The sequence below is a fragment of the Aricia agestis genome, chromosome 1 (genome assembly GCF_905147365.1).
Source record: "Aricia agestis chromosome 1, ilAriAges1.1, whole genome shotgun sequence".
Taxonomy (NCBI): Eukaryota; Metazoa; Arthropoda; class Insecta; order Lepidoptera; family Lycaenidae; genus Aricia; species Aricia agestis.
In genome coordinates this window covers 22,836,048-22,902,063 of record NC_056406.1, presented here as the reverse complement: position 1 = coordinate 22,902,063, position 66,016 = coordinate 22,836,048, and the positions used below count along the sequence as shown (strand labels likewise).

General features: G+C 37.1%; 2 protein-coding genes and 1 non-coding gene across 3 annotated transcripts in view; 2 read left to right on the top strand and 1 right to left on the bottom strand.

Moving 5' to 3' along the window:
• Nucleotides 1-2,920: 2,920 nt before the first annotated feature.
• Trnag-ccc lies at nucleotides 2,921-2,991 on the top strand. Its single transcript has one exon. It is a non-coding gene; the product is annotated as a tRNA-Gly (tRNA).
• Nucleotides 2,992-17,075: 14,084 nt separating this feature from the next.
• LOC121730364 (protein Wnt-6) lies at nucleotides 17,076-53,107 on the top strand. The gene is made up of 6 exons (XM_042119379.1): nucleotides 17,076-17,300; nucleotides 33,595-33,815; nucleotides 50,607-50,713; nucleotides 51,353-51,559; nucleotides 51,837-51,977; nucleotides 52,730-53,107. The coding sequence occupies exons 1-6, from the start codon at nucleotides 17,239-17,241 to the stop codon at nucleotides 53,048-53,050; spliced, it is 1,059 nt and encodes a 352-aa protein (XP_041975313.1). The 5' UTR covers nucleotides 17,076-17,238; the 3' UTR covers nucleotides 53,051-53,107.
• An 11,780-nt stretch (nucleotides 53,108-64,887) lies between these two features.
• Nucleotides 64,888-66,016, bottom strand: part of LOC121740008 (protein Wnt-1) — an 18,553-nt gene continuing 17,424 nt past the window's right edge. Inside the window, exon 4 of the mRNA XM_042132680.1 lies at nucleotides 64,888-66,016. This exon is cut by the window's right edge and continues 751 nt beyond it. The gene's annotated coding sequence lies outside the window, so the exon portion shown is untranslated.

The following is a 66,016-nucleotide window of genomic DNA, read 5'->3' as shown; positions in this document are numbered from 1 at the left end:
TCGATGACGAGCTGATCTCACGGACTCTGCGTTACCATCGACTACCTTATTCCCAAGTGGTAAGGTTGATAATCCCTCAACAGACTTGACAGAGTTTGACTTCAGTAATGTGTCAATCGCTCCTCCCTCGTTATTAATAACGAAGTCAACTCCCCGCGTGAGAAACCGAAGTGACTTAGAGATGGTAAGATTAAGTAATTGACGGTTTTGGTTCGGTTCTTATAATTAATACTATGGGACTGTGCTGACTCATTACATGTTTATTTAGTGTATTATTAAGTTTTTGTAGTGGAATTATAGTCACAATATTTGTGATTTTAAAGGCTTTTGGCGATTCATTTTCAAATTTAGCTTTTGTTTTGAGAAAATAGTTGTTACAAACCTGTTATTAGCTTTTATTAGGTGTATAATCGGGATATAATTAGGTTCAAAACCACTTTGAAACCTGAAGGTTAAGTTGATTGAACCGAAGCTCAGCAATATGCAGAACAATTATTATTATTGCCAGTAATTATTTTCTCAATACAGCAGATACGCCGCACACGCAAAAAATATATTAAAACATAATATACTTAAACATAATTGAAAAAAGTTATTCATATCTTTTGATTTTGCTGATTTGAATAACTATATTCCAGACTCTACACTCTATTGTTTATAATCCACAGACTTTCTAATTACTAGCATAGTATAAGAAATTTACATTTTACGCTTACATTTACTCAAATATAGTAAATCCAAAACCAGCAAGGCTAGCATAACAACAGTAGACATGAAAAAGAATCTACATACTGACAGATTGTATCGACAAAATGGCGGTTCCCATTCTCTAACTGTAACTTTGTCTTGTCTAACTGTCACTTTGTCTATTCTTCCGTAGAAAGAAACCGTTTCTATGGTGACCATGCTACGCCTGCTGAAGGGCACTATCATAGAGTAGCTATAGTAGCTATAGAACTCTACAGTATAATCTACAGACCGACTACAAGTACCATTTAAATACTCGGCTAAGTAAACAATTTGATTCATGTGACGGAATCTCGGCCCTTCCCACAACTTTAAGTGGAATTTTCATTGTCTAGACTGATTTCTATGGAATTGATTATGCTGATTTATTGCGAAAATCTTCCATTGAATTTCTCAGGGGTTTATCCCACTGAATCATACCTGCTAACTTTTTGTTAAGTATAACGATAATAGCGTTCTCGAAAATTCTGATTCAGTGAAAGCTCCTGAAATGACTAATACTTAATGATATTAATCACGTTTGATTTCACAATCCAGACGTGCGGTGCTAAAATGCTGCTCCTGATAACTTTTTACGTGCCCCACTGCCCGGGCAAAGAATAGTTAGAGATGGGCAGTGACTAGTACCAAATAAATAACTTTTTCTGTCATGGAAACTCAACAAGATCTGTGGTCGTTTAGGTACATCTAGATGCTAGACAAATGCACAGTATTTAGTGGTTTCCTATAAATATTACATTTTACTAATGAAAATGTCTCAGTTTTCAGGATTTTATTCTCTAAACTTTTTAATTGTGTAAACATGAAATAAAACCCTCAAAAGTTCCACATCATAGACGACTCTATAATACGCCACATTCTAATTGTTGTATAATGTAAATGCGCGTATCGGCGCGGGCGTCGCGGCTATTAGCGGTCCATTAAGCGGGAATTATATCGATCCGCGCTCACATTCCGATGAAATTGGTAATGAGATAAGGATCTACTGAGCGTGAGACCAACGCTTCAACCTTTTATTTCTTTATTTCGCTACTTTTTTGCTTTCACTTATGAATCAGACTTTGACGCGTGAATCGCTGTCAATTAGTGGTTTTCTGGGGTTGAAAGTTTTATATGAGTTGTAAATATATGGTCCAAACCTGGAGCCGGTTGCAAAATTTTATAGTCATCAAAATAACGAGGTTTATAATTTCATATACATGCTGTTTTGTATGAAATTTTGTGCCACGATTTACCGTTTGGACTTTAGCTTGTTTCAGATCTTGTATGTAGCTTTAGAAAAAATAAAATAAGTCGTTAAAAAAGCTTTTAATAAAGGTGATGATATAATCATAATTTATTATCGCCACCCATTGCGGGTTCGGAATCCCGATTAAGCCCATAACGTCATGAGAAGGATATTTATAGCTCAATTTGGGGTATGTTTTGAATGTAAAACGGTGGTGATCTAGGTCCATATATAAATTTTATCACTTGACACCTCGTTCGTGCCACTCACTCCACTAAACCTACACGATTTACTCTCAAAATCACATTAATGTCAGACTTCGGGACTTCTGCTTTGTGTAAAGTGCATTGATAATAATCTCGGCGGCTCTCGATCGGCGTGCAGGATGGGAATAGGATTGACGGTATGTGTGAAAGGAATGGGTATAGTGAATAGAAACATCAAAATTTTACAGCGTTTTTATTGCGCCCGCGCCGATTCGACTGTTTACACGCCCGCGTCCGGTATATTCGGTACAGGGTGGCCAGCTTTTCACTGGACGTCAGCTTTTATGAATATTTGATAAGGGATGTGCTAATAGTTATAATTTTAAAAATTAGAATCATAACTTGAAAGACATCGTTTAAAAGTCCAAAAGATACTTGCTTTTGAACAATAAACTTATTTCCGAAATCCAGAGTAAACTTATCACGTAGACGTCAGACGTGCTACGAAATTATTGCGGTAGATATTTAGAATACCTACTGAGTAAGTAGGTAAGTAAAGAGTAGAAATTACTTTAGTAGTAAGCCCTACTCTACTTAAAACTAATGTAAGTAGAGTAAAAAAAAATAATATGTAATTCTCGTTCTTACTTTAAACTTTTTGTAAAAAAAAAGTATACACAGTAAAAATTTCCTGGAATACTCTCAAAATCTAGACGGTAATTTCGCTTACGCGTCTCGAGCACTGCTGGTGTAGTGGTATCATGCAAGATTCCCATTCTTGCGACCCGGGTTCGATTCCCGGGCAGTGCAGCCCTTTTATGTTTTTTTTGCTTTCAATAACTTTTTCTTAATATGACATTTCTTAAATAATAAATAAAATTATTTTTATGGATGATATTATATGGGAACCTTTTGTTTAATTTTATCTGGAATCCGGAAGGATGTGTCATGGCGGATGTTCCAAGTCCAAGACGCTTTTGTGACTAATGTTTCATCAAAAATCACACCAATTATCTTTTGAACATTGACCTGACGAGAGACCTTGGTAAGGGTTTAACATATTACTATCTAGAAATATAATATTATGTTAAACACTATATTATTATACTTGCCCGCGTATATTAAGACGTCGCACGGAAACAGTATGTTTTTTCGCTAAATTGTTGTGTAATACTAATTTAATTCAATTGTCAAACTAATACCATATATAAGTACTAATAGTTTTAATAATATTATCATTTGCGATGCCTTTTAATTTCGAACTTCTACAGTGCGAATATTATACCTACTTATAACGAAAGAATCTTGGTCAAAGGCCCAATTTGAGAATGAACAATGAGCAAAGATCATATAGATATATTATATAGATATATTCTATATAGTAATTTATCTATCGTAAAAAACATTTGGTGTTTTTCACCTAGTTCACTATTTGATTGACTAATGTAAAACATATTATTATCATGTTACCAATCAACAAGGTTATTGAAAAGATGAACTGCTTTCAAAACCTCAGAAATTATGATAATTCACCAATACCACGTCTTCATCTCTCCTTAACATCAGTAGCCCTAGCATGGCCACAATAGAAATACGAAAGTATAGATTTAAACTGTGGAGATAAACCGAAGGTGTCGTTCCGATCTTTACCACAGTTTATCTATACTTATGTTTTTCTACTGTGGCCATGCTAGGGCTACAGGAACCAGGATACTGCAGTCTACCACGCCAGCCTACTGCGGTTTGACCGCGGTTAATATTGAATACAACAGTCGTAATTAAGTAACTCATTGCGTCGCTGGCCCGTAAACGCGGAATTACTGTTAACGCTCGCTACGACATTCTAAACGCGCTGATGTAGTGTGGATACTCCATGAAAAAATCTGGGAAATCCAGCGTACGATGAAGTATGTGGTAGCGGCTAGAGTCAAAGAGATAGAGCAGCATTACAGCCTTACAGGAATAAGAACAAAGAATTTTAGGAACTGTGGTATGCTCGGAAAAGTTTAGATAGGTACCTATTGCTACAATATTTTTATCCCAAACTATGACCAAACAATTTAATAATTAAAAAAAATATCTTCGTTTGTGGTAAGTATTTTTAAAGTAGGGCATTGCCCCTCTAGCTAGTACCTATAATAGCTACCTATAGTAGCTACGGCCGTGAACGATTTTATGATGCAGATGTTGATCAGAAGGCTTGGAACAACGCGGAGCGTATCGATGCCTTTTTAAATAACCCAATCTTATAACCGCGCGGGAGGCCCCGCCATGGAGTGGAAAGATTCAACAAAAATATGAGTGTTTTCTCAAGTATCTACCTCCGGTTTTTCGCTATTTAAGAGCATAAAAAAACGAAAGTAGAGAAATTTACTCATGATTTTTTTAATCCATACTTGTATGCCTGACCGCATTGTCTGTCTGTCTGTAACCTCTTCACACCCAAACCGCTAAGCCGATTCTGCTGAAAGGACATTGGATACTTTTTATTCGAGAAAAATGTACGGTTCCCGCGCGATAAACGAATTTTGGCGCAACGGAGTTGCAGGCGTCATCTCATATTTTAATACTACGGTACGGCATGTCCACACAACCTCTCGCCGGGAACAATAACTCGTAAACGTTTATCATCCGTACCAAATGAGTATTTTTCAAAGGCACTAATTATTTCCCCGGCTACAACAACAATAATTGATTTTCCGCCGCGGCTGCGATCCACTTTATTATTTTTCAATTTTTTGCGACTTGACACCCCGTATTGTTTAAAGTTGTAATTTTTGATGTTCATTTTAATATGTTTTCATGGTAATAATGTAGCTGGTTCTTAATTGACTGTTGGCTTTATGCGATGCAATAATATTATGTGTCGCCATACTGATGTACGTAATTAAATATTCTAAGACCTAAGTGATAAGTCCTAATTCGTAAAGTCTAAATCCACATTTAGTTGATTTATTGATGTGCTATAAAATATAATTAAGAGTTTATAGTAGTCTGGTTACAAAGGTATGTGAACATACGAGTGATAGCATCTATAGCTCATCGCGTGCGTCATTATTAGTCACAATTCATTAGGTTTTTCGTCAAGCTCACGACTTCAATAGGGATGTCTAGTGTCCGGTATCGACATATCGACATATCGACGCTCTCATCTCAGATCGCTATCGACGATCTTGCACAGTCACCGGTCCGGGGTGGCATCATGCTTCATTGTGCCCGTTGAGCATCTAATGTATGGAATCTAATTGGAACTTACGCCGTATCGAAACGACAGGCAGTAAAATGTATGTAATGGCGTTTAAGACATTTGGTTCAGATTACAGATTATGACATTGCTCGTAAGTTGAAAGCTAATCAAAATGTTTTAATCGATCACGCGATAATGCGAGTGATGTGCCTCACTCGATATTTTATTAGATTGTTAAATTTTATATTTATATGCAAGTCGATAATTGTACTCATGAAATATTACTGTATAAAATGAATAGATAGATATATCAATGGCCTCATTGGTAAGATAATAAATTAATAACAAATACTGAAAGGTCAAAAAAAGTAATTTTATAGATAAGAAAATTAATTTTATAAAATTTTACGATTCTGTTCTTTAAGTTGGAGTAGATTTTAATTTTATTATACTTTAAGTCATAATATAATTTAAATGGAATTTTAAATTAAGTTATTAAAGCACTTTTTGGAAAATTTGAACTTCATAATGTCTACTAATGTTTTGCATATTTTATGATCGCTGAAATTATGGATTAAAATTTTATCGACAAGATTGTCGATATAAATTATTTTTAATTATTGTCGATAAAAATCTTATTATGCACATCACTAAAACCAGACGTAACGAATTCTATGCATTACAGGTATTGATTTGTGAGACGTTTCTCGTGAAATGAACTACTATTAATTGGATTCCTCATAGTTTTGTGTTGTTAAATATAATTTATATGAGGAGTTACAATCTTGAAATAGTAGATAACGGTTCAATATATTTTAAGTTTTGTTACTGAGCCCAATTAAAAAAGATATTCATTTCTATTGTTTTCCTTAAATTTTACTTTTATTTGTTATTTACTTTTATGAGCAAATGTTTTAAAAAGCACCAAATGAGTAAAGCTCATATTATGTCCCTTATTTGCTAAAGCCATAATTTGTAATTATTGTGATAATATGATAATTAAATATCAATCTACTGGGTTCGTGATCTGAAATCAATTGTATATAAAAAGATGTCGTGCTGTTTATAACTAAATTCCTCTGAAACGGCTGGATCTACTTAGATGAAACTTTGCATGCTTATCCTTTAGGTTTGAGAATCGGTCAAATATTTTTTCATTTTCGAAAAGACGTTTATATATAGCCAAAGAACGTTTGCCGAGTCCACCAGTTTTTTTTTTTTAATGCTATAAGGGGGCAAACGAGCAAACGGGTCACCTGATGGAAAGCAACTTCCGTCGCCCATGAACACTCGCAGCATCAGAAGAGCTGCAGGTGCGTTGCCGGCCTATTAAGAGGGAATAGGGTAATAGGGGAAGGTAGGGATGGAAAGGGAACGGAATAAGGGAGGGAAGGGAAGGGGATTGGGCCTCCGGTAAGCTCACTCACTCGGCGAAACACAGCGCAAGCGCTGTTTCACGCCGGTTTTCTGTGAGGACGTGGTATTTCTCCGGTCGAGCCGGCCCATTCGTGCCGAATCATGGCTCTCCCACGTCAAAAATTAATTATGCTTATGTGCTTGGAAGTGCACTAGTTAAATACTGATATTTGTCTATCAGTGGCATGGGGCAAAAAGGCGTACACAGGAATGATTTTAGTGAGGCACTCGACACAGTTTGTTTGGGCGAGAGTGTTGGTCCTGTGCATTCTGTCCACGTTTGAGCCGCCCGACTGTTTGACGAGACTGTTTACATACTTAGGTGCACTAGAAAGTGTCTTCATTGAGTGGAAAGTAGAGTACTCAGGTAAGCTCTAGGTATGTTTGGAGTAGGCTCTAAGCCTATGTTTGAAAGACAGTCTAAACTAGATTCAAAATTCAAATAGCGACTATAACTGACTAGATGTTCCGCGCGGCTTCGCCCGCTTAATTCAGGAATTTCACGGGAACCGTGAATTTTTCCACAAAAAATAGCCTATGTCCCTTCACGTAGTCTACTGTTTAAGTGTGCTAAATAACATGAAAATTGCTCCAGTAGTTGTTAAGATAATAAGCAATTTCAAATATTTTCCCCGTTTTTTCCACCCTCTATATAAATTATAGCCCATAGCCTTTCTCAATAAATGGGCTATCTAACACTGAAATAATTTTTAAATCGGACCAGTAGTTCCTGAGATTAGCGAGTTCAAACAAACAAACAAACTCTTCAGCTTTATAATAATTATTAAGTATAGAATATGATAAGAGTTGATTCAAAATAGTAGAGAACAGACGTAGAGTATATGTATATTAGGTATATTATGCTTAAATGATATGCTTAACAGAAGTAAAAACTAAAAATAGTATTCTGAAATCGCAGAATTCTGTCTGTAGTGGTCATTGACTCCCTGGCCTGTCAAAAAATTTGTCAATTGCGTCAGACGTCTTGAGAATCTGTCAAATCCATACTAATTTAGAAATGCATCTACGCGTCGCGTTGCGGTCTGAATCAACCCTTAGGGTCAATTCAGACCGCGACGTGACGAGGCGATGCGAGGCGCGGCGCGGCATAAATTTGTATGGATTTGACATACATATTTCAATTGCGTGAGGCGTCTTGCAAATCTGTCAAATTCATATAAATTTAGAAATGCACTGCAATGGTGATATCGTATTTTTTTTTATTAAATAAGGGGGCAAACGAGCAAACGGGTCACCTGATGGTAAGCAACAGGGATGTTGCGGATCCCGATTTTTTCACATCCGCGGATGCGAATGCGGATCCGGATATTTAGAGGTTCACATCCGCGGATGCGGATGTTTCGGATCCTACATAAATATAGTTTACTAGCTGTCCCGGTGAACTTCGTGTCACTTTAAAACCTTCCCTGGACTTCTACGAATATTTTAAGACTAAAATTAGCCCAATTCGTTCAGCCGTTTTTGAAAATTATCACGGCTAAGAAGACTTCATAAGTTATTAAAAGTACAAAGGAATTTTTCGTTCAAATTCCTTTGAATGTAACTGAGATGATGTTGTTAGTAGTGTAAAACATGTTATAATTGTACATTAATTGACGAAACAAAACTTATCAAAAACTGGCAGTACTACGGAACCCTTTATTGTGCGTGGCTGATACGCACTTGGCCGGCTTTTTCGCTCCCATTGGTCATTTGTCACGCGCAAACGGCATGCGCCATTCCTCCCGATGTTTTTTTTTCTTGTCGCAACTCGTATGACATTCGCATCCGCATAAAAATCCGCATTAATTTAATGCGGATGCGGATGCGGATATTCGCAACATCCCTGGTAAGCAACTACCGTCGCCAATGGACACTCGCAACATCAGAAGAGCTGCAGGTGCGTTGCCGGCCTTTTGAGAGGGAATACGCTCTTTTCTTGAAGGTTTGCAGGTCGTATCGGTCCGGAAATACTGCTGGTGACAGTTCATTTCAGAGTTTTACAATGCGCGGCAGAAAGTTACGCGAAAAACGCACTGTGGAAGACTGCCACTCATCAAGGTGATGAGGATGGTATGTTTTTCGCGTGGGACGATAGCGAAAAGTTGCAGGTGGTATGATTCCGAAAAATTCCTCAGAGCACTCCCCGTGATACAACCGATAGAGGATGCAGAGCTACATCTCGGCGTAATTCCAGGGGGTCCAAGCTGTTTGAAACACTATGGCAGTCAACAATTCGAGCGGCCCTTCGTTGGATACGATCCAGAGGGAGCAGTTGGTATTTTGGCGCCACTGTCCAGAGATGAGAACAATATTCCTTATGAGACCGAACCTGCGCCTTGTAGAGTTGTAGGCGTTGGTCCGGACTGAAGTACTGTTTCGCTCTGTTAAGAACACCAAGCTTCTTCGAGGCTAATTTGGCCTTACCCTCTAGATGATATCGGAACTGGACTTCGCTCGATATGTTGACGCCAAGGAAAATTTTGTATACACAATGTGAACACAGTATGAATTATGTATATCACTTCAAACTCATAAATAGTTGGAGATTATCATACGAAGAAGTAACCAAGATGTTTTCTGATGAAATTATAATAGTCTATTTCTTTACAAGAATTCAATTTTATTCTTAAGTTAACAGAATGCAGTGCGAGTATTTTTCACATAGCTCCTAGACTAGAAAGGTCAATGACCGCCGGTGCCACCTTTAATTGTCCAGACTATAGAAAAGTTTTGTTCTCAAAAGTTGTCTGTGTATCCACCGTAGATATTTAACTATGATTAACCTTCAATTTAATGAAGAGTTTGACAGATATTTTATGGGGCTTATAATTTAAATTAATTACATTTAAGTAATTAATGTTCCACTCTGAGTGCAGAGGTTAGTGTTGTAGAAGTGACAGTTTACAGACAATATAATATTACTTTGTCTTTTTCTTCTAGCGTGTTGGACATTAACACCGGCTGATGACGATGAATAATATGAAATAATTATGATAATTCATTGGAAGAGAACAGATGCGTTGTTTCAAACAAAAGTGAGTTGTAATTGTCTGCTTGTCAAACAAGTGCAGTGCTTTGATGTTGGCCGCGAATTCTGTTTTATGAAACTAGACTAAACTGTTAGAGATGTTTTCGTTTTTTGCGTTTAATTCGCGAAATCCCTGAGAGACTCAAGACGATTGTTAGGTAAAAAAAAAAAACGACTTTCATACATATATGTAAACCTTTCATAAGATGTATTAAGTTTATAATAATAATAATCAATGAATGACATTGACATTCATTATCTTATGTTTCAAACTCTTTATTATTTTATATTACGTACAAAACGCTGTTAATATTTCATAATCATGCATTTACGACTTTTGTGTTTCTTGAAGATTGATTTTAGCCTGCCATCTTTTCGGTACGTCAACGGCATCTGCCTTTTTTTTCCCCGACCGGATGTATTTTATACAATTGTATCACTAGAATCAATCTCCCGGAAATCAAAACATTTTAACATTACATTTTACATTTTGTAATCACGAGATAATTAAATATTTAAATAAGGTTTAACGTAAATCTATATAAATAAAACTCAAAGGTGACTGACTGACAGGGTGATCTATCAACGCACAGCCCAAACCACTGGACCGATCGGGCTAAAATTTGGCATGCAAGTAGATGATATGACGTAGGCATCCGCTAAGAAAGGATTTTGATCAATTCTACCTCCAAGGGGTTAAAATAGGGGATGAAAGTTTATATATAATAATACTTCTTAACGCGAGTGAAGCTCGTTATTATATAAACTAAAAATAAAACTTACACATTATACTAAAACTTGTAGTGTGTAAAACTCTTGAAAGGTTTACTAGATGTTGCTCGCAATACATTATTGCGAGCAACATCTAGTAAACCTTTTAAGATACATATTATCATTGCATACCAATTCATCTATCGTACTGGAACCGCACATTTTTCCGCGAAAAAACTGTTAGGTCTACAACCATCCATCGACTTGAGCTTTGTGATTGCATGCAGACTATTTCTACAATCTATATTGGCTAAGCGGCTCAAACGACAGAGAAACAGATGAGACTTACGCATATAATATAATAACATATTATTATGACTAGAGATCGCCCAATGGTCGAAATTCGACCTTACTTGCAACGACATTAGGACTACTACCTATATTTTGTAAAAACTATTGACTTCATCATAGTTTTTTTCAATTCTTGTCTCTGGGACTCAGCTAATCTCAGACTGGCCGTATAAGCATTGTCTAATAGTATCTAAAATTAAATAAAAAAAAAAAACAATAATCGATTTTCAATTTGTCAACTTGTCAGCAGACTTCAACCATAAATAAAAGAGTATAATTCGTATGTATAGGCTTGTCACTCAAAAGCTGTCATTTTTCTTAGTAGTAGTGTCGTAGTGTGTGTAACGTTTTATTTGTTAAAAATATATATGATAAAAGCATAATTTTAAAATAATATTAGCTCGATGCACTCCTTCACCATATAAACTATAACTGTGCGAAATTTCATGCACCTACGTTTCCCCATTTTTCGTAAAAAGGGTTACAAAGTTTTTCTCTCACGTTTTAATATATAGATGTAGGTAGGCAAATGACAGCTTATATTTGCTTCATAGGACGCATTTATTATATGATAAAAGTTTAGTGCTATGTGACAGCTTTCCAGTGTAACCACGTGCTGTTGACCGATGTAACTTTATACCCACGTTAAACTGCGTTCAAACTCATTGATCCTCAACCACGTGACGTATCAATTAGTGGCGATTAATCACAGCCCATCAGGTGCGCCGACGGCCGTCCACGAACTGTGACAACGACGACGCTTCTACCGTACCTCCAGAACCTTGGAGTTTAAAAAAAAAATACCCTTATATCTTTAACGTAAAGGTGATTTCTAAGGTAAAATTACTTCGAATGCGCTCTATCTAGTATCTACCAGCCCTAATCATAGTAATGAAATGAGAAAGCTCTTTCACACGTAATAAGCAATAATATTTAGCCTTATTAGCGTTGTTGGTAGCCTCTAACAGCAGCGTTCCTATAACTCGATTTCTAGTTCGTCATTTTGAGGATTGACATCCAAATCACTACCTTTTACAAAAGCTATTTCCCTGTATAGAAGAGCCTAGCTTTTGCCTCTGGTCCATAGAATTTTGTAATATACATACAGTACTCCCAAATTAATAATGCGCATGCAAATCTTCGCTAATTGTGGTAATCACGAAAACACCCGAATCTATGTAACGTAAGAGCCCCAAACAATGCACTTGCATTTTGCGGCGTTACCACGGTAACGTCCAAGCAACGTCAGGCGCTTCTACGTCGCTGCAAAGCGCTGTTTTTCTTAAAGTTAAGTTTAGAACAGCGCTTGCAGCGACGTCTTCCGACGCTCGGGAAATACGACCGTTGCCGGAAAATTACGAAAATTTCTATGCGCATTATCACTTTGGTAGTATATATTACTGTATATAGCTTTTACTAACCGCTCCACTCATTTTGTGCTCCTACTGTTTTCAATACATAACTTTAACGAGTTAACCTTTAATTCCATTAGATAATAATTTCACTGGTCAATGATCATCCATTTCGATAAAAAAATAAAATTAATTACGCTGACATTACACGCTCGCAAGCTCGGTGCGTGCGATTTCCAGCAACGTGTAAACATCTTACCTATAACAATGCACTCCAAACAGAGTATGATGGACAGAAAGGCCGTCTATATATAGAGCACACGTGCGCACCTGCTTGATGGGATGGTGCGATTTGACAATTTGATGGAAAATCCGACGTTTGCTTACTGTTACAGATCTGGCGATTCGCGTTGCGTAAAGGTCATTATGTTGAGCCTCGTCTGTCATCGGGATGGCAAATATAATATTAGGTCAAGGCTGGCTTATTACTATACAAGATGATGCTCGCCAATTCATTGTACCAAAATTCATTTATTGTAAAATTTTCCGGGACAAAAAGTATCCTAAGTCCTTTCCCGGGAAGTATCCCCATACCCAGCGAAATCAGTTCAAAATTTTGGGCGTGAAGAGGTAACAGACAGACTGCAGAAAGTTAGTATGGACCTGTATAAGCCCCGCATAACGTTAAGATCGCTAATCGTGTCATCGACTGACTGCGATTTATCAATAACTCGTGACCGGTCTCATCACTGATCTACCAATCTATCTAGCGTCTTCCGTACGCTTACACCCGCCCCGCTCACACCTCGCCCCACCAAAGAAACCTGAAAATCCAACACTGCCTCCCTTTTTATCCAAGTGATCTTAAAGTTATGTGCAGCTTATAATCTTATTTACAGTATATAAGCTATTAATTAAGACATTCGCCCCGTGCGAGTTTCTTACGCCGGTTCTTCTCGCCGGGTTAGTTTCCGAACCGGTGGTAGGCACCAGTATTTGAAAGAAGCAAAGCATATTCAATAATGTCGTTTGTGGTCGTTTTTTAGATGTTAAATTGGAAGAACACAAATATAATATCTACGAAAACCGCATTCAAATCGGATCAGTAGTTTTCGTGTGATGCCGGAACAAAGATACAGACAGACAGACAGACAAAAAACGAACTACATATTTTTTGGCTTCTATAATGTTGTAGTGACACCCACCGCTTATTATTTTTTGAATATCTTTAATGTACAGAATTTTCATTTCCACAGTTTTATTATAACTATGTAAAGATGAATGCAAAAGTGTCATTTTTAGAAATAACAGTCATAAAATGCACAATTTATGTTCCTATTTCGCTACTGCATACTCAGATACCACCGACCACGGTATCATATTGCATTATAACCTTTTTATCTTTTCTTAATTACTATATTTTATAAAAAATCTACATTGATTTAAATTATATAATATACAGATGAAAATAAATCGAAATACATTTAAGTACTAAAAACATTTTATACAATATTATTTCCTTATGTCTGTCTGTCTGCAGTAATAAAGTCAAATTACTTCTTAATGATTTCAGTCCATTATGCTATGTTTCTATTTTTTATTCATGAACTTGTTAAAATACATCAATGCAATAAATTATATATTTAATGGCTACTTTTGTACATGAAATAAGGGGGCAAACGAGCAAACGGGTCAACTGATGGAAAGCAACTTTCGTCGCCCATGGATACTAGCAGCATCAGAAGAGCTGCAGGTGCGTTGCCGGCCTTTTGTTGCCTGTAAATTAATTTCCGACTTGAATTTTAATTTTAATTCATATTTTTTTTCAAACATGAAGATCTTGCTTTTATTGCTTTTGCTTGACGTCTTTTCAATTTATCTTACATTGGTCAGAATACAATCATTAATTTTATGCAACCATTAATGACTACAATGGAAAGTGCTTATGTTTGTTACCGTTAATGTGCGTAAAGCAGTTAGAGTGCAGATTAACAAGATATTCTGCAGATTATCTGGATGAGTCAGCTGTTAAGGTGCAAAAAAATATTCTATTTAAATCACAATAAACAGGTTCTTGTTTGAATAAAGCATGTTATTTATTAGTAGATAATTATACAGTATAATTTGATGTAAGTACAAAAACAAAGGAACAAATATTAAATTTCAAGTAAAATGTTCTCCACTAATGAAATTTAACAGATCGTATCAACTAGAAAAAGCCAATCAAAACAAACACAGTCTTAGGTTGACAAGCTTAAGTCAATTTTTTAAGACTTTTACGAAGGAAGAGAATGCAAACTAACTAGGTAAAGTGCAAATATAAGCTTTTTTATTTAAATTACACACTTTACCCGCTGGTATCAGGGAATATGCAGATTACCTAGGTAATGTGCACTTTAACATATTCTGCATTCTAACGGTAACATAATATTAAAGTATGGTTTTACATCGTCAATTGTTAATTTATATAATTGTCCTGTTAAATGCAGCCCCTCCACGTTGGCCCTTATTGAATCAATACAATAAGAGGCTAAGATATGGATACAGTATTTTTTTCAGTCTTTTAAATTTTTGTAGTTCTGACTTTTTTTATGAAATAAGGGGGCAAACGAGCAAACGGGTCGCCTGATGGAAAGCAACTACCGTCGCCCATGGACACTCGCAACATCAGAAGAGCTGCAGGTGCGTTGCCGGCCTTTTAAGAGGGAATACGCTCTTTTCCTGAAGGTTAAGCCTGCGATATTATAGTGCATACTCACTGCGATCGACTGTAATTTAGATTTTGTTACCGATAGCCAAATTAAATTTAAGACTATGTTCTTCTGATGCGATAACACAGTCTAGCGTGCTTTTCGACTGGTCCATAAAGCTTTTTAAAGTTCTCATATGCTAAAGGCCTAATTTATGAGCTATCACTTAATTTGATTAATTCCGTCTGTTTTTTGTCCGCCAGAAAATAACGTCCTATACTGTTTATCTACGAATAATAAATTTATTATTCGTAGCTGTTTATATAATCGTGCGTAATATTAATATATTACGCACGATTATTTATACATTAACAGACTTATACGTCTAAAGCCAAATAAATTATTATCGACTAGAAGTCGCAACTGCCGCGTTAGTATCGACATTCGTTTATCACACGGAAAAAGGTATATTTCCGGAAAAAAACAACTTACGTACTTTTCATCGGCTAACAGTACCTAGACTAGGTCGAAATTGGTTCGCACTTCGGACGGCGGCCTAACCCTGGAAAAGACAGACAGACAGACTATAGCATTTTTATAATAAGTAATTATTATATTCTAGTATGAATTTCAAGAATTCAAAAGTGTGATCTGCCACAGTTCTTTGCCGATAAATAATTCGGAAGAGGTTCTCGAATCTACGCAGAGAATATAATATAGAACTTAGATATTATAATAATATTATGTTTATTATAATATAATATATATGACAACTAACCGTGCAAACTGTTTGACTTTACTAATAATATTTCTTTCCGATAGTCCATAATTGTGTGTTAAGAAAGGAAAATCATTTAATTTTCTGTTGTTAATATTTCATTGTCTAAAATAAATAATTTAATAGGGAACCCTGTTATATTAAGAATTACATTTTATGGATTATTTAATATTTTAGCATTTTACAAGCAGGGACAATTAATATTCCATTATGTTGTAACCTTTTGTATGCAAATTCGGAAAGCTTATCTAGACACGCGGTAGCATGTCAAGCCAAGTTCAAGTAAGTAGAACAGAACTGGCTAGCAGCACCATTTATAATTTTATACGAACCATTTGCAGCCACTTTTGACCCCCTCGTAATTCAAAAACTATTGAACTTAATCGTGTAAAATTTGGCTCATATATAAATTACAATACTGTCTGTCTGTCTGTCCGTCTGTCCGTTTGTCCAGTCCGTGTCCGTCTGGCTAGTTTTTATCAGAATTAAAATGTTCAATTACTTTTCATTTACAGTTACAAAATTGGTCAAGTTAAATCTAATCTACTTTAGGATCTCGCCTTATTTAAATAACAGCAATTGTTATAGATATTCAATAAAGCAAAGAAATAGACTTAATTTTTTGTTCATGATGTTATTTCGTTCCTATGATACATATTTCGATTTTCCATAGAACTTGGCACTCATTTAGATTTCCATTCTTTTTACGGCGAAGTCCTTAGACAAGCATAATGTTTGTATTGAACTTGGCTCTCCTTTTTAAACATTTATGTTTTTGGTAAGATAAAAGCTACTAGACTCAAGAAAAAATATTGTAACTTAAGTGTGCTTTATGCTAATGCACCAAACATTATAATAATTTATACGCGAATTCCTGACATCTCACGCGAACACCGATACTGATAATCGTGATTAGAGATTAGATAATATCTATTTCCTCCGATTACCGCCTGTTTCCGAATTTATCCGCCAATTCTCAACATTTTTTACAAGAAATCCAGTTTCTAATTGTGATTACATTAGGTATGAACGTTAATTTTTTTTTCACGTTTGTAATATTTAGCATGGTCTTTACTATTAGTAATGATTGAAAGAGAACGAGCGATCGCGAGCTACATAATGCAAATACGCATAATTTATTTTATGGACTTTTACTAATCTTCCTTTTACCATCAAACTACTTAGCTGCTTTGCCTACAACGAAGATAATTTTATTTCACATGTTCCTTTTTAATAGCAATACATACGCGAAAATCAATCAACAATGAGGTTAATCCCGATTCTAATAACGGGGCCTAATTCCTGAATTTCCGAAATAGCGCGAAAATGTGCGCGCTCGCGGGGTGGGAACACAGGTGCGCGTCAGTCGGGCCGCGACTCCCGCCGGCAGGCATCGCACGCGAATTTTCGGATCCGAGCACGAAAACCGACGGAAACGCTCGCGAAATCAGAAAACTAGGACCGGGGCCCCCTAGAAATCCGAAAAACTAGGATTAAGCCTCGCGCGAAAACCGGAAATGTACTCGCAGTGATGTCCTGTCATGAGGCCCGTCATCATCGCGGCCTGCCTGCTGCTGCTCGCGCCCATCACCGACTCCTGGTGGTAAGCCACTTACCATTTTCACTGCACAGCTAAGCTGGGTCAGCTCAGTAGGTTTTCTAAGCTGTACGTCAAGTATGGCTACGGAGTTTGTGTTAATTAATGTGAGCAAGTTGTTAAATGCCAGTATCCTTATTTTGCCACAGCTTTAAGCGTCAGCTGCCAAAAATTTAAGTACATATACTACAAAATATTTGAAAATTTCTCTTAAACTCTACATATACCCCCTTATTAATAAACGTTGTATAAGCTTTGAATAGTTACACGATGTTTTGTCTTCTACAATCCAATTAAAAATGTCACTTGTGTGACAGGAACAAAACACTGCATAACTATTCTAAGCTTATACAATGTTTATTAATAAGGGGGTAAAAGTTTTAAAATGAACTAAGTTACTGTAGGTTACTGAAACGATCAATTTTTCCAAATAATGCTACGTGCATTATGCGTTAAATTGTTGTTTTTAAATGTTTTTATACGTAGTCTATTCGTATCTAGTAAATTTTGGTAATTAAGTAATGTCTCCATTCTTAAAAAGTAAGGTTATGTAATGTAAAATATGATAAAAACTCAGTATAAATCTAATTCAAATCGACACATCATTTACATCAATAAATCTTTTTAACTCATACTCAATAAAACTTGTACTAAATAATTCTAATATAGTAATAAAATAATTTTATGACTTCATTATTTCTTGAGTAAAGGAAACATAAAAATTAAATTAACGGATTCCTTATTTTATGTTTTTACATGAGTTCTAACAGTCAGAAGATGTAATTTTGCTTTTGTAGCGAACTCCGAATATGTTTTTAAGTTTCTAAATTTTATTCTGATAATATTTATTCTATTTGTTAAGAAGCATTTTTATTTCTCTTGATTTTGCGTTACTTCAGAATATTTAAATGTGAATAGTATATGAGTATAGCGTTATTTTCTTTTTGTTAAACTAAGAATTAACAAAAGGATAATATTGTATGTACCTAGAGCATTGGTAGAGCACACGTAGTAAGGTATAGTTAGTAATAATAAATAATTATTATTGTCTAAGGTACGTTTGACATTATTTTCCGTACTAATATCTGTAATCTGTATGATATTATGATGATAATATCTAAAACTGAATTTCAATTGAAATGGAAATAATACTCTAAAAAGGGCTGGACTGATACGAATAATTTTGATTATAAAATAATAATATTACTTTAGGAAAGGTTTAAGGGGTGAAATTTTTTGCAAATTGTGGAACTTTATTAATAACCTATAGGTGCGATTGACCAACTTGTATTAATAACTTATAAAGGAGTATCCATATTCGATACCTAATATTATAAATGCGAAAGTGTGTCTGTCTGTTTGTTACCTCTTCACGCTCAAACCGCTTAACCGATTTTACTAAATTTGGTATGGAGATACTTTGAGTCCCGGAAAAGGACATAGGATACTTTTCATCCTGGAATAATGTACGGTTCCCTACGCGATAAACGAACTTTTGCTGCCGTCATCTAGTAAAAATATAAACAACAACTCATGGGCATGGAAGCAGGCAGTTTTATTTTTCTGAAACGATTTGCTAATTACCACCGAGGCTCAGTGACTGAGCCAACCTGTCGGTACAGCGTTTAATTCCGGTATGCACAGAAAACACCGTAAATTATTAAAGAAATTATTTACACTATTTTATTATTAAAATGTAATAAATAAAGGCCGGCAACGCACCTGCAGCTCTTCTGATGTTGCGAGTGTCCATGGGCGACGGCAGTTGCTTACCATCAGGTGACCCGTTTGCTCGTTTGCCCCCTCATTTAATTTAAAAAAAAAATAGTTTCTCTGCATTAAAGTGAAATATGCATGCATAATATTATAATATTTTTTGGAAAAGATCATGGAAATTAAGAATACTCGTCGCATAATAAAAACATTATACAGTGTTTGAACAAATAGAACTTAAAATATCAGTTTAATAAATTAATATGAGAAGCAAAATATTTACAGTGTTTTCTTAGAAATTAATGAAGTTTAAATCAGTTTAAATCAGAATTTTAAATCAGTTAAAGTGATTAAAAATATAATATGGTACCGCATAGATTTGGAGACTAAAAATTCATGTTATTCTATTACCTACATTAAGACGTGTACTTCCTAGCTTATAATTCCAAGAATTAATTTATTTTATCATTATGGAACCAACAGAGATCTTTCAGGTCGGTAATTGACACTGTAGAGACCGAAGTCCATAGTAGCAGTGCGGAACCCTAAAAATGTGAATGCTTCTATATTATGATACCATCGTATAATAATTTTATAGACAGCTCTTATAAACTTAAATAAACAAGAGGAAAATATTTCCTTAACGGACTAAGTATAAAACTAATCATAACAAAATATATTTTAAATTATTTCGAGTTGTTTCATTATTTAATTTATTTGTGTTATGTTTTAGGGTTCCGTACCTTATCGATTCGTCATGTCTGTCTGTCTGTCTCTCTGTCCATCCGTATGTCACAGCCACTTTTCTCCGAAACTATAGCTATTCTATAGAAACTTTGTAAATAGATGTAATTTTTTCATCTTACCTATGCGTGTGGGGTATTTATGGATAGATAACGAAAAGTTTGCGAGAGAAACTCTTCCAAAGTGGTAAAATGTGTATCCCCCCCTCCTCTAACTTCTAAAGTGGTACGATAAGTCTAAAAAAATATATGATGTACATTACTATAAAAACTACCAACGAAAATTGGTTTGAACGAGATCTAGCAAACTTAGTTTTTTTTATACGTCATAAATGCTAAACCTGAATTTCATTAAATCACCTGAAATATAAAAATAAATCAAAAACCTTTTAATTTCATAAAATTAAACATAAAATTATTGCTGCTACGGAACACTTCATGGGCGAGTGAACTCGCACTTGGTCGAGTTTTTTTTACTTATCAAAACGATAAATAAGTATTTATAATTATTGATTTAACACTTCAGCATTTCCAAAGAATGAAGAATAAGCACTTTTATCTTAATTCCTAACAAAATATGCATAATTATTATAAATGTTGTGATTAAAACTAATAAAAAAATAAAACCGGCCAAGTGCGTGTCGGGCCACGCGCAATATAGGGTTCCGTAGTACCGCTAATTTTTAAAATTTTTGTATGTTTAATGAATGTACACATTTATAACGTATTTCACACTACTAAACAACATCATCTCAGTTACTTTCAAAGGAATTTGGCCGAATAGTTCATTTATACTTCGCCGAATACATTTTTTTTAGTTGATTGACTATTACTAAATAACTTATGATGTCTTCTTAGCCGTGATAGTTTTTCTTGTAAATTCAGCATATTTCCTACTCCCGTCAATTTTTTCACATTTCTAGAAGCAACCGTTTAGGTGGTAGAAGGGGGACACTGGACTCTAACGATTTTTTCCACTTTAAAACTTAATATTTCACAAACGGATCCCTAAATCGGAAAATGATCTATGAATACTCATAATATTTTTAAAAAACCTATTCAACGACACCTCACACGATGGGGTGGACGCGAAAAAAATAATTCATCCCCGATTGATGTGTAGGGAAGGTACTTTGTGCATTCATGCCAAATTAAAGCTTTGTAGGTCAAATAGTCTCTGAGCAAAACCGCCGCAGACAGATAGATAAACAGACAGACGGGCAGACGGACGGACAGGCCGAAACTGTAAGGGTTCCTTGTTGACTACGGAACCCTAACAACCTATTTTTATTTGAGAAGTAAAATACTTTTGTAAGGTATTCTTTTTTAGTTTGCCCTTGCTTTTATATGTACATTATTGATTTATGAACCTAGAAGCTAAGGAGTCACGTTAATTCAAGGACACAAACTAGTTGAATTCTCTTATTAACCACAATATACTATTTTCTTAGTTACTGGGCCGCTGCAGTTTTCATCTCAGACGGGTCCAGCGGCCCAGCACAAAGCGGAGAAGGCACGGACGGGTTTTAGTGGGTAGAGCTGCCAACTTACCATCTCCTCGGCCGCAGCGAGTCCCACATACCACAGTGGTCCTTTCTCCGGTGCCGCCGGGGATAAGCGCATTTCCCGTCTTTAAAAAAAGGTTTATATATTATATTAGTGATAATGATAATAACAAATCGATTTGCAAAATCAATAAGGCATTTCTAGACTTAAATATTATAGCAAAACATATTTATAGATGGCAATCAACAGTAATATGAATTTTATTGATCATTTAAATACAAATAATAAAATCATTAAATATAGATGGATACATTTGTATCCTTTTATGGAAATGTATTTAGTGTTGTATAATTTCGTAATAATTCGTTGGTGCCATTTGGCTGAAATTACTAGAATATTCTACTCGACTAAAAGGTCTAGTTGACGTCATCCAAAAATCAAAATCAAAAACAATAAATTATTACTGGATATTAATTTATATGTATGGGTCTTATTCAAAATATGCTCGCCTATAAATTAAATCAGATCCAATATGCCTATGATAGGTTATCTTAACTTCTTAGGTTAGTCTTAGGTTCACAAACTTCAGTCAAAGTTTTAGGACTTTTACGAAGGAAGGGAATGCAAACTAACTAGGTAAAGTGCAAATATAAGCTTTTTTATTAAAAAATCTCATACTTTAACGGTTGGTATCAGGGAATCTGCAGATTACCTAGGTAATGTACACGTTAACGTATTCTGCATTGTTACGGTAGCATATATAAAATTTGTAATAATGCATTATAATAAAGTAATATTGAAAATGCATTTTATTTAAATACAACAAACTTTTGTAAATCTTGTTAAAAGTAAGTTTTAATGTGATATTATAAATTATCAGATATTATAAGGACTAATCTGTTATCTAATTTTATAGAAATTTGACTTGACTTGACTGAAGAGGTTTTATTTAATAAATAGGCTACATTTTATCCTGAACAGGTAAAGTGTTTCCTTGGCAAAGAGTTAATACACGTGGACAGCGCAAGCAACTTTTCTACTTAGGAAGATAAGTTTTCCAAGTCAATGTGAAATTCTGTCGAGTACACTCATAGCACAGGTTAATTAATAAGACTGTAAATACATATTTGCTCAGCCCATTGGATTACAAATCTATAGTTATTTATATTTCATGAAATAATTTGCACCATTCATATGAGGCATCGCGACATTTAGCTGAGTAATGGCGGGGAGAAATGGGGCAGAAGCGAGAGGTGTTAATATGTCTTGTTTATATACCACATTATTTACAAAATAATTGCTAACGAACTAAATCTTTCATATAATATTATAAAAGCTAAATTATGTCTGTCTGATTGTTATTTCTTTATGTTAAACAGCTGAACTGATTTGAATTTTTCATTCAGATATACTTATTGAACTTCGATGGTATGGCTTCTAAGGAAGTTTATATAATTTATGAGCGTTCGTGGCCTAATGGATAGTAGACCTTTGGTTCGCACTCTTAGAGGGTGCAGGTTAGATGTGCAGGTGGAGGCGTGTACCAATGAGACATTTTCTGATCTCAAGTACATAATACGGACACTCATACGGTGAAGGAAAACATCGTGAGGAAACCCGCACATAGTTGGTCCCAGACGTATTGACTTGTTCTTTCCTCTGGACTAGCCCGACTATGTTGCAAGCATGCCGTATGCGTTTGCGCAACCATACGGACATTTAAAAGTAGAATAATATCATCGCCTCTTGCTTTAAAAAGCTTAGGTGGTAATATTATTATCTTATTACGGTAAACTCATAATAAGCTTTAGTAAAGTTAGAATAATAATAATAAGAAAGATTTATTTTGCACATCACACAACACAATATTTACAAACAGACGCAAGAACAAGGACAAAGTATAATTAAATTAACATTATATTGTGTGATGCCAAAGATGGACCCAGCTCAGCATTAGCAGCAAGACTGCTGCACTGATATTCTGCTGGGACCAAGATGTGACATCACAATGATAAAGTTACGATATACAAATACAAACAAAAAGCATACTAAATTAATAAAGTAATCATTAAAAATATGAGAATAAAAACAAAGGTGAGTAATAATTAGTGTAAATAAACAGTATTTAAAGATATTTTAAATCATAAACTTATGTACTATGTGCCAAAGAATAACAAGAATAACACTAAAGTTCAATAAAGTCAATAAAATAAAATAAAATACTATCAGCTAATGTTATGCACTGCATAAAATTTTTGAACTTTCAGGGAACCTTAATTTGAGGATTTTATTTTATCAATGGTAGTTAGATCGCAGAACTCTAATTGTGACTCAATTTATGTATGTCTGAAAAATTACCTATTGGCACCAATACTTTCTCTGTTAACAACACCTTAATTGCACTCTACCTACGTAGGCATTTTAAGACTATCTAATTTGGTCGGGTTGGCAATTTGGTGAGATTTATAACAAGGAAGAGCCATTACGAATCTCGTCCTGGCCGTGCCAAATGTATTGTCTTCTGTCTTTCTTCTGTAATACATTTGATTTAAAGCTTATCCTAGACATGTTATTGGTTGTTTCAGATAAATTATCCCACCATTTTGATTTATACGTCACGTTTCTTCGCCTGACGATCAAATTTGAATCCTAACTTGAATTGTTAAGATACATTCTCGCTTAAAACATTTTTGTGTATGGCTATTGGGCTTTATTTACTTGCAGTGAAATGTTTTATAATCTACTTTCGACATAGTGGTATATCAACCATCAAGCCCCATATTATTGTCGGTGACCGCGACAATAATAGAATAACAATAGATTTCCAAGAATCCGCGATCGAAGGATTATATTTATTTACAACTTAAAATGCAATGTAATCGCAAAGAATTTGGTCTAAAATGTAAAAAGCTATTTTTCAATTGGTCGCCTGATATTTTTTGATTTTCGTAAAATTATTACGCTGACAGTGCCAAACGTGATGTACTGTCGCCAAAATGTTGACCGTACATTATTAGTACTCCTAATACTGTAACTAATACTATTTTTAGTAATACTAGGTACTAGATGACGTCCGCAACTCCGTTGCGCCAAAACCCGGTTATCGTGCGGGAACCGTACATTTTTTCCGGGATAAAAAGTATCCTATGTCCTTTCCCGGGAGTCAAAGTATCTCAATGCCAAATTTCAGCAAAATCGGTTCAGCGGTTTAGGCGTGAAGAGGTAACAGACGGACAGACAGACACACTTTCGCATTTATAATATTAGTATGGATTTACTATTTTGACGCAATAAAGGTTGTAAGTATGCTGAAAATATCTGAAGTGTAAAGTAAAAGCTGTTCACATATTGCATTACACCGTCCGCGTTCCAGCTTGAACTTTCATCACGATAACTTTTTCATCGATAATAATAATAAATCCTTAATTCGAGGCATAAATCAAAAGCTCGAAATTCAATAAAGTCATACCGAAGGAACCACCTCGGAGGAGAGTTTAATTTGCAATTAATCAACTGAGCTTAAATTAGGAGCTTAAAGCTCGATCAATAAAAATTGATGCTGCGTAAGGAATTGTTCACACTGGAGCTTAGTGTATTTTGTAAGCTTTTTTTAAGATTTTTTCCGTGTTGTTATAAGACAATTTTTTTAAATTTTGAAGATACTAAGTTGAATTAAATTACAATGAAAAGGGATATAATTAACGAAAGTATAAATAAAGAAAAAAACTTTACGTTCAGGCGTAAAAATATGAAGTGAGGTCAAATATACCGGTCATGTGGACACAACTTTACATTCAATTACGTTATGAACAGACCTTTACATGTAATCTCGTGGTAATTCGCAATTTGCGTCGATACCATCGCGATACCGCGGCTCGGACGATAAGGATCCGACTCTGAATTTTTGACGGTCTCCGGGACCTTACGTGATTACATACGTGACGCTTGTAAAGTTGTTGACTGTTAAGTAATACGAAATTTCCACTGTTATAAAAGTTTGTACCTTAAATACCATTTTTTCTTAACATGGGGAAATGCTTTACGCATCCCCAGCAAATTGGGGATATCGGCCGGGGTATGTGGGACTCCTGCGTAGTCTGCCCACTAAAACCCCATGGTGCTCTACTTATCGCTTAAGGCAGAGTTGCGGGTACGATAGAACATACCGCAACTTTGCCAGCGATCATCTACAGAGCCAACACCACCCCGCTACACGGGGAGCCGCGATGCGCAGGAACACCTTGCGCAACAGGGCTCTCTCTCTCTAGGTACCTTAAATACCTTTTTTTTTTTTGAGACGGGGAATGCTGTTGCGCATGCCTGAGGGTTTGAGGACAACTCCTCCGGGTATGTAGGACTCGCTGCGGCCGCAAAGATGGTGAATTGACCGCACCTTAAATACCTACTGCAAGTGTTTCGACGTAAGATTTAGAAACGGTGAAATATAACAGAAAAATTTTCAGCAATTTCTTGCACAAATTAAAAACGATAGACTTAACTATCAGTTATTGTGAAACACGTTTCAAATAAAAAATCTAAAATACCTCTAATATTTTCAAAATAAGATAAAAAGTTGTCTTTTATTTTTACAAAAATCAATGAAACATGCTATGTTATAGTCTACACAAGTTGTATATTATGATTTCTCATGAGAAGCGAGTGTATGTAATTATACCCACTGTGTCCGTACATAATCTACTGGACCATGCTTTATCGGTCACTATTCCGATTCTTTTTAATTGATCAATCAAACGCCATTAAAGTTGACGTTGATTTAGATGTTTTCTACATTTTATAATGGTCGCAATAGCACATAAATTACGACACTAGCATGTTTTAAATATTATTGTTGAAATAAGGTGTTGATTTTTGGATAAAATAACCAAATAACGCAATTTTGAAACGTTACTTTCCCTTTTTGTCTAAAATAAATCAAAGTGATAAGTTGTAATTTCTAAATAGATCAAAGGGATTTAGGCGAAAAAAAAATCGGCGAGTCGGACTCGCGCATGAGGGTTTCGTCCGTAAAAAACGTGTTTTTGTATGGAAGCACCCCATTTAATATTTATTTTATTTTTAGTATTTAAAATACACAATCTGTGACTGAATTCTAGCTATAGCAGTTTTTGAGATACAGCCTGAAGGCAGACAGACAGACAGACATAGAAGTCTAAGTAATAGGGTCCCGTTTTTACCCAAGGGGAACGGAACCTTAAAAGTACTAAATCCTAAGCCCAGACTGTTTTTAGACCTTTGACATAGAAAATCTACTTTTGCCTGCGTGTTTAATTATTTTTATTTTGAACAATAACAAGCAGTTCATGAAGTCGTACATCGGCCACCCTCGACTAGTCGCGCTCGTGAGCCCACACTTCCTACACTTATCGGGATAAATTGCTCCCCATTGAGTCGGGTGACAATGAATGACGGTGTTTGCGGACACCGGGCGAGGCGCTAACTCGCGACTTCGGCCCGATTAGCGACCACATGACGACTTAACTGTAAACATCATTACCATTAGCATTCCACCATGACGCTACCGTCCCTTCCTCGCAAAGTAGCCCTTACCACCTTAGAAATAGAGGTAAATCAGCTGCACAGGTAGTCTTGCGAGTGTCATCTGTCAACAGCCTGCATTCGTCAGACTAGATAGCTCTGTCGTAGAGCAAACACTTTTAAAAGTTTATGTGGCGATGAGCAATGTTGTCGCAAGGTTTTAGTGGCCGCATCATTCATGTCCACTGTTTGCTGAGTCGCTTCGAATCGGGACGTTCCTGGGCATTGTCGGCCATTTTACACGTTCAGATATTCGGGCCGAGGGACACTGGCCGGTAAAACCATGTTACAACGGAAGCTGACTAATAAATTGATCTAATTGGACGTGAAAAATGTTGGTTTTTTGAGACCAAGAGATAATTTAATATATGGCAATAACTAAAACAAAATTTCAATATTTTCTCAACTTTTGTGTTTGTTACTCAGAAGTCAGAATTCACACTTCGATGTCTTTTTTTCTCGCAATTGCATCGCAACTTTTACAATATTCTGAAGAAAATAAATATTTTAGCACCGCAGTCCGCATGCGACCGTAATGGGTGTGCGTCGTGATAATTGGGCTCTACGCACAATAACGCTCGCTGTGTGAACGTCACATCACCAAAGACTGAATAGCAGATAGATAGGTTTTTGTTTTTATTTTTAGGACCATAGGCTCATAGGTTGATCCTTCCTTCATCATTTTCAAATGTCAGGAAAGGCATAACGCTGTTTAATGATATTATTTGTATTTCTTGTGGACTGTGGTCGGTCGGGATGATTATTTTACAACACAAAATTCTGAATAACTCTTCTTTTTAAATCGTGCCAATAAGTCAGTCGTCAGCACGACTCACTCACTCGACAAGCTGCTAGTATCTATGGACTACGTGACTGTAGAGCTTGTCGAGCTTGCTTGATTGCCGCTCAACCTTCTAGCATCTACAGGTAGATGTTAAATTCTAGAAGCGTGATAGATAGGCACTTTCACAGTCCATTCATCGAAAAATCCTTCTACGTAGTATCTAGTCTGTGCCGTGGTACGACAATGTTTAGCGGCGCTGCGCTAACGGGCGCGCAAACACGCGCGGGCGGCGGGCGACATCGGTGCTAAACGAACTACTTCTCATCGCTCCACTTTACAGCCTTAATTATGACACAATCATATCGAGAGAATGGAGTTTTGAATCCAAATTTTATGAAACTGACCCCACATAAGCTGTCATGGACTCATGGGTCCAAAAAATCAGAAAAATGTAAAAGGTAAGGAAACTTAGGAGTAAAGATTAAGCTGGGATGACCTGGAATTGCAGTAACTATCTAGCTTTACGTTTAATGAGAAGTCAATTAAGCTATACGATAGCTGAAACTCCTGAAAACATTACAAATGGACTAACACCTACACCGATGCATCTACAATTAACTAAGATTAACTGGGATTTCGACATTAATCCTGAGTAAAACCGCACGTTATTCTGTTGCTGAGTAAATAAATCGCACGTTAATTAGTACGTAAATATCACGATATGGTCTAATAAAGCCGCGCGCGCTGCCAACTGCCGCCGCCCGCCGCTTCGTCACCGTCATCTCAGACTATTGATCTATTGACACATTCGTTACTGAAATCAGGGTAAGTGGTCCAATAACGATCAGTAGTAACCTATGCCTTAGAATAATGTTCATCCACAAAATGTTTGATGACTGTAAACTGTAGAAATGATATTTCAAAGCAAGCGCCAAGCCAAAACTAAAATTGGCATTATGTTACCATGTGAAAGCTTTAACATGCTTCACTTAGATATAATTCTAACAACTTACGTACTACTTAAATTAGAGCTTGCAGTCCCAATGCTCTTTTTCTCTACTTTGGAGGTAAGCTCTACTAATCACTCCAGCGCGGCGTATATCATAAAATCCGTCTGTCCGTCATTACGGCCGCTTCCTCTCCGCGGTCAGCCGCCTCTCGCACCAGATGGTGCTTTGAAGAATAATTAATTGACATACAACTTATCACAGCTAATTTATTCGTCTGGATAGACAGAGGGATGTCGCGGGTTTGGCAATATTCCATTAGCGCGGCCTCCATTCGAATTTTTACTCTAATTTAACGGGATAAAGTCGATATTGTGTCGACGCGGTCGCGATACAATATTCTTACTTCGTTGAAGCGCTCCTGTCACTAAGATACGCTTAAATTGCCGCCAAAATAAACCGAAGCTCATTGACGGATTTCGTAACGGAGACGCGCTGACAATAATGACTATCGCAAATAAACGTAACGGATTGACGTGATCGGCGTTAAATTGTAACGGGCCGGCACAATAGGAGCGTCGACGTAAAAGAGATTTACTTCCCCTTTTCATCTTTAATCGTCAACAAATCAGTCCTCGACACCGATCACTTCCTTCGTCGCCCTCCGGATTCGGACGTGATTTAAACTCCCGAATTAAACGCGCTAAACCAAGAAACGATCCAACTCAAACCGCATAATTACCATTAAATCCGAAAACACAATGTCACACCGAATAAAAGGACCTATTTAACCACAAAAATCTCGGTCGAGATCAGTATATGTAGTATCTTTTAGACGCACGTCTCGAGTGTCACAGGCGGGCCATTCTCGTGTCACTCCGGGGGATTGATTCAGCTGATGCTACCGACGATGGTAATGACTCCACGCGTTTGTTAACGATTTCACGAAAAGATCCTGTTCGATGCTGGATTTATCGCATACTTTACGATCGCGGATCGTCAACTCCTTTTACGTATCTAACTAGGTAATGATGTGTCGTTTTCGTTGGAAGAGAATGTTATAGTCGCGGTTTAATTAACATACTCTAGAACAGTGGTCGTCAATCTTCTTTCCATACGGGCCACAAACATGTTTTGATCTTGTGTCGCGGGCCGCAACAAAAATTTTTAGAGTTAAATAATAACGTTCTTCAAATTAACATTGATATAAGAATGAAAATTAACGATTTAAAAGCGGAAAAAAATCATAACTTTCACGACGAGTTTACATAATATTTTGCAGGTGGGCGTGAATTTCAAAATGGTGTGATGACGCGGGCCACATATAAGTCCCGCCGGGCCGCGGGTTGGGGATAGCTGCTCTAGAACGATGTGGACAAGGAAAATTATTGTCGATTACTTCAAATGGGGATAAAAAACTTATATTGTGACTTAGTTAAAACTAGATGACGCCCGCAACTCCGTTGCGCCAAAACTCGTTTATCACGCGAGAATCGTACATTTTTCCGGGACAAAAAGTATCCTACGTCCTTTCCCGGGACTTAAAGTATCTCCGTGCCAAATTTCAGCAAAATCGGTTCAGCGGTTTGGGCGTAAAGAGGTAACAGACAGACACACTTTCGCATAAATTATAATATTAGTAAGTAAAAGTATGGATTTGTCAAATTTGCTCACCATTCGCAAGAAGCTAACCTATCACTATCAAATTAGAGATCTCTAACTATTGAAACATAGGGAACAATACAAATTGCAGATTTGCTAATGTTTTACGCAATTATAAAGTTTCCAAAGTTTACCTCTAACTTACGTACACCTTTTCGAATTCCAGCCCCGAAACATGTCGGTTAATGAACGTAAACAGTCTATGTAGTGATAATAAAATCATTCCCGTTCGCATAACTCACGCCCGCGCGACTTTTACTGTTGTATACTCTGTAGTAAAACTACAAGGCCGAACACTAGGTGTTTATGTTGAAGTCTTGATATAAAATCGACGGGTGACTAATGTGGGAAGTATGAACGCACCTGAATTGAAAACACGTGTACTTTAACAAACTTTTTCTTTAAGTTTTTCTTCATTAAAAGCGTTAGTTTCAGAGTTAAATGACGTGATTGAACGTTTAATATTGATGTACTATCAGAGAAGCTGATTCTGACCTACCGGCAGACCTACCTAATTTGGTCGCGTTATTTCAAACTCAGCAGACAGATCACGATTAACATCGAATTGACACAAGTCGTCCAAATGACGTAGGTCCACCATCTACACGAGTAGGTCAATACCTCTCACTTAAAACTATTCGACGATAAACAAAATCGAGACGCAAGTGATCGGGATCGAAGACATTTTATTAATTACCGGCGTTAATACGAGTGTATTTCAATCGGAGATAACAGCCTCGTAACCTTTATCAGAGAAATGTCTTAAATCTTCTCAAATTGGCCGGCCATCCTGCTCAAACTCTTACCAAACGTAATTAATGCCTGTCATTTATATTGTCGAGCAATGTAGATCAAAACCGGCGTTGAAACATTAAAACCGGTAAGTTTTATTACTGTACTGATTAATATTGATTGAAATAAAGTAATTACTCACCACGCCCTGTAACTGTACTTAGAGAAAGCATGATAATTTTGAAATTTAGTAAGTAAAGGTCCAAAACGAACTTTAATGATCATCAAGATCATCTGTGCATATCTCAAATTTTTCTACTTGCTGTGGGTAGAGCTTTCACAATTTTCTTTAAATACCCACCTTTAGCGCTTTTTATAACTTGTTCTTACATAATCTATAATTGGACTGAATTACCGCATTTTTGTATTAATTTTTACACTGTTCTCATGACTGTTTCTTACGATAAGAGGCACAAATAACTTCTGTTTATGAAACTCTCTCTTTTTCTCTATCCACTGTAATACTTTATATTTAGTTTTCTTTTTCTTCAGCAGCCTTTACTTTCCGAAAAAAACTCTTCCACTACAAATATGATTTTAGATTTCGTAGATACTCTTTCTCGATCGAAACTATAAAGTTAATATGCCTAGCGGAATGGAGAAACAAAGGCCTGAGCAAGTGAGCTGTCACTATCAGTAACACTGCGTGGTGAAAAGAGACGTGTGATGCATGACAGCAGAACCAATTTTTTCATCTGTTTGACGTCCAATCGGCACTTAATGGCACGTTGACAATTTAATCTCTTAGAAAGATGCTTGTGTAAGTGTATATGTAAACAAATGTTTACACACAGACGTAAATCAATTTCGGTTTCGTTTGACAGCTCGAGATTGTTGCTCTATTCCGCTAGGTATATTAACTTTATGATCGAGACAGAGTTTCTTATCAACTTTTAGATATCGTCTTTTCCCGGTAGAGTCTAAATTTGTTCTTCGCTTCGCACCCACTGACAATGAACTCTGAGTAAACATTGGCTCCGTCATCGCGCACTGGCGCTCGTCTCTCGCTCGGCTCGATCGTTTACGGCACAACACTACTGTAACACTTTTACGAGCGTCTCTGTTGGCTTTTTATAGTTTGATAATGATGATTTATGGAGTTACGTAGCTTTTTCTTGATCAGCACGTGTATTCAATAGGTGCACGTTATATTAATGACGTCATGTTTGCACAGTATGTTAGACTTGAGCTGATGAACATCAAAAAATATTGTATTGTCCTCCATGGTCTCTGTTCTACGATAATTATATCATCTTATTTCAATTTCTGGTTAATAAAACTAGCATAATGGGTCTAAGCTTATTTCGACCTGAGAATTATTTTCATTTCAAATCTTTGTATGACTTAAACTTTATAAATCATAATTGTAAAGCATAATTGTTGTTTTTACTGGCATTATTATATTTTTCTGGTGAACTTGAATCTTCGTTGCGATGTAAATGCGTTTGTTTTCTATTATGTTCACTAGACGTACTCGGAGTGCCGGGAAAATCTCGCCCACAGCTGACAGAACAAACAAACAACAGAAATACATCTTATTCATGCTATCTAGAACTACGGCGGATGCTACGGCACTATCAGAACAATTCATAGAAAAAGTAACTAAATAAATCGAGAGCAATTTTTCATATTCGTCTCTAATTGGAAAAAACTAAATTTAACCTTTACTATTTCATTAATATTTTAAGTAACAGAAAGACGAAAGTTGTAATTACTGTTTGACAATTTGTCGATCTCGTAAGTGCTGTTCATCTTTATTTTACATTAAAGGAAGAAAAAGAGGCTAATATTACATACATATTATAAAGCTGTTTGTTACTATCATTTATTATACTAACAATACGTATATCTCAACAACACAACAAGTTGAAAAATTTAATTAAGTATTATCATACAACTTTTGACATTAAATATTATGAAGACCGTGGCTTGGACCACTAGTACCTGACTAGTGCGACTATTCGTTGTTTTATAACCTTAACAATTAACATATTAATGTTAATTACGAAATCGATGTTTAACAAGTGATAAGACAAGCCTCGTTCATATATCACTGCCCACCTTTGCCCACGCGTGGGCGAAATGGAAATATACTTTTTTATACTCAACCATTCCTCAATAACATAATAACTATTTAATTAATGTTATGATTAAAATCGACATTGATCTTAATACTTATATTAATTATATCGACATCCGATTAAAATGTTTAGGCAACTCTATTTTTAGACAAAATGTATACAATTTGGTATGATTGTGTTTAATTGTTTGGCTAAACATAAGGCATCTTCAGCCAAATAGATAGTTCAATAAAACACACTAGCGATTGTAACAAAATAACAAAAGTAGAGTAACAAAACAATAATTTGTTTTGATATGGATAATATGTACTTCTTATGTATGTGACGGGAATAATTTCCAGTCACATACTTAATCAACAGGTACAGCAACATAATAAATAACTATTGGTTTAAAATATTTTTCTTCTTAACGCCAGCAACGCAACTTCTGACAATGCCATGTTTCTGTTTTTTACTTAAAATGTTGTGTTGATTTACTTGCCAGAGCAAACTAGAAAAAGTCCTGTTCGTTCTCAGGGCGTCCGGCAGCGCAGTGATCCTCGACCCTCGCATGGTGTGTAAGAAGAACCGTCGCCCGCGCGGCCGCCTCGCGCAGATCTGCCGCAACGAGACCGGCCTGCTGCGCGAGATCAGCCGCGGCGTCACCCTCGGCGCCACCGAGTGCGCCCACCAGTTCCGCCACAGGCGCTGGAACTGCACCACGCAGAGGCGCAGCATGAGGAAGATACTCATGAGAGGTAGGGTAAACGTGGGAGAGCCATGCTAAACGTGGGAGAGCCATGCTTCTGCCGATTCATGCCGACTAGACCGGAGAAATACCACGTTCTCACAGAAAACCGGCGTGAAACAGCGCTTGCGCTGTGTTTCACCGAGTGAGTGAGTTTACCGGAGGCCCGATCCCCTAGCCTATTCCCTTCCCTACCCTCCCCTATTCCCTTCCCATCCCTACCCTCCCCTATTAACCTATTCCCTCTTAAAAGGCCGGCAACGTACCTGCAGCTCTTCTGATGCTGCGAGTGTCCATAGGCGACGGAAGTTGCTTTCCATCAAGTGACCCGTATGCTCGTTTGCCCCCTTATTTCATTAAAAAAAGGTCATAAACATCCTAATTAACTATACTAACCATAATAATAGTAGTTTCGATATAGACGTTAAGCTGCATCACTCAAAGGCGCACCATGAGGAAGATACTCATGAGAGTTCAGGTTTGACACCACAAAGACGGAATTTAGTAGTCTCTAGTAGCAATAATAGCAGTTCCGACAATAGTCAATCTCACATGACAATATGTGAATGCAGTGTCACTAGTGTGGAACGTGTCCACAATCCAGAAGATTTACGCCACAAAGAGGCAAATGAATCCAAAATTACATAATTTAAAATTAGATTAAAACTAGGCAAACGTAATAAAATCTCTTACTGATTTGTACAAAAACAACCAATTTGTTTAATGAGCACGTGTGACGCGTGTAGGTTTCGTTTTAATCAAGTTCCAAAGTAGAAACTCGTAAATAACGCCAAGTTCATTCGATAATAAGTTAATGGGTTGAAAAAAATTGCGATCGTTTTGTAAACGATAAAAAACTTACCAAAAGTGTAATAAAATTGATAAATCTATTTCACAACAGATCCGAACAATCAATATATTTATTGTAATGGCTGCGATGAGTTCATCAACATTTATGGCTTGATCACATTAGGCCGACATCCCAAAAATTATGTCTTTGAAAAATAAACTATATGCACCAAAAATAAAGCTTAAATTGAAACGGGCATGGATTCAGTGAGAGGTGAAATGACTGAATGCGAACGCACTTCAAAATGAACTTCAATATTTGGTCAGACGGTTGTCTTTTCTTTGGTCCGTCCGAGGTCCATCTAGTGTGGTAGCCTAAACACCGACGTGGGTAGGGACGGCTACCTGCGGGTTTATTAGTCGATGGACAAAAGAATGCGAAATGTGTTAAACCTCACTGATAGGTATCAGCACCTAATTCGATTAGGCCAGGAGTTGATTTTATGCGTCCTCTCCTTTATCTAAACGCTTCTCGAGGGTTGGATTAAATTCTTAAAAGTATCGATAAAAATAAATAAGTGGACATTTAAAATGCATAAGTATGTAATGTTTAAGCAGATTTGTAATCCGATTGATATTTGATATGATTCGATTCATTCTTAATCCGAAATAGTACATCATCTTGATTCGTGATTTAAATTTATTATTTTTAAATATTAATACGGCATTAAAAACTGCACGAAATCCAAAGCCTTGCCGAAGAATGTGAACGAAGGCGAGGTACGATCTTCCCTAATAAGAATTGTAAACATTGAATTTAAATTAAACATTTTGATCACAATTAATTAATGCCAAACATCATTAATTATGAGGACACATTTGGGACAAATGGTAAGTTTTAAGAGCAGCATCGATAAAAATAAAATAAAACACAACACTAAACACCTCAGGCTGACCATTAGGTCTGGTCCTGCATCAACTTCGGATTCATTAGTATAAATTAAGTGGTATTTGTCAAAAATTCGTGTGTGCATACAAAATATTTATAAACTTTGGAGGTTTTCATATCGACGGTAAAAACGGCAACAAATTATTTCGACCCGAATGTGAACAAAACATTAATTTTAAATGTCAGCTACCTTTTTGTTATATCAGGAGCAATTCTCATAATTAGATTTTTAATAACTTACATTAGTTATGCACTTATTATTATTATCTTTATTCTATATTATTCTTCTATATTCTATCTATCTATCTATCTATCTATCTATCTATCTATCTATATATCTTCTATATTATTCTATATATTATATTATTATTATCTAGCATTCACTTGTAATATAACGTTACAGAGTCGAGCATTACATTAGTGAGGGAAAAGAACCGAGCATTACAATGCGCACCTTGTAATGATACAATGTGTAATATTATCTTGATACAACTTGTAACATCAATGCTACGTGACAGTGGAATCAATTTGATATGGAATGTTCAAAGTCGAATCTATATATTACATTACACGCGAATGCTCGTCAGTCAGGGAGGAATTATTGTAATTCGTCTTGTTCAAAGACGAATCTATACTGTTACATTACACGTGATTGCTCCAGGTGAGGTAGCACCTTTATAATAATCCTATAATATTATATCTATACTGTTCAAAATTTCAAATATTAATGTCAGAAGTTCGTAATTTTGTTTATTCGCTGCCCTAAATGTTTCTAAGTACGTAGGTAATCCGCTAAATCTTAGGCGTCGCGGCCACGTATTTGTATGTATCTGTCGAATATCTCCCGAGTGAAACTGGTGTAAACTGACGGGCCGAGCGGACGTGTCAGCTTGTAATAGCCTGTACGTGACAGACATTACTTCTGACTGTACCATTCATGGGTATTTGATAAACTTAAAACTTTGCTTATGTGAACGTATTTACATAATATAGCCTATAGGGGTAGGCGCTACTGACCTAATGTCCTGACACGCTCGTTTCATCGTATTTACATAGATTATATCTTTATTTCATTAGCATTATCGACAGCATCATCATCATCAACGACAACCTCATTTTCATCATCATCTTCATCATTATTATCAGCTTCACGTCTATAAAATACAAATAAATTAAGTAGAGATTTAGCTAGGAGGCCTTCAATGTATGAGTAGATAAAATGTTAATAAAATCTGTGCAAGGAAGTAACGCTCTTTGCACGGTCATAGATTTCAGTTCCTCGCAGAGAAATGGCGAAGCAGCTATTAATTAATTTGAGGGACTAATCGCCGGTGGGCCGGAGGCTGCGAGCTACAAATTAGGCTAAAAGCCAATAAATAAGGCTAGCGGCTGGGTGGCGGGATTCGCCTCCGGTTATCAGCTCGTGACGACATCTGTATATAGGGTGATCTTGTATAACGTTTAAGCGTAGTCTTCCGACTTATCGTTACTTATCTAAAAAAATATGGATCTTTTTACTACCATCGTTAAAAATAATATAGCGAATTATATTATAGATTATACTTCCGTAATTGAATAATTTGTTTTGCAATGACATTATTTTTTTGAATTGAGAAGTAATCGTTACAAATTGAAGAACGGTATGCGACTTTATCGCGAGTTTATTTTAATCTTTCTCACGGGGCACAACTGATGGGCCATTTTATTAAACAAATTTACTTAATACCTAATGCCCGAGATTAAATCTCCAACCTCCTGTACCACATTACTCATGAGAAAAAAATAATCATCGTTAATTGGTCCCTTTCATTAGTAAGACCCGTGCATTCTCCGACTTGTCGTTTTTTCGGTGTCAAATCTTTATCAATGAAAAAGGATTTCATTTTTATTTAAATTACCTTATCATACACGTACTGCGCGTCCGGCTCCGCGGTTAATGAGAGAGCCTTTTAGACGTCGACTCCTCGAACCTCGCACGGCCCCGACGGCCGACCGCGTCGAACCACAATTAGACGACTATTTAAATCGAGCGCAATAAAACGAGTCATAAAGTATCCGAACTTATCAATATAATAAAGATATTCCGTCGAATATGATGCTAAGTTTTGACAGGGCCCGGTTTATGGCCCGTCGTAAAGGTGGATCGAAACAAAACGACTCCGAGCCCGCGACCGAAGTCAGCACGGCGTCGTAAATACCTCGACACCTTATCGCCTAGGTCCGACGGTGGTATTAAACAAAGCGGCCTAATTAAGCTATAAACGAGCCCGCAACACGGCCTTCCAAAATATTGGGGTATCGGCCCATTAAGCGTGGACGAGCGGAGGAGGTCGGGGGCCCATAAAGATTACCACCCGATAACTACCGCGGTCGGACCTCCCGCAGCCGCCGCGCTCCTCGTGGCTGTCTACAAAAACTCGCCGATGAATTTGGCGCCCCCGACACGTAAACGTCCTTAATTTGGGATAATTTCCCGCCTTATCGCATGGTCGCCGGCCCCGGATTATAATTCCGATATCGGTAATCACTAATCAGAATTGAAGACTATTCAAGAATAATGCTGGTCATTTAGATGTTTTTATTGTAGTGTATTAGTTGTTCCTACACTTTTTATAATAATGGAGGTAAGTACCTCAAGAAGAAAGGTCCACGAACCACCTTATAACCTAATTGTGTATCTTTAGTATTTATAGTCTTTCTGTTTTATGTCAGATATACTCGATCTGAGTTGTAGAAGGTTTTAAACTGCCAGTATTTTTAGGGAATATGGAACGGCCAAAATAATTCGTGAACTTGAAACTAAAGTCTTCATAAATATTTATAGGCACTCGATATAGGCGTGTCGGCGCTGGCTCCTGTCCGGATAAACAATAGCAGCACTGAGTTATTTGAAAGTAAAACACCGCGGAGTAATCGACGTCTCAAGCACGAGATTGTTGGTGCAGGCGATATCTCGCGACCATCGTGTCCGAGACCTAAGATCGCTCGTCCTCGTATAATCCATCCATCTATCCCGCTCCTCCCCCCGTCACCTGAATAAACTCGTCTCGCTTGCGATCGAGTGGTAAATTATTCCGCTTTATTTTTTCTCCCGAAGACGAGCGGCCGTCCGTCCGTCGGCGGTGACTGGTGAGTGACGTGCGCTGTCCTGACGGCCGACACTCGACAGCCTGTCACCACCGCGCGCCGGACGCCGCACCCGACGGCAGCGCCGAATTCGACCCCACTGTGGTATGCTAAAATAGGTGCCGAGCAGGCGCACTTTTTTTCCCGGCTCCCGAGGAATTACAATTCCATATTGGATTATCTTGAACCTTTTTGTCGCGACTACGCTTAATAAAGGAAGTCATTAAGAGGAGGCAGGTGCGCTAGTTTTTATCGCGTCATCGAGATTTCGTCCGTCAAATTAGCGATTGCGAGCGTCGAATTAAAGCGACGATCGCCCGGAAATAATCGTTTATCGTTACAATTAAACGTGCCCTCGGCGACAAAAACGCGCATTACGGGAGCACATTAAAATGACGACCGGTAAACGCTAAAACGAATGTCCCACGTAGCATCAGCGACAGAGACCGAGATCCGCACTAGCGCAGCTAATTATTATTCCTATTAAACAGCACAATCCATTCAAATTAACCATCGGATATCGTGAATAAAGTATTCGCGTTTTGTACGCGGCTGAATGACGCTCGGCCCCTTCCGGTGGGTGGCTGCTGTCACAACACGAGTGCGCGTCGCGGACGCACCGCGCCGCATAATGAGACGTTTACTCGCATTAGCTAAAGAAATTGACAAGTGAACAATAGCGAGCCGAGGGAAAAAGGACCACGAAAACTCGCAGAAAGAGCCGGACAGTGTCGTATCGTATTACCCGACGTAAAATATCTGGGGGAAAGGAATGAGAAACGATCGCTCGATTTAAATACGGGCGGGAGACGGGAGCGTTCGCGTGCGTTCGGTAGCGTGAGAATGCGCCCGGCCGGGCGACGCCGGCGCGGCGGGGCCGGCGGGGCCCCGATAAATCAGGCACGGCCGCGCCGGCCGTATATCGGCGGGGGCCACAATGGCCCCGCGTCGACGTGCCGACAGTGATGCAATTGCTCGCATGCGCTGTCACCTGACGGCTCTCCACCCTCACTCGCCCCGTATTTATTGCGCTAAATATGTGAATTAATCGGCCGAGATAAACGCGGCCGGGTCGGCGCGGCATTCCGATGCGGTCGCGGCGACAGCTCGATGTATTGTACGTATATGGTGATCTCCTTTATATCAACCTAGCGCGCGCCTCTACGTCAACCGAGTCCAGCGAGCCGACGCTGGAAATAATTTGACGCACAATTTCTTTATGTTCGGCCATTCCTTGGCCATTCTTATTGTCAATAAGTTTTTCAAGTTTAAGTTCGGTGAGGTCGATTTGATTCAACTGCTCGGATTAAAAAACACACTTTCTCACTATATATATTTTTAACGAAAGTATCGATATATTTATTTACAACACAAAAATATTCCACACAATTATTTCCATAAACTCTAGCGAATCTATAAAATGCGAGTAAACTTGATACTAAAATATGATTTATGATCTAGCTAATAGAAACGAGGTCCAATCAAGTTGTGCGCGAAATCCTTACATTGTTATCTGTTCAATTATCTTGGCTGGTTGAACGGGCAGTTTGTATGGCCGCATGGGCAGTGTGTATGAGAGTGTATGAGGGTTTTATGAGTGGCGGTATGACATACATGTTTATGAGCGTGGCGCGCGCCGGCGACACCCGATACTGCTGCTAGGATCACCCATGTAACATGTTTCACATGACCTATGGGATTGCCGGTTGGCGCTACGTGGAGGAATTCACTCTGACGATTTATTTTTTGGCAAATGGTATAGTATTTTTTTGTAAAATATTATGAATAAGTACTATCTTAATAAAATTAGTATTCTTGCTTTTCAACATAATCATCAAAGTAACATGATTAAAATAGATGAAAAAGGTTGCTCATGAAAATATCAGTCGCGTTTCCGGGAGTCATTAGGAATGACAATAACCTTGAATGCTAGCATTTAAAGAGTGTAGCTGGTATTATCACTGTTCGCGAGATCTTGGCGCTGTATGTACCTACGTACCTATAAGAATTAAGAACTGTATCAATTCTTGTTTCAGCTAAACCAAACAAAGTTGTGTGACTCTACATTTCAAACACTCAAACTTTTTTTTATTCTGAATTTCTTTTTAATATTTTCTAAACCTACTGGTGGCTACCACCGGTTCGGGGTCTAACCCGGCGAGAAGAACCGGCGCGGCGCGGCGTAAGAAACTCTAGCGGGGCTATTTTTTACTAAAATGTTGGAAAACTTTCAGAAACAAAATACACGCATTTTTGCGTAGTGTCTGTACCTAAATAGCTTCAAATAGAACAAGCAATTAATAATGGGCAGAAAGTGTCGTCCGGTCGGTATCAAATCTAGCATTCCTCCGCGTGTAGAGACGATATGTATCGGTCGTCCGCCGCGTCCGGTCCGATTGTTCGATCAGGCTGTGGACTGTGGAACAAAACTAGTACTCTACAACTACTCTATATTTTATCTGTACTAATATTATAATTGGGAAGAGTTTGTTTGTTTGTTTGTTTGTTTGTTTGAACGCACTAATATCAGGAACTACTGGTCCGATTTGAAAAATTCTTTCAGTGTTCGATAGCCCATTTATCGAGAAAGGCTATAGGCTATATTTTATCACGCTAATACTAATAGGAGCGAAGAAATAGAGGAAAGTGTGGAAAAAACGGGAGAAATTATCTGAAATGGCTTATTTGAACGCGCTAATCTCAGCAACTACTGGTCCGATTTGAAAAATTATTTCAGTTTTAGATAGCCCATTTATCGAGAAAGGCTATAAGCTACATTTTATCACGCTAAAATTAATGGGAGCGAAGAAATAAAGGAGAATGTGGAAAAAATGGGGGAAATTATTTGAAGGGGCTTTTTGAACGCGCTAATCTCAGGAACTACTGGTCCTATTTGAAAAATTCTTTCAGTATTATATAGCTCATTTATCGAGGAAGGCTATAGGTTATATTTTATCACGATAAGACTAATAATAGCGAATAAATAAAGGAAAATGTGGAAAAAAACGGGGGAAATTATTTGAATGGGCTTATCCCACGAACTACTGGAGCAATTTTTCTGTTATTTGGCACAGATAAGAAGTAGACCACGTGAAGGATCATAGGCTATTTTTGTGGACTAATTTGTCTGGGAAATATCTAATTTACGGAAGCTGCGCGGAACATTATATTTCGCGTGGTCACGACATCACGCGTAAAGTAAAACGGCTGGACCCATTTTGCTGAAATTTGGTATAAAGATACTTTTAGTCCCGAAAAAGAACATAGGATACATTTTGTCCCGGAAAAATGTACGGTTACTGCAAAATATACTTTTATGATTATCGCCTAAACTATTCAATTGATTTTTATGAAATTTGGTATGGCAACACTTTCAGTCTCGGGAAAGGACAAGGGATACTTTTATCCCAGAAAATATACGGTTCCCGCACAATAAACTTTTATGATTCTCGCCTAAGTTATTTAAATCCCGGAAAAATGTGCGGTTACCACACAATATACTTTTCTGATTTGCGCGTAAACGACTCGACGAATCGATGTACGGGAACAACTATAAACTAAAGTCCACGCGGACGAACTCGCGGGCAACAGCTAGTTTATTATATTTTAGTACTTTGATGTTGGTTCATGATTGTAATAACCGATAACTTCGGAAAAATGTTACGTATTTGCTAAGTCTAAATGTAAAAATGTAATATTTCTTAAATTGATAAGAGACCAAACAGTGACCCTAGTAACATGAGATAAACTTAACACCGTTATCACGTAGTTTATGGAAGAGAGCTTCCAAAAACATAAAATCTCTATCTTGTAGAGCTAAGATTTTTAAAATTGATAATATTCCTTTATTTGCCTTTATTATGTGCTTACAATAAAACTGCAGGAGCTAATATTCTGCTTTTGAATCATGCATCATCATCAGCATAAGTAAAAAAGCTTCTTTATGGAAGCTTCTTAGAAAGTTATTGCCCTTCATCACAGGGCAATGCAACGCAAACTATCTGTTGCTCGAAGACTACCTCGAAATTAATGAAAATTTGCCAGAATGTAAAATACTCGCACAACGGAGCTGGCACTTTGTTGTAATGGTAGCTGGTCGTGTAATATTCTCCTCCCTCTCTATCCCTCTATAATTACGAAGTCACACAAGGCCATCCCCAAAACAAACCTTTCGGAGGTTTTTTGGTTTCGAGATTAGGAATTCCTATAATTCGAATTCAAGGATTTTAGAAATAAATACATTAAACGTAATAAAATGATATCTTATCTCGGGCAGATAACATCACTTTATTATAAGGAGGTCATTAAGCTTTGTTTATAGTTAGGGTCTTAATTGATATGCTTTTAGAATTAAATGGTCTCACAGGTTGAATCGAAAATATTTTGCCCATATAAGGACAGTGATCTATAGTGTGGGCTGCACTATAAAACTATCCGAGGCGTGGCGCGTGGTTTTATGGTCTGTTTACTGTTCGCGGTGAGATATCGTTGATAATAGTAGGGGAGGTCGCGCTCATTTTAAAAAGTAATTTCATACCGAGCGAAAATCGTAACAATAATACTATTCTATTAATACATAAGAGTTTTGATCGTCAGCTACTCCAGTATGGGTGGAATAAAAATTGAGAGTATCTCAAAGTTGTTGTTGGGAATCGTATTGAATTGACATTAAAAAGATCCATATTCGCACCCAATAAAGCTTCATATCTAGATTATACACGTTCAGGTTCGGTAGGTGTTATTTTAGTTTTAGTATATAACAACAGATGGCGCTTTTAAAGTAAAATGTATATAATTCTTCTTCACAAATATTGACTATCGAATTAATTACTTAAAATTGCTATGTGAGACAATTTTATGGTTAATTCAAACGAAAATCGCCGTCAGCTGAATATTTGCAGGTGGAAATGTCGTCTACGCGACGCCCTAGGATACATTGAGCGCGAAATAGGGCTATATTGGTTATAACTTATATCGCTGGCTGACGGGCTTTCCACCCGCATATTAACGACTGACGGTGGTCTTTATTATTAAAAAGGTATCAACATTCACCTGTATAAATTTTGTACGGTATGAAATAACTTTATATTTTAACTTTTTTAACATAGTTCAGTAACGCGACTGACGTTGAATCCCCCGTCTGCGATACGGCTGACGGTGCATTTTTGGTTAAGCATGACCTCAATAATCATCCATAAAATTTTCATTCGGTATAAAATCACTTTTCGCAATTATTTTTTTTACAACTTTGAAATACTCTCAGTTAACATTCCACCACGGGTGCGGCGACTGACGCTGATTATGTTGATTGATAAATATTAAGCTACCGCTGGACAAAAATTTGGTCGGTATGAAATGACTTAGCAGACGATAGCACTACCTCCCCTACTATAACTAATCGGTCAGAATCCAATCATAGGAGGCATAAAACAGAACTCTGGTTCTATTTGGCAAGCTCTTAGTAGTTCTGTCTATTGTTTTCTCACTGAGAGTTTTGTAAAGCAATAGTCCATCTCAAATCTGTTCTGTCTCAAGTGAATGCTAGCCCTAATCCTAATTTCTCTCTCTCCACTAATACTTTTCCGTTATCCTGGAAGAAAGCCCATATCATACCTTTACCTAAGGTCCCCGTTCCTAATTCTCCCACACACTACCGTCCTATTTCGATTTTACCCATCCTGTCCAAGATCCTAGAGCAAGCAGTTAACAAGCAACTGACAGAATATTTGAATGAGAATCAGTTGCTGAATCACTTCCAATCTGGTTTTCGCACGGATCATAGCACCTCTACTGCATTACTGAAGGTGACTGAAGACATTCGCCAGGCCATGGATAATAAACTACTGACAATCATTGTTCTCCACGATTTTAGTTGTGCATTTAACTCAGTAGATTATGACGTATTACTTGGTATTCTCCGCTCGTTAGGTGTATCGGCTCCGGCTCTAGCGTGGTTTAACTCTTACCTAAGAGGTCGGCAACAGCGCATTTTTATACCCGACTCTGTTTCTGACTGGATGAACCTGGATGCTGGCGTTCCTCAGGGTGGAGTCTTATCTCCAACACTTTTTTCATTGTTTATTAATGAAATCTCACGTGTCATAAGTTCTTTTTTCCATCTTTATGCCGACGATTTACAAATTTACAAGCACGCAGCGTTAAATGACATAAATAATATAGTGCTCCAGCTCAATAAAGACCTAGAGAGAATTCAGGAGTTTGCGGAAACATTCGGCTTACTTGTGAATCCCAAAAAATCTCAGGCGATCATTATAGGTAATAGACAGTTGTGCGGTAGAATAGATTTTGCAAACTTAGATAACATTACGTATAATGGTAATATCATTCATTTCACGGATGAGGTTAAAAATTTGGGAGTTTATTTTGACTCAAACCTAACATGGACAGTTCATGTTAACGATGTCAGTAGGCGTGTTAATGGAGCTATGCATGCCCTTAAACGCTTACAGAATTTCCTCCCTATTCCAACTAAGATGTTACTGGTGCAATCTCTCATTCTCCCGCTTATTGACTACGCTGATGTCGTTTATTTGGATCTGTCTGAAGCGTTGCTTAATAAACTGGAACGACTACAGAACATGTGCATTCGGTACGTTTTTGGCCTGCGTAAATATGATCACATTTCGGATTTTCGAAAGCGCTTGAACTGGATCCCGATACGATTGCGTCGAAATTCGCATATTCTCACGCTTCTTTTCAAGATTCTTCGCTTTCGTTCTCCCCCATACCTTTATGGAAGGTTTAGCTTTACTCCACCAAGTGAGAGGCCTATTCGATCGTGCACAGTGAAAAAGCCTCTAGAAATACCACACTACAACACTATATTCTACGAGAGCTCATTTTCGGCTGTTGCAGCGTGTCTCTGGAATGGACTGCCGGATCACGTTCGTGAAGCCCCAACTGTCAACATTTTCAAGTCTAGATTAAAGCGTCACTTTTTGGCATTACCTTGATTGGCTACTTTAAATGAATGTGTGATCCTTTATTATTATTTTTTCTCTCTTTTATTAAATTTCATTATGTTTTTAACCAATGTGCATCTGTCTTCACACTATCTGCCGTTTTTGTTATTTATATATTATCTTATTATATATGTATTATCTTATTATAGTATTTATAATATTTATATGTGTATAGAATTAGTATAATAATATGTATTTTGCGTATTTATGTAAGTACTAAGTAAATATTTTTATTATTATAATTTTATCTAAGTATATTTTAATTTAGATTTAGTTAGTATTAGTTAGTATAGGTTTAAGATTGTTTGATTTCTCTTTTTTCTCTTTGTGTACATACAAAACACAATACATCCACAAAAATATAAGGTTTGCTGGAAGAGATCTCTTTTAAGAGATAAGTACGCCGATGCATTATTACAAACGTTCAAATGTGTCTTTGTAACCTTGTGCATGAAGAATAAATAAATAAATAAATAAATCCACTATTCACTCTGATAATAACGTTTATATTGTTTTTTTACTTCTTTATGCTGTCTATAATTTTTGTCGAAATTTCAAGATTATTGTAGGTTATGCAATTTAATCGTGCAATACTATGTGTCTTGCTTTTTAATTCTTAGTTTATTTTTAAATTTTCCAATATTAGATAATAATTGTACGATTTAGTTTCATTTGTACTATCTATTTAGGTCAGTACGTCATATATTAGTGAAATCAATCGAAGGAAATGGCTCTCTCTGATTGCTACAGTCTACAACCTACACGTGTCTACCTCATAATAAGAGCAATATTCTCGAGCTGTCAAACGAAGCCAAAATTAGTTTTTAATCTGTGTGAAAAATATGTGTACCTACGTATACACTTACACAAGCATGATTGAACATGAATTCTGTGAGATTAAATTGTCAACGTGCGGCACGTGCCGACTGGACGTCAAAAAAGAGTGCTGCTGTCATGTATCACACGTCTCTTTTTACCACGCAGTGTTACTGATAGTGACATCTCCCTTGCTCAGGCCTTTGTTTCTCTATTCCGCTAGGTATATTAACTTTATGGTCTACCCAGACCTCATAATGTTTGACAATTCCATAACCGAACCAACTGCGATAAACTACTGCACACGATCGCTACAGTCTACTGTAACGAAATACAATTACTTCGCAATTTATCGCGATTTCTCGGGCTTCGTGGACTGTTATAAATAAAATTAAAATTGTAAATAGTGATTTCACATCTAGGATACCATCTGCGTTATCTCTGACGGTCGCTGAGCGCTCGTCCACGCTGTATATCAAAATAATTTATGTGCGTTTGATCGTCGTCGCGATTGAGTTTATAAGGTTTAACAAGGTATTAAGCGTTCGACAGGGCTAAGTAGCAGCTGGTACAGTTTTATCTGGTACATATAATTCATCCTATTTAGACGATCGTGTTTGGTGATGTAACGAATGAGCAAAAATAATGTTGAAAATTTAAGTTAGCGAGTCAGATTCTTAATAAATTTAATATTTGTTGATCGCTTCAATGGTGCAAAATGTAAGAGGAGACAACCCTAGCGGTGGAATTTTAAAGCTTTCCATTTTCAACAAAGTATAACAAGTGGATCACTGAATGGAATTCCTCGCGGAACTGCCTTTTACAGATTTATTGACAGTTCTTATAATTAAATACTGATAAGTGATAACATTGTAACATAATATACTTACTGGGTGGATGGTCGATTGTTGGCTTTAGCGTCGCCTAATTAGCAATTAGTCGTTTTCAAACAAAATGTACCGTATATGTGACGGAAATAAAATTTTACACTGTTAGTGAAGCTTTATTAAAAACGCTTGCTTCTGGTACTCCATAATTAGGGGCTATCGGTGTAAATAGTCAGCTAGCGGTCAACACGACACTGAACGATCTTAAAACCTTTTCTACAAAACTGATAAGAAGTTATGAGACTGTTACGTAAACAACGATAGGTTCCATTAATAGCTAATCTTTAGGGCGCTATCCATTGATAGGCTTTTAATGTTTCATCAAACTTTAATGTGTGTCCGTCCGAGTCACATCACAGTACTCAGTAAGCCTGACGAGTGTCTCCGCCGCGACCGACGGACACGCAACAGGTTTCCCGGACGTCATCCTATTCATTACTCCCGCAATTAAAAACTACCTTTATTTTATTTCTCACTTCGCCCGGGGCCGCTTCGCGTCCCCCGGAACCGGTTCCCAGTGCCACCTCCCGGCTCCGGAGTAGAGCCGGCTAGTCCTCAATTATCCAATCCGAGAAAAGTGGAGGCGATGGCCCCGCGAGCAGCACGTGCGCCCCCGCGACATGAATGGCGGGCCGGCCGCCCGGCGCGGCGTCGCAAAAACGTCGACGCGCCGGCACCCGCGCCCGCGAGTGTGAACCCATCGGCGATCCATCGGCCGTATTGATCGATCGATCTCACTGAATTATTCAGCCGGACACGAATACCGACATTCCGGCCGCTCGGGAAAGCGAGCACAAAAAGCGAGCCGAGACTCCGAGGACGAGCCCCATGTTTCGATCGGAGACGGTCGAAAAAAGCAGCGCTCGGTGATGAGAATGTCATGTCCCCCGTTCCCGACGACATATCTGCGAGCGGAGGTCGCGTTTTGCGATAATTGCAGCGCCCGACGCTCGCGGCGCGCGAGGAATGCCCGCGGTCCTGTGAGCTCGCCGCTGTCGCGCTCCGTAAAACGCGCGCGTCGTGCCCGCGCCGGCCCAATGCCGCTGCGAAAAAAGCGCGGCCCGCGCGGCATCCGCGGGGCGGAGCCGTTCCCAGGCTGGCTCGTCCCCCGCCTCGACGCCGCTTTTTTCCCCCGGCGACCGCTACTAGCGAAATATCTCGAAATTGACATTCCGCTCATAATTCCAGCCGGGGATGCGCCGTCGACCGGTAAAATAAAAATACCCGTCAAAATCGAGGCCGGGAGTGATGCGACGTAATTGCATCGGTCGGCACGGGGTGCACTTTCGCTTTTTTGTCGCCGCTCAATTATCCGAATTATTTGTGCAATAAATTTGGTTGTATCTGCGTGGAGCGGCCGGTCGGCGAGCGGCGCGGCGGGCGGAATGCGGCGCGACGCGCGACTTCGCAGTCCGCGCCCAATTAGCACGGGATCGATAGGCGCGGTCGATGCCGATCTGCCGCCTGCACCGCATTGCGTAAGCCCCGCATTTATCTAATCTGGACTCAACGAATGCCTCGCTCCTATCGCCGAGGTGAGCTAACCCCTATCGCCGATCGAATGCTGGATGACAGCTGCGTCGACGCCCGCTATCTCTATAGAGGCTTTCGTTTTGAGTAATGATTAAATTTCATTTGCATAATGTAGGAGGCTCGAGAGTTTTAATGCATCTACGTAAGAGGCAATTCTCGATTCCTTTCGCAGACAATTCGTGCGAATTGCGATGGATGTCGCGATGTAAGATCTGTCAGCGGGTACCTACTCGCTGTCACATAAAGACTGATGATTCACCGGGAACATTTATAGCCCTCGACCGTAACAAATCGATAGGTTTACACAATAGAGACCGTTCCGCGCATCCCACAGTGGGCTCGATAAGTAATTGTTGTTGGCAATCAATAAAATAAAAAATAAAAAAACAAATGTTGTAACAAATCGGATACACGCATAGACGTACTAAATCACAACAAAACCAACCATATTTCATCACCAGATATAACGATGTAGGATCGTTAAATAAAACCCACAATTAATTTAGATACGCGAGAAAAAATCACAATCAGCCCGGGAACTCGGTATAGGTCGATAATTCGATATAGAGTCATCGACCCAAAAGTCTCATTTATATCCATGTACGACATCCAGTGGATGAGCGGAGCAATTTTCGAATTATTCATGCCGTCTGAATATTCATCCGGCGCAGGTTCGGCCGTTAATGGCTCCGGCCCAACTTACACCGGACTGCCGCCGCGACGGCCATTGTGTCGGACTCGACGCGCCTATAAAATATTTTATGGTGTATGAAAATTTACATATCATATTTATTGTTTATGGATATTCGTTTATAACTGTGCAATTAAATCGTAAATGAACGTATTGGCTCGATGATCTTGACGATCACGACTTATCTCGTCTGCTCTAAGCTGTTCTATGATGTAGTAAAATAAACCATCTTTATTGTAGTCGAAGTACTCACTTAGCTACGTAGAATTGCACAGTGTTAAATTCATAGTGTCAAACTATTTAATACGTCCTACGAAACTGATTACTGACAGGACAGATGAATCCGCAGCTATATTAAAATAAGAAAACAAGCGTTAATGATTTTAACTGGCGAATAAAAGTTGCAATTCAATTTTCGATGCTGAAAAATCTCAAACACTCGTAATTAAAGCGGGATTTGAAATTCCTATAAAGCGAATCACAGAATTTTCCGATAGCCAATAAAGCGAGAGCTGTTGAGATTAATTATCCCGTGCGTCGCGACTCGCGAGGTTTTCCGCCTTCGGTTCTAGCGAGCAGCGGATCACGTTTAAATGTTTTATGGATGAAGCCTTCGATTCGTGAGGCTCGTTTATTACGGCCGTGTGAATATTGATTTTTGGGTCAACAACTTCAGCGTGTGGTATTGTTCGGGTTATTTCTAGTATTGCAAGCCCTAGGGCGCAACAGCGTGGAGAATGAACAAGTACTCGTGAAGAGTCAATGGCGTTACATAATTCGTCCGGTTTTATTGCCGTACGTGAACGTGAATTGTATGCAAGCCAAGCATCATCATCAGTCAGGGAATAAAATTCGACTCTAGAAGTAATCGATACCTAGTTACTAAAATTTTAGGCATCGACATTAATTTAATTGATAATTACAGCGCTCTACTTTGCGCACCTGCACAGTGGAATTGAATAAAATATGAGAGCACACGTAGTCAAACGCTTATCTATGTGTGTCAATAGTTCCCCATTTGTTACAGATACAAGGGAAACTGGGTTCGTGAACGCAATCACGGCGGCCGGAGTCACATACGCGATCACTCGGGCGTGCACCGCCGGCGCGCTACTGGAGTGCTCTTGTGAAAAGGTTTACTACACCTTCATACAATATCCTTCTAAGTTTTAAAAGACCTCATTTAACAACCTCAATCTCTTGATTTGAGATAGATATAATCTGAAATAGTTTAGTCCCTCTATTTTAAATCTTAGTAAAAATCGAAAAATTTATACACATACGCGGATTGACAGTAGATATTGCACAGATATCTACAGTGTCACACGCTCGAGCATTGCTGTTGTAAGATACAAAATCACTCTGGTCCTTGACGTTCCTTAATAGAGTATGAGCCTGCGACGGTCAGACTTTCCTCATTTTAGGAAAAACTGGAAGTTCACCTGTTTGTGACACAGAGGTAAGAATGACCGTCAACTATGGAGTTTCAGTCTCGGTTACTTTATGAGGTATCCAGTTCTGACTTCTGAAGGGCTACCTGACCTTCGAGAAAGAGTAAATATCTCAATTTCATAGCTTATATTATTCGCGGTAAGTGGAGGAATCTTGTCTTCCAAGTCCGGCCATTTGTGACAGTTGCTTCCCACTGCCAGACACCCTTAAACTTTCTTAAAGTAACCTTTGATAAAGGAGAAGGAATCCTTAAAATGAGGAAAGTCTGACCGTCGCAGGCTCTTGGTCCATAACTTTTTCACTGACGAATGCTTTTCTCAGGGTGCACCAAAATCGCGTCGAGGCAAGGCCTTAACGGTTCCCACCCCACCGGTCACCACCCAGAGCGACAGGTGGCAGTGGGGAGGGTGCAGTGACAACGTCCGCTTCGGCCTGCAGAAGTCCAGGGAATTCATGGACAGCAGATACAGAAAGCGGAGCGACATCAAAACACTGATCAAACTGCACAACCATAACGCTGGGAGGTTGGTTAGTAATATTCTTCATCGATATAAACTTAGAAGATATCTTATGGTTATATGGGTCATAAATTAAATTATGACAGAAGAGCTATAACGTTCAATCAAAGGAATTAAGAAGCGGCAAATTATTATTTATCTGGAACTTTTATTCTTATTCCTTTGTATTTAAAGTAAAGAAGGTACGAAGGGACTACGTTCCACGATAATACTTATATACTAGATAATGATAACTTAAGATCAAGATTATGTTCTTATTAAATTGTTGTGCATTGTATGATTCATAGGCCATAAAGTCGAACATGAGGATAGAGTGTAAGTGCCACGGACTGTCGGGCTCGTGTACACTGAGGACGTGCTGGTGGCGGATGCCGGCATTCAGAGAGGTCGGCGACAGGCTTAGGGATAAGTTCGAGGGAGCCGCTAAGGTAATTGCCAGAACCATAGTCTGCTTCATCCATACTTATCCATACTAATATTATAAATGCGAAAGTGTGTCTGTCTGTCTGTCCGTATCATGGTCAGCTTAATCCATTCTAATAACATTATAAATGCGAAAGATTGTCTGTTTCTCTGTCCGTCTGTTTGTATGTCTGTCTGTAACCTCTTCAGGCCCAAACCGCTGAACCGATTTTGATGAAATTTGGTGTGGGGATATTTTGAGACCCGAGAATGGTCATATAATACTTTTTATCCTGGAAAAATGTACCGTTCTGCCGTAATAAATGAATTTTGGCGCAACGGAGTTGCGGGCGTCATCTAGTAACATTATAAATGCGAAAGTGTGTCTGTCTCTCTGTACGTCTATTTGTCTATCTGTTACCTCTTCATGCGCAAATCCCTCGATTTTGTTGAAATTTGGTATAGAGTCCTGGGAAAGGATATAGGATACTTTTCGTCCCAAAAAACTGTACGGTTCCCGTGCGATAAACAAGTTTTGGTGCAACGGAGTTACGGATCCTTCTAGTTTTTAATAAACCAAGGTTATGCCAAGACCCCTGCTGAAAGTGCATTTCTTTTACGCACTATGGTCCTGGTCACTACGAACATTTCTTCAGTGGCCTAAGAATGTTAAATTTTTTCAGTGACTTATTTACGTCAACGACTTAAAAGTCGATTTGATTAGCCTCTATTGGATAGGTTTTCATTTTTTTAACTATAAAAGTTAACGTCTTTTTAGGTGATCTCCAATAACGACGGTGACAATTTCATGCCCGAGAGTACAAATATAAAGCAGCCTGGCAAAAAAGATATAGTCTACTCGGAGCAGTCGCCGGACTTCTGCGTCCCCAACGCGAAGACTGGGTCACTGGGCACGGAGGGGAGACAGTGCAACGTCAGCTCCGCCGGGACGGAAGGCTGTGATCAACTCTGTTGTAGGAGAGGCTTCACGCAGACCACGGTGCGCGAGCCCGAGAACTGCAACTGTCATTTCAAGTGGTGTTGCGAGGTGATCTGCGAGACGTGTTTCGTCAAACGGGAAATACAAACATGCCTTTAATGTGATAAATATATATTTGTTAAATAAAGATTATTTAATGTGGATCTAACCGATCAACGACTGTATGATTTTAGGCGGAATGGTTTTCCCTCCGTCTACGTTTCCGTCGCTCATGTCGGCATTTCCTCCCTGCATTCATGTTTTACCTGAAAAAATAAATTTGAATAAATAAGTAAAGCAGTAAATAAACAGACAAATTTTAAGCAAAATTTGTTTTATAAAGTTTTTGGAATAAATCAATACTTTCCGAGTAATTAAAGATCGAAGATTGTGATTTTTCGAGATAAAACTACATGTTTTAAAACTGTTTTTCATCAATAACTCAAAAACTATACGTTTTTACGAAAAATGTGTTATAACCTAAATTAAAGTCAATAAAATAACAAATAAATGTCTAATTTAAATAACCTTCTAATTTTAATTTAAGGATGTATATAACATTTATAAATTCAAAGATTCTGACCTAAATTCAAAATATATATTAGAATATAACATCCTGCATCGATTGATACCAAAAAATCAATACCTTACCGATAAGTTACGTGAAATAATTCATTTTAAAATTTCCATTTATCATACGTAATGTTTGCCGGAAGTGTTACAATTTTTGAGAATTCGTCAGAATTGGTAACTTTGTATCAAAGATAAACATCTAAAAAACTGCTTATCAATTTATTTGTACGATTTGCGATTTTTTAAGCCCAAAAAAAAAGTGGGTTCACCGGTAATTCTGGGGAAATATTTCAAATTGAAATTTATGAAAATTATCCTTCGAAGGGTGCGACAAGACTTTATATGAACTTGGGCGGGGGCGCTGCTGGTAAAGAAGAACCGACAGTATATATTAAGTCTATGAGAAGAACTGTCAAATATGTCGTTTTTGTATGTGGCAGCGTTAGTTCCTTTTTTCGCCACCTTCATTTATAACTTTGCCGAGCTTTCTTGGCCGCCATTTGCGGTAGTCAAATTACAAAATTTTTTTTTCAATAATAATTAAATATCGAATAGTTCTTTAAAAATCTATTATAAAAAATCATTATGATGAATAATAAGTGTCTGGGTGTCCAATTTTTTACATATTTAGTACTTTTATAATTTAATTGGACGTAGTACGCAATTTGACCTTATACATATACATCCTTAAAGTGAAATATGGGTGATTATAATATGTATACTTTTTTTCGGCGAGTACTTTAATCTAAACATTCATACACAAATAACGGAAAATTGATGCATTTTATGACATATACTTCCTGAACACTTTTTAAAGTACTTAAAATTACCTTTCTTTCGAGTACTGTAAAAAGTTAATAGCATTAAAATTGAGCAAGTTATGATAAAAATAAGATAACACTTTCGAATTTTTTTGGAAAAAACGAAAAATAAAACGTTCACCATTTCTACAATATATCAAATTTATGGTTATCCCTAAAGGCTTTTCTTTATTTTAGCATAAGTTATGATCTCAAATATTAACCTGCTTTAGAATGCTTACTTTAAAAAAAAAGATGATTTCATAAAATTTTAATTTTTCAAATTTTCGTAAATTTCATTTTCTTTTGGATATAACTTTTAAAATATTAGATATTCCTAAAAAAGCTTTTGGTTTCCTTTTTATTATTGTAGGATGAAAAATAGCCAAGATAGAGACGTATAAAGCCTAACTTTTACTGCGTTAACCACGTAACCAGCACTTATTAACCCTTTTTATTTTAAAAATTATGGGCTTTAAAAAGGGTTCCTTAGCATGATCTCAAAGCTCTTGAAATTACCTTTAAAATATTTTTTAAATAAACCTGATAACTAACAAAATTAAGGGAGCTATGGTAATAAAACCAATAAATTATTTTTTGAAAAAAATTTGAAGCAGAGATTTGGTATTCTTAAATTGTAGGAAAACGTGTCAATAGGTACTAAACTAAATACATGTCATCTTTTTATGACGGAAAAAGTGAAAGAAATTTACATTTACTGAAAAAAGTGGTGGGGCTTTCGAGGATGAAGTGGTCTATTGAATATTATAGTATATTTTATAAATTATAACAATTAAAATACCTCCACATCGGTTTTGGTGATAAGCAGGAATAATTTTACAGTGCTCAAGTATGTGCGCAGTACACTAGAGCCTTCTCTCTTCCTTTACTCTTAAAATCCCCACTAGGTTAGTGAGATTCGATAGAAAGGGGATAACCTGCTATTAATTTCAGATATTCAGTGGGAAAACAATAGACAATCTAAAAATAAAATATCGGCCAAGTGCAAGTTAGACTCGCGCACGAAGGATTCCGTACCACAATAGAGTAAAAAATAATTAAACTTTTTAATCGGGACTTAACGCGACTTATTTAAGTAGTAATGCGCGTTAAGTCCCGATTAAAAAGTTTAATTATAATGCAACGCGAAAGTTTAAAATGTTATAGTAAAAAATAGGCTGAAAATTGTTTTTTTTTTGTATGGGAGCTCCCCTTAATTATTTAATTAATTTAAATTTTATTATTAATTATTAAAGTTCAAATACAACTGAGTATGTCGTGAATATTTTAAGTGCCTATATGTTGCCGTTATTGATATCGAGCAAAAGTTGCAAAAAAATTACGTTGGTTGTATGGGAGCCCACTTAAATATTTTATTTAGTTTGTTTTTAGTATTTGTTGTTATAGCGGCAACAGATATACATAATCTGTGAAAATTTCAGAATTCTAGCTATAGCGGTTCTTGAGTTACAGCCTGGAGACACACAGACAGATGGACAGACGGACAGACATCGATGTCTTAGTAATAGGGTCCCGTTCTTACCCTTGGCCTTTGGGTAACGGCTCAGCTGAGAGCTGTGATGAACTAGAATAAAAATGTGTTTATTTTTTAACCGACTTCAAAAAAGGAGGTTATCAATTCGACGCGTTTGTATGTAATATTTCCAGAACTGCCCAGTTTTTGTATACATAGTCTATTTCAGTGTCTGAACAAATGTGCAAAATTTCAAATGTATGTATGTTTTTATGTTTGTGTTCGCATATCTCCGGAACTACAAGTCCGATTTGAGTAATAATTTTTTTGTTGTACTGGGTATTATTCAACTTAGGGAACACTACAAGTTTCACCAAAATCGGTTCAGTAGTTTTTGAGATAAGGCAATTTTAATTCTCAACTTCGTACAATTTTGAAGTCGGTTTTATCTTTTTAAAATACTATTTAATTATAAGATAAATTAACGTTCCATCCAAACTTTTTTATCAGGTTTAACAAGCAGATAAAAAAGTTAGAACTATTATTAAGACAAGCCGTAGTTTTTAAGGATAAAAAATTTCGCAATAATTATAATTTTATTACATACAGTTTAGTAAATAAGATTTTACTTCTCTCGTGAACAATAATTTAATAGGCGTAAGTTTTTTTAACCAATAGTTTACAGTGATTTTGCATCAAGAGAGTAGTTTGTAAGTGTTGAAATTTCATCGTCAACCAAAAATTATATCATAAATATGAAACAAACCCTGTATGTAATATTTAGAAACTCAGAAATACAAAAAATGATTTTTTCATAGTTTTTCATTTAAGGGGTGGTTGTTAAAAGGGTTAAAAATTTATTAGAATCATAAATCAGGCATAAAAATATTGAAAAAACGTTTATTTTATCTAATTAAACACAAATACTAAAGCCAGAATGGTTAGATTGCATTTTTCTTCCTTTTTGAAAAAGGGGCGAATTTCACCCCTAAAATGCAAAAAGCGCAATACGAGCGTATGTCACTTTTAAAGTAGAGGGTAAAACATACTCAATTCCAAAATTTCATCCAAATCGATGGAGGTTCAACGAAATCGGAGGTTGTGCCTGATTTTTGCCTTCATTAACTGTACTAATAGGCTATAATTTTAACCGACTTTCGAAATAGGTGTTATGTTCTTTTTTAGGGTTCCGTACCTCAAAAGGAAAAAACGGAACCCTTATAGGATCACTTTGTTGTCCGTCTGTCCGTCCGTCCGTCTGTCAAGACCCTTTTTCTCAGGAACGCGTGGAGGTATGAAGCTGAAATTTATATCAATTACTCAGGTCTACTGTCCCTTGAAGCTGTGAAAAAATCAAACTTCTAAGCCAACGCAATCAAAAGATACAGCCGTTTATGCCGCAAATTTTCGACACTTGCAAGGGAATCAAAACCTACAGGGTGCTTCCCGTGAACTCAGAATCTTGAAATTTGGTACGAAGCAACGTCTTATAGCATAGATAAAGGAAAAATTACGAAAACCATAAATTTTTAGTTACATCACATAATATATTTTTTTTTAATAATTTTAAACTTACTACCCATTTCCTCATAAACGCGTAGAGGTATTAAATTGAAATTCATACCAAATACTCAGGTCTATAATACCTTTAAGCTGTAACAAAATCAAACTTCTATGTCAACGCAATCAAAAGAAACAGCAATTTAAGCTGCATATTTTGAAACTCGCAAGTACTCGCAAGGGAATCAAAACCTAAAGGGTACTTCCAGTCGACCTAGAATCTTGAAATTTGGCATGAAGCAACGTTTTATAGCACACATAAAGGAAAAATTCCGAAAACCTTAAATTTTTAGTTACATTACAAAATATATATTTTTTAATAAATATAAACTTATTACTTTTTTCCTCATGAACGCGTAGAGCTATCAAGTTGAAATTCCATCTTTCCCCATTGTAATGTTATGAATTTCATTTTGCAATAAAAATACCATAGTTATGACTCGATTGTCGTAATGAACGAACTTTGTACGGAACCCTCGGTGCGCGAGTCCGACTCGCACTTGGCCGGTTTTTTTTTATGTTCAACGATTACTCCGCAGTTTGTGAATCGATTTTCAAAATTATTATTTTGTTGTATAGGCCATAGGGTATCATCCCAATTTGGTACTATATTCACAAAAGTGGTGACCTGATGAAGGGATCCATAAGTAATCGAGGGAACTCCTCAAAATTTATATGGAAACATGTGGTGACTTCGGTTTCATGAAATAAAAATAAAATAAAATAAAAAATGTTTTATTTCTGAGTAGATTTTAAGTAATCGAGGGAACTCCTCAAAATTTATATGGAAACATGTGGTGACTTCGGTTTCATGAAATAAAAATAAAATAAAATAAAAAATGTTTTATTTCTGAGTAGATTTTAAGAAAATACTTTCAGAATGTTAATATTAGCTACGGTGCCTACCACCGGTTCGGGAACTATCCCGGCGAGAAGAACCGGCGTAAGAAACTCGCACGGGGCCCACTTTTTTTACAAAAAAAAAAGTGAGGTAAAAAAATTAATCTTTTAAAATAAAATTTACAATGCTGTAACTTAAAATTATACAATGTCAACATACATACATAGTAAGTCATGTACAATAATGTAGAAGTAGCCTTGTAAGCAGCCATCCTACTCCCAAGATGTGCCATCGCTTATGAAATCATTGACCTTGGCACACAAACGCTCTTTGACTACTTTCTTAAATTTATTAATGGAAAGATTTTGAACGTTTTCTGGGATTTTATTGAAAAGGCGTATACATTGACCTTTAAAAGATTTACTGACTTTACTAAGTCTGATCATGAGAAGTATTCTAAGCATACCTAATAATATATAATGCTACCAACAAGTAAAATTTTGCACTGAGGTATACCATGGTTCAGAAGTTGCTGAGAAAGCTCCTGATTCTTTATAGATACAAGTTTGGGAGTTTCGGTGTTGTTTTGGAATTCGGCTTAACATTTTTGTTAACCGCGTTGTAATGCGGTTAACAAAAATTTCAAGCCGAATTCCAAAATTTATTTAATACATAAATAATTTTCTGAAATCTATAGTAAGCATATTGACATATTATGCTATGAAGAACTTTTTTCTCTACATGTAGATCTAAAAAGAAGAAGAAGAGTATTAATTAAGAAGAGTATAATTTTCATAGGGCTTAGGTTTTCTGACACCTCTGATAAATGAATATTATATTTTACGCAAATACACACAAAAACTAACCAAATTTGGTTAGTTTTCCCTCCGGACGCGGACGAAGACGTAGTAGATAATATTAAACAAAATTATAATTTATGTAACATCTACAGCTTAGGAATTCTAACCAGAATCGGTCCAGTAGTGTCAGAGCCTATTCGATTTCGATAAATAAACATATCATAAAGTATTATGATCTACTAGTGTACCTATAAGGCAATAACACCCCTCTTTTTTGTCGGGGGTTAAAAAATATTAATTTGATTCGCAAAATACAGCTGATAGAAAATGTGACTCGAACTTATCAAAATTTTATATGATATATTTGGTTATACAGTATTTAAACTTATACTAGGTTCGTACAAAAACTGATTACGAGAGTAATTACACAAAATAGCCGCGGTGATATTTTGAATACGATGGGCGAGTGCGGGGGGTATGAAGTGCGCGGGTGAAAACTGTTTTTTTTCTGTCATAGGTCGCCCCCAGCAATATATAAAGCGAGATACGGATTATTTAACCGACTTCCAAACAGTAAGACGTTTTATATTGGACTGTATAACTTTTGTTTTTGTACCTTCGAAAAGTAGGTATGAAAACAAGGTTACTCATTCCGCCTGACGTTCCCGGTCATTATCACACGCGCAGTATTTTTGAGTGAAAAATGACTCACACAATTTCAGATTCAGCCACGCCAGCCGGATCTCTTATGACAGATTTCTCAACTCATACATTTTCCCGTACGCGATATTCGTGGGAACGCGCCCGAGGCTCGAAGGACCACCGACACCGAGGACTTTTCACTTTCGCCCGCGGCTCCCGCGATAATGGACCCTGCTGCCCCGCCTCAAGCGTCGTTTTCCCTCGCCCCTCTCCGCTAGAAAATAAAGCCGTATCAGAAAATTGCACGCTATCGAAGACACGGTCCACGGTTGCCTTCGTAATAAAACAAAATGGCGGATATATGACAGGTCGCGTTGCGCTGGCGGACGCACTCGCATAAATTGCGAACGTTAACATCATTTCACCCGACGTCCATGTTGTACAATGTAGACTGTAATGCGCTGGCTATAAATTATTTTGAAATGGAATTTAAAGGCGCATTCTTTACCTATTAATGTTTTTACGGAGATTATTTATAAACATCCTGTGCGGCGTTGTTACTTTCTGTGAAAACCCACGATCTATAAAGTAGGTACAATTGACAAAGCAGCATCATCGAAACGTGAGCACGCAAACAACGTGATTAGTGCGTAAGTATATGCATAATATAATATATAAATACGTCCTAGTTAAAACGCTAACTTATGGTTGAGTGACTTTGTCCATGTGGTACGTACGTCTATGCTGTATCTTATAATATACTGATATATTATATTTTAGTCATAAATGATAAAGTCGAGTATCGGAATAAAACTTCAGAGGCCTAAGGCCGCGTTTCCACCAGAGATGTGTTGCGAGTTGCGAGAAATATGTTTTAAGATCCAATAGAATCGCTGCGCTAAGCGAGGTCACGTCAATGAAACGATTCTATTGGTTCTCAAAAACACATTCCTCGCAACACATCTCTGGTAGAAACGCAGCCTTATCCTCGAAACTGCTAATCTAGGTTCGTAGAGAGGTAGCCATTCGAAAATCAAACCGAAATTACGATAGTGTGAGATACGTGCCCCTGCATGATACGCAAACTTACCATAAACCATAGCAGGAGTTTATCTATTCGACAGCATTGTGAATATTTTGATGTTTAACCAATTAGAAGCGAAAATAAAAGTGGATAGACGCTTAAGTCAACCTCAGAGACTATAGTGCCTTTCCCTCTTAACCAATTGCATGTCTAATAAGTCTGTAATCATCACTTATAGCCCTATACAAATAAACGCCCACAGCTCGCTAAACCAAGTACGTAACTTTACAGACACTGTTTACCTTGATCACAGTCATTTAAGTTTTCCGTTTTGCGATAATCAGTATCATGATCGACCTAATTTTTAAAATGAAAATCCAGCGTATTTTATAATAGCTACCAGAATAGTCAGTATTAATGAATAACATTAAAATAAAGGACTTCATATTATCATAATACATATTACCTTTATACGTGGGAGAGCCATGCTTCGACACGAATGGGCCGGCTCGACCGGATAAATACCACGTTCTCACAGAAAACCGGCGTGAAACAGCGCTTGCGCTGTGTTTCGCCGAGTGAGTGAGTTTACCGGAGGCCCAATCCCCTAACCCCTACACTATTCCCTTCCTTACCCTCAACTATTCCCTTCCCTTCCCTTCCCTACCCTCCCCTATTACCCTATTCCCTCTTAAAAGGCCGGCAACGCACTTGCAGCTCTTCTGATGCTGCGAGTGTCCATGGGCGACGGAAGTTGCTTTCCATCAGGTGACCCGTTTGCTCGTTTGCCCCCTTATTTCATAAAAAAAAAAAATACCTACAATCAGTAAGATATTATCTTGCAGCGAGAACTCAACCCAGACCACAGTGGACATCACCCAATAAGAAGACATCTCAGCAATGGAAATGAAAGGCCAATTATTGTTCTATATTTAAAGTAATTCAAAAAATGTTCTCATAGTTGTCCTAATAATGGTTAACGTACCGCGGGTTCGTAGCTAACCCGAGAAGAACCGAGTTACTTTCTGAACCGGTGCAATGGTAGGTCGACGTAGAAAAATACTGAAAATATTTCGGAGACGGTCGTGTTTAGTAATAAAGATTATCTAAATTTAAAAATGGAATATGACGTCATCTGTATATCCTAGTCATTTATAGTACAGGAGCTTGTCGCACGTCGATCAAACCGCGGGTCACCAGTCACCACGCGCGAATAATGTGGCATGTCACACCTTGGTGTGTAGGCCGTGTGGGAAATATGTTTTGTAAGACAAAGTCTTTGTTTGAATTAAAAAAGCTAGAAATATAATCTTGTTTGAAATAGGAATAGAATTTTGTCAGTATAGTTAGGTCTGTCTATTGTATTTCTGCAACGCAATGGATCGGTTCGGTCTCTGGATTATGTATACCTAATATTGTTAATTTGTTCCCTCTATAGATTTTTTTATTATAAATGGTGTTGAAAACAACGTTGTAGGACATTACTAATGTAAATACTTGTTCAGTGCCTACTGACTTGGCCATCGTATGAAAACACAATGTATCTTACAATTTTTGTTTAGTCCAGGGCTTCCCGAACTTATTTGTACTGTGACGCCCTTGGGACTTTGCCTTTAGACTTTTTCTTTACGACGTCCCTCAACTCAGGCCTCAAAAATACTTTCTAATTTTAGAACTAGCTTACCCAACATAGGTTATCATAAAACATTATTTGTACATTTATATTGTTATTAGGAAATAATAACCAAATCAAAACTTCAGGACCATTGACTTCTAAAAGATCATTCCACAACCATTCGGAAGGACTTTGGCGAGAAATCAGAAACCAGGTTGCTGACTCGTAGTGCCATGTCATGTGTGATACATGCTAAACAATCCAATCATGCGATGGCCAAGTCGATCTATTTATTTAAAACGTAAAAGATTTTTAATATTGATATGATAATAACTTACATAATAATCGGCCAAGTGCGAGTTGGACTCGCGCATGCAGGGTTCCGTACCATTATAGAGCAAAAATAGTAAAAAATGTGATTTTTGTATCGGAAGTCTCATCTTTCCCTTAATTATGGATCTCACAACTTTTTTTACAGGATGTTTTTGATGGCTGATTATATTCTGGACCAGTAACGGCCTGTCCACATCTCCACGTTACGACGCAACGTCGTCAACGTGGAACGTTGCGGTAACGTGCACGGTACGTTGACGTGACGTGAAAATTTACGTCAACGTAACGTGAAAATGCACGACACGGTGTAACAAGTAACAAAATTTTATTTTTTCTTAATCTCTCTCTCCGTCTTCTTAACAATAGCAAAAGCAAAATACGTAGGTATTGTGCAGTCCATAGATAAGTAGTGAAGAATGTAGCAGTTTTACAAAGCATGATGACGTACAATGTTGCTACACCGTGACGTTTCACTTACGTTGACGGAAATTTTTACGTCACGACAATTATATGCACCGTGCCATATTACCGCATAGTTCCACGTTGACAACGTCGTAACGTAGACATGTACACAGGCCCCAAGGTACAGTAGGAATACGAAAAATAGATATACTGATAGATTTTAATCATTACTGTATATTTTTCCGAAGAACAAAACTTCCTACAGGTACATCCTGTATAGGTTATGCTAAGCAGGCGGATGTCTTGATGGTAAGCGTTTTACTATTGTAACCGAGTAACACCTTGCAAGGGCTATCTCACCCTTTTTCCATGTATAATAGGGCCAGGCCAACTCATTCGTACCGAAGCATAGCCCACTCGGTGTTCTGTGACATGAGTCGTCACAAATTGCAATGCTTTTTCAGCCATTTTGCTTTAAATTAATATGTATAATAAAAGTATTGATGGTGTCAAATGTAGTTTTAATTTGAGTAACCCAAAAGCGCAACTAATTAACTATAATTTGAGAATGTCACGCTAATTTTAAGAGTTTTGAGTGAAAAAGGTAGTCGTGCCTGTTAATCAATATTCTTATGGCTATTTCACACAATATGATCCTACATTGAATTGTGCCAAGATTAACGACTACTCTTAAATGTCAAGAATGATTAAATCATCTTAAATCTTAACATTTTTGTAGCAACTCAGACTATACCTACTATCAAATTACTCGATTATTATTAAAATCATTATTAATATGCAGGGGATAGTGAAAGAATTATAATAAGATTCATAATATTTTAATAACAACTAATCAATCAGAATCAAATACATTATAATGTACAGTCAGCGACGAAAACAAAATAATTATATTTAATATGGTACACAGGTATAGAATGAAAGTAATCTTAAGCTTAGAGGTAGCTTCATCGAGAAAGAGATGAAAATATTAGTTATGTTTTCAAAGGTACAAATATTTTACAGACAATAAATATTAAATAGGGTAATATTTACAAAAATATAGTTTAAGTTAAGGTTTATGCTTTTAAAAACATTACTAACACTTGTCGTACTTTCCGTGAGTATGAAATTATTAGCAACGAACTACCTCTTAAAATTACTTTATTAGATACATAAAATCAATTTACAAAAGGTATGTAATCTAGAATTGACTCTAAGAAGGTCGCTTAGTTAACAGATATAAGTAGTAACTTTATTTTCTCCGCTGACTGTACATCTCAAATTATACATAGTCAATTAGACCGTCACTGGACAAACATTTCCAAATATATGAATTACTGTACAGTAACATTGAGATTCAAAAAAGCTGATTTCATTCATTTATCTAATATAAACAATTAAAACGTTATCTAAATTCGCATAAATAACTTATCATTAACATAACCTAGATATTTACATGCGCAAAAATATTTTTGCAATGGCAATTTCATATGCATTTTTAAAACTCGCAACACCGTCAGTGTTAAAAATATTGCTTAAAATTTAAGGTTAAAAAAGTTGTAGAAAACCTATCACATTTAAGATTAAGCTTGTATTGTCTTTCGGGAACTATTTCTAAGAATTTCAGTCTTTATGTTTCGTATATTTAGAAACTTCTAGAGTCAACACATAAACGGAGACACGAGCCGCTTTCTACAGTTGAAAATGTGGAAACGTATCAGTCGCGACCGCGGCGTCGGACACGACGACCGTCGTCGGGCCTCTACCGACCGATAACACAGAAAAAGACATTGGCGTACCCAGGATTTCAGCTAGGGGGGGAATTGAATTCCCACTTGCCAGGAAAATTTACGTTTATTTTATCTTCTAAGGGGGCTGCCCCCCCCTGCCCCTACCTGGGTACGCCCATGGAAAAAGACCCTACGAGTTTACAATACAGATGCCTGCTGTAGTCGTGTCCGATACAAGAGACTGATAGACAGATTAAACATGAGATGATAAATATATAAAATACAATATGTCAGAACCAGAAGCTTTTAAGTTGGGGCTCAAATCCAAGTTTATTAATATTGATTCTAATCTAAAAGTTAACATCAAAATACCGAAAACTTTAAAGTCATATACCAAAACATTACGTTTATTTAAAACTAAAAGTCTAATTTTTACAATATGACTGAACTAAGTTGTAATAAATACGACGAATAATTTTATCCTAAGTTTCTACGTCTAGCTAATATTTATATCACATTTGAAATATCATTTACGTTCAAAAATATGTTTATCAATATTATTATAAAGTTAGTATCAAAATATAGTGGAGCGTACGAGGGGGGAGACTCAAAGCCCGATTGATATCTCTCGTTAAGACGTTATAATTTTATGAAATAAAATTTTAAGAATACTTTAAAATGAGCCGAGTCACTTTATGAGGAAGATTTGTAATAAGCTCAGTAGGTATACTTCATTTGTAAATATAAACATTTAATAACATGCATTAGTTGCATTTAACCCTAAAAGGAGTATCGAGTGTCAAATGAACATGGGACTTTATCGGGGGTCCATCGGACCCGGCACACGTAAAACTTTATACTGGTATAATACTGATTATTTAATTCGTTTAATATTCAATTAAAATTCTCGAAAGCGTTTATCTCTTAATGTGGGACACTTTTATGACGGCGCTTCCTACTCCCAGATAAGGGCGAAGATACCGCCGGCCCCTCGACGAGTTTTACTTCGTTACTTCGAGGTTCATATTCGATTACATTATAAAAGTCGACATAAAATAACATCGTGCCCTCCAAATCGCTACATAATTACAGATAATGGCGTTGACCGTGATGCTGCAATGGATAATAAATAAATTATAAAATAAAATATAAAAATAAAATAATTTTAAACTTTACAATGATATTGTAATAAATACCATTTAAAGTAGTCTGAAACATTGTAAAGTCGCCGCGCCTCGACGCCTCCGGGTCCGGCGCTGCGGCCGACGACAGACCGGCGGACATAAATCGAC

Coding starts and splice junctions, on each gene's coding strand:
- LOC121730364 (XM_042119379.1), top strand. CDS start 17,239: ATGAGGCCCGTCATCATCGCGGCCTGCCTGCTGCTGCTCGCGCCCATC. Junction 50,714..51,352: donor TGGAGTGCTCTTGTGAAAAG/GTTTACTACACC, acceptor TGCTTTTCTCAG/GGTGCACCAAAATCGCGTCG. Junction 51,978..52,729: donor AGTTCGAGGGAGCCGCTAAG/GTAATTGCCAGA, acceptor ACGTCTTTTTAG/GTGATCTCCAATAACGACGG.